At 41.1% G+C, this 72,089-nt stretch overlaps 1 pseudogene; it reads right to left on the minus strand.

Annotated features, from left to right (window-relative positions):
- Positions 1-15,578: 15,578 nt before the first annotated feature.
- Positions 15,579-36,200, minus strand: LOC123943506 (annotated as a pseudogene).
- Between the last annotated feature and the right edge of the window lie 35,889 nt (positions 36,201-72,089).

The raw sequence follows: 72,089 nt of genomic DNA on the forward strand, positions 1-72,089 counted from the left end.
GTTTTGCAGGTGAGGTAAACACAACGCCAGGTCAGGTAGGCGCTGTAAGGGCCTATTCAGCCAGAGCAGCCCCACCCCGGTTGAAATGCCATTTTGTTGTAGAACTTAAATTGACTCTGCCCCCCCACCCCAGGGGAACTTACTTAAAAACAAGTCCCGGAAACCAGTACCAGGTAACAAAGTCCAAATACAAAGATGGGCCAGGCCAGGTGGAGGTATTCAGTCAGTGGGGGTGCATACTGTCTCCTAGCTACCAAGGAGTATGGGTCCTGCCCATACTGACCATGGGTGCCAATTCTGACCAAAGTGATAGCCTGGTTCAAATGTCTACTAGGGTAAATTGTAATTCAATTGGTCACCTAGCATGACTGTGCAGCTTTCTCTGTGTGTTACAATTTCATTGGCCACCTGTGTGTGGCCAGGCCCAACCACATGGCCTTTGCTCTATAAAAGCTAGTCTGTGAAACAGAGAGAGGTCGTCCTCTCTGTAAGGGGTGGCCCTGACTGGTCTGTTTGACAGTTGGTTTGATTCTTGATGCTTGGTGCAAAGACTTTCACTTTGTATCAGTCTCGCTCCTTTAATCACAGACCCATTATTGGGGGACCCAACAGGCGCAAGGCAGGATTTATTAAAGGCTCTCTCCCGCGAAGTTTCAGGGCTCAGGAGAAGGGGAGCCAGGAAACGCGCTGGGAGGAGGTGGGCACCCTCGGGCGAGGTTCTGCAACTCCAGAGAGGGGAGTCAGGGAAATCGCACTGGGAGGGATTCGGTGGGCATCTTTTATTGGGCCAAGGCAGGGCATGGGCTCACATCCATACATGGTAAGGTATTTGGTGATTGGAGGGTATGGGGGGGGGGGGTCCTGATTCTTCTGTTTCCTGCATAGGTAATGGGTTACCTATGGAGATGTGACCTGGGCATACATCCTTTTGGCGGGAGAGTCAAGGGTTAAGGAAGGGGAGGGGGAGGCTGGAAGATGTCTGCCCCAGCGGTCATTTCTATTGTTCCTCCTGCATTCCCCCACCACCAACCCAACATTCCAACCTTTTTGGTGTAATAGGGGTGAGAATTCAGATCTGGCTACTTCCTGCTGGTGAAGGAGCATCATTATAGGGTCCTTTGGATGTGGGTAGGCGGGTATAGGGATGCAGGAGGAGTTGGTTGACAGTGACCCCAGAAACCTCATGGATGTGATCCTGAATGAAGCGAAGAACACAGGGGGTGATTAGTGCTAATAGGCAGAGGAGAATAAGGGGACTTAGGATCGGAAGGAGCCAGGTCATTAAGGGGGAGAGACACCATTGAGAGGGGTTTATTCCAGGGTGAGCTGGCCTGGGATTTTTGCGGATTTTTGCCAGGGCATCAATATTGGTTTCAACTATACTGGATTCATTGATATAATAGCAGCTTTTTTCATTGAGGAATAAACAGGTTCCTTCCTTGTCTGCGGTGAGCAGGTCCAGGGCTAGTCGGTTCTGTAGGGCTACCTGGCCCCTGAGGTAATCTGTCGTTGTAGGGATGCCAAGGACTCCGCTGAGGCCTCCAAGGCTGCTCGGAGCTGTTTGGATAAATCTCGCCTAGCATCTATGGAGTGAGCTAGGGCCCCGGTGTCCAGTCCAGTGGACACTAAGGAGACCTCAATAATTAGGGGAAGAAACACAGCCCTTTTCTGTCACAGGAGGGTGGGGTGGAGAGGATGGCCATTTCTGCTAGCGCACCCTCCAGGCTGGAAATCTGTGGTGACCAGCTGACTAGACCGTGTGGTGTCCCCATGGGTCCAAGTCTCCACTAGGAAGAAGTGTCACCTGAATCCAGGTAATGGGCCGGCTGGGAAAACTGGGGCTCCAAAATGGCGGATTTTCCCGCCAAGCCTCTCCAAGATGGCGGACTTTCCCGCCAACTTCACTGAGGCCTCCACCCCTCAGGAAATTGAAACTTTCCACCCAGGAACTTCCCAGCTGGGAACTTCCCATCACGGACTCTCCCCACCACATACCTTGGTGGGGACTCCCCACCACGGACCCTCTGATCACCACATACCTTGCCCTATATGGATGTGGGCATCATGCCTTTCCATATATGGATGTGAGCCGTGCCCTACCTTGACCCGATAAAAGGCCCTCACCACCAACTCCCTCCCATCACGACTTCCCTGACTCCCTCTCTATCTCTCTCTTTCTGTGAGTCATGGAACCTCGCCCAAGTGTGCTTGCAATAAAGTTCATCTCTAGGATCCATTTGCCAAATAGCCTTTCTTATTATCACCCGCGGGAGCAACCTAACACCAGGGTCACCAGAGAGGCAGCTATTGAGGGGTAGAAGGAGGAGGGTGAAGAGAAGTGGTACGGGAAATCCGCAACCGCATGGGCCCCAGGGTTTGGGAAGTCCAGCCATCCTGTGGTGGGGCTGGTTTTAGACTGGAGATGTGTACCCACGGGTGGTGTCCTAGGAGTTTTGCTGCTGTGGGAGTTGTGAGAATAACAGTTTGGGGGCTGGTCCACCTGGGCTATAAGGACTTTGGGTGAAGTTCTCCTAGGAGAACTTGGTCCCCAGGATTTAGGGCCTGGGGGGAGGTCTCCACCCAGGCTGTTGGAGGCGGGGATGGTTGCATCTGCCTGAGCCCTTGGGAGGGCTGGTATGAGGGTCAGGGCAGATAAGATAGGAGGGGTGGAGGAGAGGCAGGCTGGTTGTAATTGAGTAGGAAGGGCCTGCTGTACAGGAGCTCAAAGCCAGGAGAAGCCCTAAGGTGGGTGAGTGCTACTGGGAGAAGGGTTGGCCAAGAGAGGCGGGTTTCAAGAGTGACTTTGGTGAGTTGTTCCTTTAGGAGGCCATTGGCCCTCTCAAACTTACCTGAGGATTGGGGATGATAGGGGATATGGAGTTTCCAGGTGATGTTGAGGCTCTCGGAAGTCTGTTGTGTGATGCTGGAGATGAAGGCCAGTCTGTTATCTGATTGTAGGGTTCAAGGGAGTCCAAACCTCAGGATGATGTGCTCAGTGAGAACTGCGGTGACCACGTTTGCTATTTCCTTAGGGGTGGGGAATGCCTCGATCCAGCCTGTGAAGGTGTCCACGAGAGTTAGTAGGTATCTGAAGGTTTTGTGTCAAGGCATGTGAGTGAAGTCAAGTTGCCAGTCCTTGCCTGGCTGATGCCCATGGAGCTGGTGGGTGGGTCCTGGTCTTTGGAGGCCACCCTGGGTGTTGACTGCAGAAAAGGTTCTGCAAGCCTGGTGTACCTCCTTAATGGTCTTTTGGAGGAGGGGGTGGTGAAAGACAGGTTGGAGAAATTGGTACAGGGCCTTTGGACTAATGTGGAGAGACTGGTGGATGTCAGTAACGAGGGTGTGGATTAGGCTGTTCAGGAGGGCAATTTTGTCCTGGACAGAATACCATCCCTTGTCACCCAGCCTGACACCTAATGTTTTGAGGGCCTGAGTCTTCTCATCAGTGTGTGAGGAACTGTGGGGAGTGTTGAGAAACAGGAGGGGCTGGAGAGGAGTTTAAGGCCATCTGTTGGGCAATAGAGTTGGCCTTGTTGTTTCGTAAAGAGATGGGGTCCTTGGAGGCCTGATGGCCATGGCAGTGGACAATAGCCACCTTGGTAGGGTAATTGAGAGCCTCGAGGAGTTTGGCAATGAGAGGCCTGTTGAGTACGGGGTTCCCTTGGTTGTGAGAAATCCCCTTTCTTGCCAGAGGACAGAGTGAGTGTGGGTAATAAGGAAAGCATATTTGAAGTCAGTATAAATAGTGACCTCTTGGCCCTCAGATAAGTGAAGGGCCCTGGTGAGAGCCACAAGTTCTGCCTTTTGAGAAGTAGTCCCAATGGGAAAGGGTGACCACTGCATAGGCCACGTGTCACCATCCATCTGGCGCTATGAGGGAGCTCCCATCCACGAACAGAGTATGATCGGGTTCAGGCTGCGGCTGGTCTGAAAGTCCTGGATGGGAGGGAGTGAGTTCTTCCAAGAGCTGAGAGCAGGAGTGGGAAGGAGTGGGGGTAGATGAAGGTGTCGGCAAGAGAGTGGCGGGATTCAGGCAAGGGGAGACAGAGTGTGACCTGGGGGGTTTCTGTGAACAGCAGATGGTAGAGTTGGAGAGGGGAAAGAGTGAGTTGTGCCAAGGATTTGTGGTTAAGTCCATCAGTCGATGGGAGGAGAAGACCATGCGGGGCTGTCCTAAGGTAAGTCTGAGGGACTCTCTTGTAAGAGAAGCAGCTGCCGCTAGGGCCCTGAGGCAGGGCTACCATCCCTAGGTGGTGACATCTAGTTGCTTGGAGAGTTAATGGGGGATAAGGAGATGATGGGCTTAAGTCCTCCCTGGTGGGTTGCTACTATAGATCTGAAAATGTCCCATACTTGCGGGTCTATGAAGGGGTGACAGTCCGGGATAGAGAACGAGTCAGAGGGGAGTAGAGGGAGGTGAGCAGAAGTCGAGGGAGAGGGAGAGAGACTAATGGTAGCCTGAAGTTTGTGGAAGATTTCCCTGCCTAGTAGGGGAACAGGGCAGGAAGGGATAATGAGGAAGGAGTGTGAGAAGGGGAACCCATCCAGGCTACACGTAAGGGGTGGGGTGGCCTTTGGAGCCAAGGAAGTACCATAGATTCCCATAACTGCAATTGGGGAGGGATGAGTAGGACCCGAGTAGGAAGGCAGGACAGAATAGGTAGCCCCCATGTCCAACAGAAAGGAAATGGACTTACCCGCTACCTGAAGTGTGACCCTGGGCTCAGCATGGGTGAGAGGGGTGTCCGAGTCTGGACTCCGTCAGTCATCCTCCAATCTGAGAAGTTGGAAAGCAGGACTTACCGTCTAAGAGTCTTCCCCGCATGGAGGTGCCGGGAATCCCCTGAGGCTAGGGCAGTCCGATTTCCAGTGGCCCCTCCTGCGGCATTGAGGGCACGGCCTAGTAGGTGCTTTTGGATTGGGGCATTGACGGGCCCAGTGTCCCTCGGCTCCACACTTGAAACAGGCCCCCGGGGGGACACAGTTAGGTGCTCCCTTCTGTTGACCCCCAGAACCTGCCAGCCTCAGGGCTGCTACCAGGGCTTGGGTCTGCAGTAGGACTTTCTGTTGGGTATCTGGCTTGACGCTTAAGTTCTGCTGCTTCCTCGTGGGAGTTAAAGACTTTAAATGCCATTTTCACCAGATCAGAAATGGAAGTTTGAAGGCCTTCCTCCACTTTCTTTAATTTTTTCCGAACGTTGGCGGCTGACTGAGAAATAAGGTGGGTGGTTAAAACAGTTGCCCCTGCCGGAGAAGCTGGTCTTGGCAAGTGTATTGAGTCAGTGCTTCAGTAAGTCAGTTAAGAAACAAGGCCAGGGGGCACATGGGTGGTTCAGTGGGTTAAAGCCTCTGCCTTTGGCTCAGGTCATGATCCCAGGGTCCTGGGAAGGAGCCCTGCATCAGGCTCTCTGCTCTGCCGGGAGTCTGCTTCTTCCTCTCTCTCTGCCTGCCTCACTGCCTAGTTGTGATTTCTCTTTGTCAAATAAATAAAATATTAAAAAAAAAAAAAAAAGAAAAGAAACATGGCCAGGTTTTCATTGGTTTCCTGAATGATTTCCCTTCACAAAACTTCTACAACTTTAAAGCAGGGGGACAGGGCCTGTGGGTAGGAGGAAATGCTGCACTGATATCCTGAGGAGTGGCTGATTATATATGTAGGAGTTGGGTAGGTGAGGACAAAGGGGATGTTCAGAAGGGCTGTCACGGTAAAGAAGACTGCAGGATACTGGAGGCTTGGTTATTGTCAAGCCAAGGCTGTTTTTCCCTCTAATGAGGCACTAACATGAAGACTATTGGGAGTTTCTTGGTGGAATGTCAAATTCTTCTATCAAACATCCTTACATCCTTGTCAGTGAGTTTTAGGTTTAGAAGAAATTTAACTTTATTTACATTTCCTTCCCCTCAGCCTCCTTCAGTTTTATGGAGGGGAGGGCGATATTAGGGCCTGAGGAACTGAGTTGCTTGTCTCTGGAAGTTGGGCTATCAATAAGATAGCTTCTTTGTTGTAAATCAGTAGGACATTTGCAAACCAGAGGGACTCTGGTCTTGCAGGATTGTGATCTCTGCAAGTTAACCATTTGTTTTTCTTTTAGGGCAGGCAGGGGTGACTGAGGAATGCCACACATGTTACCGAGGTAGGGGGGAGAGAGAGGATGTAAGGTGCCAGCTTTTGCTTTGTCCCTAGCCAGCCTTCTGCTCCCTCATCAATTTGACCTTCAGTAAACTTTGATTGAAGTTTCCAGTTTACTGCTGATAACTTTGTCAGGAGTTGGGATAGGAGTGGGGAGGAAGAGGGGTAGACGAGGGTGCCAGTTCAGAAATCCTGAACACAAGGGACCTTGGCCCATCTGTCTTAGTGTCTGCCAAGGTTATTTAGGTCCATGAGAATCTGATAATTAAACGTGCCTTCCGGAGGCCACTGGGATTGATTGTCAAATCAGTATTGTGGTCAAGTGACAGTATAGTAACATTGTTTTCGCAGGTCCTGGTCCAGTTCTAGGGTTTTAAGATTGGCCAACAGGCCTAAAACACCCCAGGGATGTTTTAGGATCGAATTTGGATTGGGAGGTCCCCATGATTCATTGCCCAGTAACCCAAGGGCTGGAGAAAGGTGTCCCTTCGTCCACCACTGGGTTGCGGAAAAACTGTGTCAAAAGCCATAGAAGTTAGGACGTCTCCCAGCCTCTCAGAGTCATGGAGGTCACCTGGTGACCGGCGGGGTCTGCCCTGACAAGGCCACTATTAGGGCAGGACTTTCCGGAGGGAGGCGCGGAATGGAGGGGGGGGGGAACTCACCATGGCTTCAGAAGTGGCGTTCAGAAAGGCAGGTCCAGGTCCGGCTAGGGAGAGGAGAGTGCCTCCCCACTGGGGTGCGGGCTCAATCTCCTCCCGGGTTTTGACACCAAATGTAAAGTTTTGCAGGCGAGGTAAACACAACACCAGGCAAGGTAGGCACAAGGCAAGATTTATTAAAGGCACTCTCCCATGAAGTTTTAGGGCTCAGGAGAAGGGGAGCCAGGAAAGTGGTGCTGGGAGGAGGTCGGCACCCTCCCGCGAGGTTCCGAGACTCTATAGAGGGGATTCAGGGAAGTCTCACTTGGATGGAGTCCGTGGGGGTCTTTTATCCGGCCAAGGCAGGGCATGGGTTCACATCCATACGTGGTAAGGTATTTGGTGATTGGAGGTTATGGGGGGAGGGGCGTCCTGATACTTGTTTCCTGCATAGGTAATGGGTTACCTATGGAGAGGTGACCTGGGCATACATCCTCTTGACAGGAGAGTCAAGGGTTAAGAGTTAAGGGTGGGGAGGCTGGAAGATGGCGGCCCTGGCGATCATTTCTATTGTCCCTCCTGCATTCCCAGGCCAACGACCCAACAGTTGGATCATATAATAAATCTATTTTTAATTTTTGAGGAAATTTTATGCTGTTTTGCACAGTAACGGTGCCCATTTTACATTCCCACAAGCTGCACAAGGGTTCCAATTTTTCCACATCTTTGCTTACGCTTATTTTTTTTTTAATAATTGCTGTCTTAAGAGGTATAAATTTAAATCCTTAAATTAAGAAAAGTAGGGATGTTTCTATGCTTAGGGCCAAAGAACTCAGACATCAAAGTGTGGGGTGAATATAGCTATCCCTTTTCCAGTACAGCAGGTATAGCCGTTCATGCTCCTTAGACACACACTTGCTCATGCATGTTTGACTTCCTGTTCCAGTCTGAAAAGCCTATGAGGCTACAACCCTTGTCATTTTGATCTTCAGATATCTAGGTCTGAGTAAAAAGCCTGTCACACAGCAGGGAACACTGGCAGTGGTGTGTTTCTAGAGCTCTCGATCTTAGACATGTTTTCCCATCCACTGCCTCTGAATCAACAATGTCTCCAAGTCCTTTCCAATCATACACTGGCTTTCCACACAGAGCAAAAAAGCTCTTTATCTTCTCTTGCTACATTTCCTCATGAGATTGGCTGTAGACTACTGCATGAGCCATTTCTCATTCTTGGTAATCAGCTCCACATCTGTTCTAACTCCCACATGGACACATAAATCCCCTTTTAAGCTGGAATGTTTCCAAAGTCCTACAGGCAGATTAGTGAAAGGCAGAACCATGTGATAAGAAAATAAAACCTGGCATGGAATAATGAACATTGGAGAATGCAGAAAGTGCATCTTAACAGTGACAGAGAAAGATTATGTTTCACCATGCATGTGGATAGTGGGTATTAGTCTGGGATTTGGGGGATGATTTCCAAATCAAGTTTAAAGAGCTTCAGGGAAATGCCTCGCATAGAGTATCAGCTCAAATTGTATTTTTTTCCCACTTGAGATAATCTTTACATATGGGATATTTAAATCCTCTCATTTCTTAAGGAAGAAGCTGGTTCTGCTCCCAGCAAGGCCCTTGCTTGGGGTTGGAGTGCAGAGGAGCAGGTCAGAGGGGTTGCAGCTGGTTTGGGGGGTCTCTACCTGATACAAAGGGAAAGAGCATGTTTGGAGGAGGGGAAGTGCAAAACCACGCATGAAGGCCAAGTTCTGAAATCTAAGATGAGTTTAGGACGATAGACACATATAACCCAGAGGGAGACATCTAAAACAGGTATGAAGCTAAGAGCCTGGAGGATAGAATGAGGCAAAAGCCAGCAAACCAGTGTGTGTAGAGGGTAGGGGAGAATAATGGGAAGGAGATGGGGAGCTACTAAATAGTATATTGAAACATTTTCTAATGTTCTAAGTCCAGTTGAGTTGGCCAGAGCATGGTGTGTGTGTGTGTGTGCGCGCGCGCGTGTGTGTATGCATGTTCATTTGTGTATGCAACTCAAGAACTATGGAGGCTGGCTGAATTAAAGAGCTAGGGTTTTAGTGTCTGTCATACTTTAGGACAATTTAAGACATTTCATCCTAAGACAGCTCACAGTTTATGATGGCCAGACTACCTACCTTTTTATGTGCCTCCTTCTCGTAATTAGAAAGTTATATGCACAAATATGACATTTAGTTGTTATAGCCACTTTCCAAGACACTATCCCACCTGCACAAGGATGCTTGGCTTCCAGCATACAGGCCCTTGTATAGTCCCTGAATCAGGGCTAGTCTGCATGACCCATAAAATATGGCAGAAATTACTGTATGTAATGACCAAGGCTATTTAATAAAAGGTATTATAGCTTCCTCTTCAGTCTCTTGAATTACTTGCTCTGAAGAAGCCAGAACTATGTTAAGAAGACACTTAAGAGGGCCTGTGAAGGGGTTTTGAGGAAGGGAAACGAGGTCTTTTGTCAATAGTGAGCACCTCCAGCCACGTGAGTGGTCTGCTTGGAAATGGACCTTATACCCCCAATCAAACCTTCAAATGACTCCAGCCTTGGCCCACACCTGATGGCAGCCTCCTGAGAGAGCCCAAGACAGAAACACTCAGCCAGACCAGCCCTACATTCCTGAACCACAGACACTGTGAGATAGTAAATGTTTATTGCTATTTTAAGCCACCAAATTTGAGGTAATTTGTTATGAAGCAATAGATAAGTAATACAGTATTATAGGAACATGAATAAAAGAAGGATATTTGAGAAAATTTGTATTTCCCAGAATAAGTTTTTCAAAAATTATATATATATATATACATATATATATATATATATATATATATATATATATGCGTAGTTTCAGATAAGTAATGAAAAAATGCAATTGCATTAATGCTAATGCTTTCAGGTGATTTATAAAATTTTTCAACCCAAAAGAAAAAAATGTGGACCAAGCAAGGTGACCCTTGAATATGGAATTCATATTAATATTCCCCTCTATTTTCTTGTCCCCTGACAATCCTCAGTGAAGCTTCATCAAAAGGTAGTCACCACATGCAAGATTAATGGACCCACTTTACAAGGGCAAGAGAGAAAAGCACAGTGTGACACTCCTGAAAGAAAGACAAATTGTCCGGAAATTAACCAAATGAATATTTTCTTTGAGAGGTTAGCTCTTACTATAAATGCTAAAGATTAGATTCTTGCTTGCTTTCTCTAATCTTTAGCATTTGAGTCCAGGATGGAGTCTTTTCAAGACTACATTTTTTTTAAAGATTTTATTTATTTATTTGACAGAGAGAGAGATTACAAGTAGGCAGAGAGGCAGACAGAGAGAGAGGAGGAAGCAGGCTCCCTGCGGAGCAGAGAGCCCGATGCGGGGCTCGATCCCAGGACCCTGAGATCATGACCTGAGCCGCCGGTGGCTCAGTGGATTAAGACTACATTTTTTTTTAAGACTACATTTTTAAAAGACATCCTCATTGCAAACAATGAGACCAAGTTGCTCTGTCTTTTGTGATAGTTGAGTTCTTTCTCCACTTGTCTGTCCATTTAGAAATAATTTTTAAAACAACCCTAGTGGCTTCCCTGAAGCTGTCCATCACATAGTTCAGAGAAAGCATGGGCAATTGGGTAGTGTTGACCTAGCTCTGTCCTAAGTCCCCAGGGAAGTTGCCGGCTGCTATGACAAGGAAGTGACATGAATGACTCACTGTAAACCTTTCCTTAAGGCTCCCACCAGAGGATTAGAACTTCTCCTATTACAGAAAGGTTTTTGAATCTCTTCACAAAAGACAGTGAAGAAAGAGCTTATCTGAAGAAAGGATGCCCTAGATCTTTCCTGAAAAGTTAATCTGTATCTTTATGGTTGGAAGTGTTAGTGCATCAGTGGGGCATTAATGACACCAGGGACTCATCAGTGTGAACCAGACTGGGAAAGACAACAGTGGCATCCAGCAGGAGTCCAGAGAAGGGGTTCTTGTGACACAGGGAATGTTTCTTGGGGACTTTCAGGAACCCTTTGAGACTGGATGAGGGCAGAGCCAGAAAAACATGCCTCCATAGCTTTTAATACCACATAGAGAATTCTACAGAGTGGCATTCAGCATGATGCCTACCTCAAAGCTTTAATGTTTAGGGTGTTCTGTAAGGGAGGCTCAAAAGATGAGAATCAAATTGTTGGAAATAGGCTTGGCTTCCTGAGTCAATATTGAAAGTCTGGAGTGAAATCTGCTCAGTTAAAATGTGTTCCCTTTGCTCCTCAGGGAGAGTTCAAGGACAGCATTGCTGTCATTTTGTATCTGGTAAGCAGAACCGCCAGGGACAACTGGGAACTCCGTCAATAAGAATTAGAATGAGGAGGGGCAGTGTGCTGTTGGTAGTCACTCTTCCGGTTCCAGATATGAAGGTTGCACCTTGTACCTTTGCCTTGGGAATGACTTGAACTTTGGCCATTCAGCAATTCCCTGTTGGTGGGAGGGCCATCCTGGGTTAAGGAAAAAAGGTCACAACTCTTCCTATCACATTTGGTAATGCCATCCTCCTCTGTGTCATGTGATCAAGTTAGGAAGTCACTGTAATTTACAAAAGAATTGTGACAAAAGGTGAAATGCTCTCAGAAGCCTGTGTACATCATGGCATGATAGGTCCTTGTTTGAGACAGGCTACCATCTTCTCTTTATCTGCGTGCCTTGAGGTTCATGACCTCATGAAGCTAACAAAATCCCCCCAAGTTGTCTATAAAAGAAATTTCAAAGGTTAAAGAAACGACAAAAGGCTATTTATTTTAGGAAATCCTGACACTAGTACAAAATATTTTGACTTGATTTTAATATCTCTAAAACTCATAATTTTATATTTTCCATAAGAATATCAACAAACCTTCAAAAAGTGTTTCAGTTTCCTGGCCTGTTTGAGCTACAGTAAGCTCCAGAGCAGGTTGATAAGATGCACATCAAAGCTCTCTATTGGCTTATCAATAACTTATCTGATCAGAGCAAAACCACAAAGGAGACATCCCTACTAGGAGTCCCTAAACAGCAGTGCCCAGTACAGAAAGAGGTGTTCTCAATGAATTCCATGTGAAAGGCACTGATTCAAGCCATTTGTTTTCAAGTAGTGTTTTTCTGCAATGATCAAGGGAGATTTCTGGGAGAAGGGGAAGTCAGAGGAAGGAAGGCAGCCAGAAAGAGGTCACAAGTAAGTGACCCATGGGGACAGCTGGAGCTCAATCCCACTGAGCTCTACTCTTAGTGGAGAAGGTACCTCAAAGTTATTTCAACCCTCAAGGGATAAGGAAGAATTTTAAGTTATTTTCATACATTTTAATGTTCATCTTAATATTATACAGTGCAAATAGCAGTTTTACATGCAAATATCAGAATTTGACTCGCACACAGAATCATCAAAATTACACAATTCTTATTTGGCAATTTACAGTGCATCTCTCTCTCTTACCAGAATGTTGGCTGCACAGAACTAACCCATCTGGTCTTATTTCACTTCTCCATAGGTGCCCGTTCTACCAGTACTATCTATATTTGACTTACTAATGAGTAAGGAAGGACTGAAAGAGAAGTGATGTGAGTTTCACAGCTTTCTTTTTCTTTCTGTCTCTTCATTTTCAGCATTAAGTGTTTGGTTAATACAGACAATTAACAAGAGTAAGAAAGAATATAATAGGGTTCCTTGCTTGTTCCCAAATCTTTCTGCATTTGAAGCAAGTTCTGGTGTGATCAGAAAGTGTAGCCTTTGAGGCTCTCAGTTCCCCTTTACTCTAACATTGATGTGACACATTTATTCTGTACTTGCTTTTTCCCCTGATATCCTGACTTTCTAAATTCTGTACTTGTGGGGCATCAAGAATGTTCTATGGAAATGAGGAAGAAAGGAACAACGGTGGGGAATACACACATTGTATGACTGTCCTCTGCTCACACACATTTTCCAGGGCCCCATCAGCCTTCACTTGCAAAACACTAGTCCAAAGATAGAATTACTAAGAATTTCAAGGTGTTGACAGCAGATCATTAAACCAGATGTGAGGCTCTTCTCAATGTGAAGCCCCATGTGACTGGGAGAACACACCCCTGGGCCTGGGTCTTGTTGGGACATGTATCACCAAAGCCCCATTCATTGTGGGTGGACAGCTGCTTCCATCATATGTTCAGGCTAGTCCAGGTGGGGAAACTGAGTGGAAGACTCAGACAGAGATACAGGTGTTCACAGCCTTTGTGGTATAGAGATGCATGCTGGAGTAGAGGGAGAACACTGATCTCTTTCCTCAGATACCTCTGAGATTTAAACAGAAGATCCCAGGACTTCAGGGTTAGCAGAGAGCATTTGCCACTGGGAATTTTCTTTTTCTGTGTCAATCCCATCAAAGTGAAGGGCAAATAAATTTCCCTTACCAACTGGCCTCTTGCCACATGTTTTTGTGCATTGCCTGTTGTGTGCATTCAGGACTGGCACTATCTGATAGGGTATTTGTGAGGTGCTTGCAGCCCTTGATAGGGCTGAAGAGAGATAGGGGACAACCTTTTTGTGGAGGGAACACAGGAGCAAAGGAGCAGATGAAACCCAGAGAGAACAGAGCTTGTTGAGTTCCCAGAATATACTCAGCTTAGTTGGAAAGCAGAATCTGTAAAGGGAGGAGCAGAGATGACTGGAAAATGTTTTCTCGGCTCTAATTCTAAGTACTAGAAAAGCTTTGGTGAATTGGGCTGATGAAGGAAGAGCATAAATATGTCTATTACCTTTTGGGTGAGCAATTTGTCAATGTGTATTTAGAGTTTTAATATGATATTTATACCTTCTGCCTTGAAATTACACTCTTAAAATTTTATTTTTATACACATTTATTGAAATATCATTTACCATAGGAAAAATTATAAATAGTTGAACAATAGAAAAATCTTCCAAATTTCCAGCTGAAGGAATGCTGTGCCACTAAAAGGAAATTATGCTCTAGAATAATAATTACAAACCTGGAAAAGAGTTCAAAATTAGTGACTGCATGGCCCCAGTTCCCCATTACAGTCCTTGTCTCTGCCCATTGTCCTGGGATAATCACTGATGATGTGCCTTTTCATTGTCCAGAGTTCCTGGTCACTCCATTCATAACACAGTAGCGGAACAGAGCTGCCTGTGACACCCTAGGTGCTATATAAACTGGGGTGGGATGGTGCATGTTTAACAATTCCCTCTCCAGGAAATCACTCTGATTTGTAGCATATGCCAATATACACGGTTATTGAGATTAGTACAGTCATCCCTTCCAAGCCATCTAAGCAGACTCAGCACACCTCTGGGTAAATAAAACACTAGTGGGTAAAGACTCCACAAAGACGAGTGTGGTGGTTTTTGCATGGTGGGGAGTAGTTTTTTTGCTTCTTTGTGTTGAGTGGTGGGAGTCTGATACCCACTGGGCCACCATCTCTGAAGAGAGTGACCCTTGCATTTGAAGTGGGCAGGAGGGGTCCTGCTTCCCTTTACAGAAGAGTGTCCTTATGTGTTCTGGCCTCTCCAGCTGCCCAGCAGGTGCTCCTTCCCCACTTCGAGCTCCACCCTCAGGGCAGGAAGACCAGTTCTGATCTCGACCATTCTCCCATTTTTCCAGTCTTCCAAATTGGACAGGATAAGGAAAGGAAACAGCCAGGCAACCAAACTCAGTAGAAGGTTGTTTTATAGTATCCATGTGAAGAAATGAGGGCCAAACAGGAACAATTGGCAAGGAACTTGTAGAGAAGAGGAAAGCTGTGGGAAGCATTGGACATTCTTGTTCCATGTGCCAGATAGATGGAAAGTGGGGGGTGGGGGGGGAGGGAGCCTGGCTTTCTGAAAAACTTCACTGTCCAAAATTTTCAAGGACTACAACCACATTGTTAATGCAGATTAAGAGGAACCCACTGCCAGCTAGTGGAGATCCTGTGAAGAGAACAATCCTTTGTCCATCTTTGTCAGTAATCCTTTCCATCCATGGTGCCAGGCCCTATTAGATCCTGTCTCTGAGCCAGTAAAAAACTGCATTACCATCAGGGTCCCATGAATAGGGCATGCCTGAATGAGGGATTCTTTCTTCTTCTTCTTCTTCTTCTTCTTCTTCTTCTTCTTCTTCTTCTTCTTCTTCTTCTTCTTCTTCTTCTTCTTCTTCTTCTTCTTCTTCTTCTTCTTCTTCTTCTTCTTCTTCTTCTTCTTCTTCTTCTTCTTCTTCTTCTCTTCTTCTTCTTCTTTCTTCTTCTTCTTCTTCTTCTTCTTCTTCTTCTTCTTCTTCTTCTTCTTCTTCTTCTTCTTCTTCTCCTTCTCCTTCTCCTTCTCCTTCTCCTTCTCCTTCTTCTTCTCCTTCTTCTTCTTCTTCTTTCTTCTTCTCCTTTCTTCTTCTTCCTCTTCCTCTTCCTCTTCCTCTTCCTCTTCCTCCTCTTCTTCTTCTTCTTCTTCTTCTTCTTCTTCTTCTTCTTCTTCTTCTTCTTCTTCTTCTTCTTCTTCTTCTTCTTCTTCTTCTTCTTCTTTTCTTCTTTTTTTGCCGGAGAACGGGGTGGGATTGGCAGAGTCAACTGAGGCTTTATTTGGGAAAAGACACTCAAACTGGATTTTAGTTGGGCCATGGACAAGAAGGGTACCCAGGGCAGTAGATTCCGCCCAGGAGTAGGATGAGGACTGGGACTAAGTCTTAGGTGGGTCTCCTGTTTGAAACGTTCCCCTGCACAGCTCCTTCCCCCAAAGGTTCTATGGCAGCCACAAGAGCAGGGAGGTTGGGAAAGACCACGGTGGTTGTTCACTTGTACAAGACAACAGATGATTGGAACACCAGCTTCACATCACGGGTCTTGATGTTCTTCACCACCATAGCCTTGGAGGCTATGGCTATGCTATGGCTGAAGGAACCAGCAGGGCCAAAGCTAGACTGGGAGGTGCTCAGGCCATAGTTGAGGCCAGGGTTTGTGAGCCCCTAATGGACCCAGCTCAGCTCACCTGGGCAGACGCTGATGGTCTTAGTATGGATACTCATGTTCTGCATCCCAGACTCCAGCCAGCTCTCCTCGCCTCCCAGCAGCTTGTGGTAGGTGGCAATCGCAATTTCCAGAGCCAACTTAACATTCATGAGTTCCTGGTATTCACAGAGCTGCTGGGTCAAGTCCTGCTTGGCTCACTGCAGGGCAGCCTCCAGCTCAGCCACCTTGGCACTGGCATCCTTAATGGCCAGCTCCACATAGTGCTTGGCATCAGCAATGGCAGTCTACAGGATTGCCCTCTGGTTTCTGAAGGCCTCGATCTCAGCCTGGTGTCATCTGCTGCTCTGGTTCATCTTGGAAATCTCCGTCTTGACTGAGGTCATCCTTGTGTTTCCCAGCCAGTGTCTGCAGCTCCTCGTACTTGATCTGGTACATGGTCTTGGCTGCACCCCAGGTACAGTTGGCAATGTCTTCATACTGGGCATTGACTGCAGTGATGATGCCATCTATGTCCAAGGAGAAGCTCTTGTCCATGGATAGCACCACTGATGTGTTGGAGATCTAGGACTGGAGCTCACGATCTCCTCTTCATACAGCTGCCTTAAGAAGCTGATATTGTTAGTCAGCCCATCCAGGTGGGAGACTAGTTCTACCTTGTTCATGTAAGCTTTGTCCACACCCTTCTTTATGAGGACAACATCATTCTCCATGTCTGCAGGCTCTTTGATCTCCTCCTATTTATTCTTGAAGTCCTCCACCAGCCCCTGCATTTTGCCAAGCTCTACCTCCAGCTTCTCTGGGCCCAGGGTGTCCAGCTGCCACCAGAGGTTGTTGATGTAGCTTTTGAACATGTTGTCGTTGTTGCTCTGAGTAGTTTTCTGCTGCTGTAGAAGGCTCCACTTGGTCTCCAGAATTTTGTTCTGCTGCTTCAGGTGCCTCACCTTGTTGATGAAGGAGGCAAATTTGTTGTTGATGGTCTTGATCTCCTGGGTGTGCACAGCTTGGATGTTGGTGCCATGCTTTGATCTTGGGCTTCCATCCTCCAGAACTGTGAGAAATAAATTTCTGCTCTGTGACATTTTGTTATGGCAGCCTAAACAGACTAAGACATGTACATCCATTCATTCATGAACTATTTAAGCACCTACTATGTTTTAGGCACTGCTCTGGGTACTACACCAATAAAGTGCAACAACAAGGGATGCCTGGGTGGCTCAGTGGGTTAAAGCCTCTGCTTTCAACTCAGGTCATGATCCTGGGGTCCTAGGATAGAGCCCCACAACAGGCTCTGCTCAGCAGGGAGCCTGCTCCCCTTCCCCTCTCTCTGCCTGCCTCTCTGCCTAATTGTGATCTCTGTCAAATAAATAAATAAATACAATCTTTAAAAAAAAAGAAAACAACAACAAGAAATAAATAAAATACCTGCCTTTAAGAATCTGTTTCTTGGGGCACCTGGGTGGCTCAGTGGGTTAAAGCCTCTGCCTTCGGCTCAGGTCATGATCCCAGGATCCTGGGATTGAGCCCCACGTCAGGCTCTCTGCTCAGAGGAAAGCCTGCTTCCTCCTCTCTCTCTCTTTCGGCCTGCCTCCCTGCCTACTTGTGATCTCTGTCTGTCAAATGGATAAATAAAATCTCTAAAAAATCTATTTCTTATGGGGAGAAGACAGACAGTAAATGATGTACTATATTGAAGGTGGTAGGAGCTTTTTCCCCAAAATATTTTTTATAGCTTAATTTTTTAAAACCTGGTTACAATGAAGATTTATGCATTGCATTTGGTTGTTACATCTTCTTAGTCCCTTTCAATTATGACATTTGAAGAGACTGGGACAATTGTCTCATCAAATGCCCACATTTTGGAATTGTAATGCGATCTCATTTGTAACACATGACATCATTTGACTTGGCCTGTCCCCCCTGTATTTCCTGAAAATTAGAAATTAAAATAAAAGGTTTACTTAGATTTAATGTAAATATTCCTATCAAGAATACTTTAGGGGCGCCTGGGTGGCTCAGTGGTTTAAAGCCTCTGCCTTCAGCTCAGGTCATGATCTCAGGGTCCTGGGATGGAGCTCCACATTGGGCTCTCTGCTCGGTGGGGAGCCTGCTTCCCCTCCTTCTCTCTCTGTCTGCCTCTCTGCCTACTTGTGATCTCTATCAAAAAAATAGGGCGCCTGGGTGGCTCAGTGGTTTAAGCCGCTGCCTTCGGCTCAGGTCATGATCCCAGAGTCCTGGGATCGAGTCCCACATCGGGCTCTCTGCTCGGCAGGGAGCCTGCTTCCCTCTCACTCTCTCTGCCTGCCTCTCTGCCTACTTGTGATCTCTCTCTGTCAAATAAAAATAAATAAAATCTTTAAAAAAAATAAATAAATAAATAAATAAAAATCTTAAAAGAAAAAAAGAATACTTTAACTTGACAAAAGTATTTCCCAAGCTTTCAAACTATACCAAATTTGGTTTAATAGTTCCAGGAATACTATGTTGCAACTCTACTGTTTGTTTGTTTTTTCCTTTTTTCCTCCATTTTGGGTGTTAACAATATAAGTTACTTCACTAAGCAACTTATGAATGTCCACACAGTTAATCATGCTGGATTCAAAGATTGATTTTGGATCAGAATAACCCAGGATCTTCAGTTTAGCAGTTGGGTTCCTTGAATTTTATTTAACAATAAATCCTAAACAAAAGAGTTTTCAAAGAACTCTCCCTTTTACTTTCTTTCCACATTGATACCTTCTGAGGTTACTTGAAGAAGCAAAATCAAAGTCAGTACAAAACTCACCCTTGTGATGTTGTAATAAAAGCTACAGACACATGAAAATTAATTTCCTCCAAATTATTTTTAAAAATAAATACAAGGGCATTTCAGGAATGGCATATTGAACTGGTTTATAACAACAGCAAAATGATACAATGCCTCTTCAAGATGACACAGATATGCTTCATGCTTGTATATAAATGCAAGTATATGGACAAATGTAATACAGAGTGTCTGCAAGCAGTCCCTCAAAATTTCCTTTCTCTTCCAGAGTGAAATCTTGTACTGTAGGTAAAGCAGGGTTTAATATGCATGACTCCAAATTAATCATAACTTTTATTGTGGTTTGATATACATAACATAGAATTTATAATTGTAACCATTTTTAAATGTAGAGTTGAACGACATTAAACGTATTCACATTGTTGTGCCTCCATCACAACCATCTATCTTCAGAACTCTTTTCACCTTGCAAAATTGAAACTCTGTATCCATTGAACAACTCCCCATTCCCTCCTCCCCTCAGTCCTCAGCAATCACCATTCTACTTTCTGTTTCTATGATTTCAGTTCCTCTAGTATCTTATATAAATGGAATTATATGATATTTATATTTTTGTGTTTTGCTTTTTCACTCAGCCTAATGTTCTCAAGGTTCATCCACATTCAGTATGTGTCAGAATTCTTATTTATTTATTTATTTATTTGGCAGACAGAGATCACAAGTAGGCAGAGAGGCAGGCAGAGAGAGAGAGAGGAGGAAGCAGGCTCCCTGCTAAGCAGAGAGCCTGATGCGGGGCTTGATCCCAGGATCCTGGGATCATGACCTGAGCTGAAGGTAGAGGCTTTAACCCACTAAGCCACCCAGGCACACTCAGAATTCCCTTCTTTTTTAAGACTGAATACTATTCCACTCTATGCACAGTCCATATTTTATTATTTAATTCATCTGTGGATGGACATTTGCGTTGTTTCCACCATTAGCTATTGCAAATAATGCTGCTATGAATATGGTGTACAAATACCTGTTTGAGTCCTGCTTTCAATTCTTCCACTCAAAGGTGGAATTGCTGGATCATAAGGTAATTCTATGTTGGGGTTTATTTGCTTGTTTGTTTAGGCTAATCATGACATTTAAGTATGGTAAATATAAAGTATGATAAAACTTCTTTAATAATAAAGAAATCCCAATGTCAATTTACACTTTCAGTTAAGGTCTTTTTCTTCACCTTTATCTTCAGGTAAACCGAACCTATGAAGTCAAAACTTGTTCTCAGTTTCCAAGACCATCATCTCAGTGAACCTATACATAATCCTCATTAGGACTCATATAAACACTTCCAAAGTGGGCTAATCTGCAGAGAATCGTCCAGGAAAATGGACAGAGAATTATAAGAACTAATATAACAGATCACAAAAGCATTAACCGAAGCTGCAAGATACGGCTTTCAACAAGGTACAAATTCCAGAGAGATGTTATTAATAGGAAGAAAGAAGGTAAATTTTAGACACTGGCCTAGGTATGCTGACTCAGGCTGGCTTTGGTGAAGTAGAATGTAAGACTGTATGTTGCACTGGACATGTTTTTAAAATCAAAACATGTCCGAAATTGGCCCTGCCTTTTTTTTTTTTTCTACAGTTTTCTTATTTTTCCAATTGTTTTTTTCAGTTTTTATGACTTTCAAAAGTCAGACCAGAAGTCTGAGGAGAGGTTGACTTTTGACATTGGTGATAAAGTGGTTTTTAAGGAGAAAAAACCTGGAGGAGGGAAAGAAGAAGAAGAAGAGGGAGGAGGAGGAGGAGGATGGGGAGGAGGAAGAAGAAGAAGGAGGAGGAGGAGGAGGATGGGGAGGAGAAAGAGGAGGAAGAAGAAGAAGGAGGAGGAGGAGGAGGAGGAGAGGAAGAAGAAGAAGAAGAAGGGGGAGGAGGAGGAGAAGAAATGGAGGAGAGAACCAGTAGCTAATGAGTAAATGGCTAACTGTAGAGACCTGATGCCAGTAGATGATTTGAAAGTTGTAGTTGAACAAGGAAGCAGGAAGGTAGGGCACAATCAGCCAGTGCTCCCAGTGTCTGGGGGAGACCCTGCAGCTGAAGGACAGCATAGGAAAAGCCAGTGGCCTGTCTCTGCCAATAAGACACAAATTATTCACTCTGGAAACTAGATCTACCCAGAGACACAGGGTTCCTCAAGCTCAGGACCCCATCTGAAAATCTGGAATTCTGGGACATTCTCTAGACAGAGATGCTAGAAATGCTTCGTGGAACTATTCCTCCAAATAGCATCTTGAAAAAGCATGGATTCATGACTGACAGCAGGAATCATCCAGCCAAAGGGAGTCTGCAACAGAAATCACCCCACATGGAGAAAATTTTCCTCCTGAGGCAGGATTAGATAACAAACATCAATATTGCCTTCCTCTACTGTTTTAATTTATATTCTATTGCCCTCCATGTAGACAACAGCTGGACTCATGCAGAGGAATTGCTGAACACCACCCCTTCTGTCATATGGAATCAGCAACAGACAGCCAGATGGGTCCCTGCATCTTTTCAACAAAATTAGGCATGCTCTTGCCTTAGTGCTCCCACTATTCTGGATCCCTGACTGTCCATGTTCCCATTCGATCTTGCTACCCATCATAGCATGGAAGTTCAGGTCCAGAATGTGAGGCAGCTTGTCTGCTGCCTGGACCCAAGGTGCTGAGAGAGCAGGTAGGGATAGATGGGGCAGAGGAACCATTCAAGGGATCATGGCAGTTCTCTTCTCGTTGTGCTTCTTCCCCTACTCAGTAACTACTTCTGACTGCAACTTTCAGGTCTTCTGGAAAGCAGCTTGTCTACACTGTGGAACTCATGCCTCTCCCCCATAAATGAACTGGCCAAAGGCTTTTCTGCAGAGGTTTTCTGTCTGATTACTTAAATCTAGCATCTCCCATAGAGGACTTTAATGTAGAACATGAGGCACAACAGTTAGGTACATGATAATTGCACTCTAGTCTGATTTAAATTGTCTTTGATGTCATCTCAGTGGCCACAGAGACCACAGTTCTGGAAATGGAGCACTAGGCACCTTATCAAGCTCAGGCTTAGAGACCTTTGGTTTGTTCATTAATTTGTTCTTTCTTTCATGTATCGGATAATTTCTCACTGTTTTCTGACACATCACATCTCTATAAGAGAGATGATAGCCAGACACTGGGAGTCTATACTGCTTCTGCAGTCTCTCCCTCAACTTAGGATAATGAGATTTAAGTGTTCTGGAAGGGTGTCTTTAAAAAGATCTGCAATACTTCCCTACAAATCGTGGTCCATTAACCTATAACCACTTTTCAAGTGTTCCAAGACACATAAGAAGCTTTATCTTCCAAGGTGCTTATTGCAAAGAATATTTTATTTGCAAAGGGGAAAATGCTAATGTGATTTTTTTTTTCATTTGGTATCCATAAGTCAAAACTGACACTGATAGCCCAAATAAGCATGAATGTTTCTTTTTATTTTTTTCCCAACTGTGAAAGTAATAAATGGTTCCAGTAATGACAGACTATAATTCAGACCAACTTTTGCTCTGAAAAAAACCTAAAATATTTGAATGGTTTAAAAGGTACCATCTTAAAAGCATCCAAGAGCTATCAAGAGAATGAAGAATCATCAGACCACACTTTGAAAAAAGACAAGAACATGGAAGGTAAGCTAAAATCTCAGAGCTAATTTTGCCCTGAGGGTTTCCACTGTAAGCAAAGAAATAGCAGGAAAACTGATGTTAGAGTAGAAGAAATCAAAGTGAAATGTCTGGGTTTCCTGAAATGAGGCTGCAGACCAACTACATTCACATGAAACTAAAACCATCAGGGTGATGAAACAGACAGAAACTAGCCCATGCCTAGACTTGCCTAGACTGGCTTTGAGTTACCTGTGTGACTCAGGAAGCCACAGGCTTTGAGCTTGGATTTAAGTAGACGAACTGAGTGGTGTAACCAGATGCAAAAATGATGCTCCATCTAGAAACTCTAGTGCTATGCTTCTAGTAAAAGGAATAGTACTAGGGAGTGAGCTCCACTAAAAGGCATTGGATAACTATTACAATATCATGTATATTTTACTCCTTTCACTCAGTGCACATTGCTGGGTACTGAAACAATAGTTTCCCCAAAGTGCAAGGTCTTCACCCTGGAAGGACTGACAATTGCACAAAATCAACATGAAAACAGCCCATTTCAAGTAATATGAAGAAGTGCTATAAGAATGTGCAGGCGGCAGTTACCAGCAGGGATGTGGAATTTATTCACAGTGGGTCTTGCAGAATGAATAGGAATTCGCTAGGTGAATAATAGGGGTAGGCACCTTCCCAGCACAAAGTTGCTGATGTGTGAAACAGATCAGTATTTCCATGGGTGGTCAGCTGTCTGTGTGATTGGAGTCTAGGGCATTCCATAGAGCCGACCCAGACATTCCAAAAACAGGAAATGTCCACAGCAGTGCATTTGTAATAGCTCCAGTCTTGAAATATTCCTAATGTCCATCAAGAGGTGAATGGATAAACACACTGTTTTATCTACACAATATACTACTACTTAGCAATAAACAAGAATGAATTTTATCTTTGATTTATTTTTTAAGTTTTTATTTAAATTCCAGTTAGTTAACATACAGTGTAATATTAGTTTAAGGTGTATAATTTAGTGATTCAACACTTAACATACATCACAAGTGCCCTGCATAATCCCCATCATCTATTTAACCCATCCCCCCTCTAACCTCTAACCTCCCCTCTGGTAACCATCAATTTGTTCTTTATAGTTAAGAGTCTTTTTTCTGCAATAATTGTTTCTTCTCTTAAATTCCATAATGAGTGAAATCACACAGTATTTGTCTTTTTCTTATTTCACTTAGTATAATATTTTCTAGCTCCACTGACATTCTTGCAAAGGACATGATTTAATTCTTTTATATATACTACTTCTTTATCTCTTCACCAGTTGATGAACATTTGGGTTCTTTCCACAATTTGGCTATTGTTGATAATGCTGCTATAAACATTCAGGTGCTTGTATCCCTTCAAATTTGTATTTTTCTGTTCTTTGTGTAACTACCTAGTAGTGTAATTTGTGGATCATAGGTTAGTCCTATTTTTAACTTTTTGAGGAAACTCCATACACTCTGTTTGAATTCCTGCCAACACTGTAAGAGGGTTCCCCTTTCTCCACGTCTTTGCCAACACCTGTTATTTCCTGTGTTGTTAATTTTAGCCATTCTGACAACTGTGAGGTGATAACTCTTTGTAGTTTTGATTTGTATTGACTTGATGTTGAGTGATTTTGAACACCTTTTCATATGGCTCTCTATGTCTTCTTTGGAAAAATGTTTATTCATGTCTTCTGCCCATTTTTTAACTGAATTATTAGTTTTGTTGGGTGTTAGGTTTTGTAAGTTGTTTGTATATTTTGCTGACTAACTCTTTATCAGATACATCATTTCCAAGTATCTTCTCCCATTCTGTAAGTTGCCTTTTAGTTTTGTGGATTGTTTCCTTTGCTGTGCAGAAGCTGTATATTTGATGAAGTCCCAATAGTTGTTTGTTTTTGGTTTTGTTTCCCATGCATTGAGAGACATATCTGGGAATAAGTTGCTATGGCCAATGTCGAAGAGGTTACTGCTTGTGTTCTCTAGGATTTTGAGTTTCCTGTCTCACATTTAGGTCTTTCATCTATTTTGATTTGATTTGATTTTTTTAATTAATTAATTAATTTTGTTCGGCGTAACAGTATTCATTGTTTTTGCACAACACCCAGTGCTCCATGCAATACGTGCCCTCCCTAATACCCACCACCTGGTTCCCCCAACCTCCCACCCCTGCCCCTTCAAAATCCTTGGGTTGTTTTTCAGAGTCCATAGTCTCTTATGGTTCGCCTCCCCTTCCAATTTTTTTTTTTAATAAACATATAATGTATTTTTATCCTCAGGGGTACAGGTCTGTGAATCACCAGGTTTACACACTTCACAGCACTCACGATAGCACATACCCTCCCCCAATGTTCATAACCCTCTCCCCCTCTCCCAACCCCACCTCCCCCCAGCAACCCCCAGTTTGTTTTGTGAGATTAAGAGTCATTTATGGTTTGTCTCCCTCCCAATCCCATCTTGTTTCATTTATTCTTTTCCTATCCCCCTAACCCCCCGTGTTGCATCTCCACGTCCTCATATCAGGGAGATCATATGATAGTTGTCTTTCTCCGATTGACTTATTTCACTACGCAAAATACCCTCTAGTTCCATCCACGTCGTCGCAAATGGCAAGATTTCATTTCTTTTGATGGCTGCATAGTATTCCATTGTGTATATATACCACCTCTTCTTTATCCATTCATCTGTTGATGGACATCTAGGTTCTTTCCATAGTTTGGCTATTGTAGACGTTGCTGCTATAAACATTCTGGTGCATGTGCCCCTTCGGATCACTACGTTTGTTATCTTTAGGGTAAATACCCAGTAGTCAATTGCTGGGTCATAGGGTAGTTCTATTTTCAACAATTGGAGGAACCTCTATGCTATTTTCCAGAGTGGTTGCACCAGCTTGCACTGTGGTCCCACTGTTGGTCCCACCAACAGCGTAGGAGGGTTCCCCTTTCTCCGCATCCTTGCCAGCATCTGTCATTTCCTGACTTGTTAATTTTAGCCATTCTGACTGGTGTGAGGTGATATCTCATTGTGGTTTTGATTTGTATTTCCCTGATGCCGAGTGACGTGGAGCACTTTTTCATGTGTCTGTTGGCCGTCTGGATGTCTTCTTTGCAGAAAAGTCTGTTCATGTCCTCTGCCCATTTCTTGATTGGATTATTTGTTCTTTGGATGTTGAGTTTGCTAAGTTCCTTATAGATTTTGGATACTAATCCTTTATCTGATATGTCATTTGCAAATATCTTCTCCCATTCTGTCAGTTGTCTTTTGGTTTTGTTAACTGTTTCCTTTGCTGTGCAAAAGCTTTTGATCTTGATGAAATCCCAATAGTTCATTTTGCCCTTGCTTCCCTTGCCTTTGCCGACGTTCCTAGGAAGATATGCTGTGGCTGAGGTTGAAGAGGTTGCTGCCTGCGTTCTCCTCAAGGATTTTGATGGATTCCTTTCTCACATTGAGGTCCTTCATCCATTTTGAGTCTATTTTTGTGCGTGGTGTAAGGAAGTGGTCCAATTTCATTTTTCTGCATGTGGCTGTCCAGTTTTCCCAGCACCATTTATTGAAGAGGCTGTCTTTTTTCCATTGGACATTCTTTCCTGCTTTGTCGAAGATTAGTTGACCATAGAGTTGAGGGTCTATTTCTGGGCTCTCTATTCTGTTCCACTGATCTATGTGTCTGTTTTTGTGCCAGTACCATGCTGTCTTGATGATGACAGCTTTGTAATAGAGCTTGAAGTCCGGAATTGTGATGCCACCAACTTTGGCTTTCTTTTTCAATATTCCTTTGGCTATTTAAGGTCTTTTCTGGTTCCATATAAATTTTAGGATCATTGGTTCCATTTCTTTGAAAAAATGGATGGTATTTTGATAGGGATTGCATTAAATGTGTAGATTGCTTTAGGTAGCATAGACATTTTCACAATATTTATTCTTCCAATCCAGGAGCATGGAACATTTTTCATTTCTTTATGTCTTCCTCAATTTCTTTCATGAGTACTTTATAGGTTTCTGTGTATAGATTCTTAGCATCTTTGGTTAGGTTTATTCCTAGGTATCTTATAGTTTTGGATGCAATTGTAAATGGGATTGACTCCTTAATTTCTCTTTCTTCTGTCTTGTTGTTGGTGTACAGAAATGCAACTGATTTCTGTGCATTGATTTTATATCCTGACACTTTACTGAATTCCTGGACAAGTTCTAGCAGTTTTGGAGTGGAGTCTTTGGGTTTTCCACATATAGTATCATATCATCTGCGAAGAGTGATAGTTTGACTTCTTCTTTGCTGATTTGGATGCCTTTAATTTCTTTTTGTTGTCTGATTGCTGAGGCTAGGATTTCTAGTACTATATTGAATAGCAGTGGTGATAATGGACATCCCTGCCGTGTTCCTGACCTTAGCGGAAAAGCTTTCAGTTTTTCTCCATTGAGAGTGATATTTGCGGTGGGGTTTTCATAGATGGCTTTGATAATATTGAGGTATGTGCCCTCTATCCCTACACTTTGAAGAGTTTTGATCAGGAAGGGATGCTGTACTTTGTCAAATGCTTTTTCAGCATCTATTGAGAGTATCATATGGTTCTTGTTCTTTCTTTTATTAATGTGTTCTATCACATTGATTGATTTGCGGATGTTGAACCAACCCTGCAGCCTGGAATAAATCCCACTTGATCTTGGTGAATAATCCTTTTAATGTACTGTTGAATCCTATTGGCTAGTATTTTGGTGAGAATTTTTGCATCTGTGTTCATCAAGGATATTGGTCTGTAGTTCTCTTTTTTGGTGGGATCCTTGTCTGGTTTTGGGATCAAGGTGATGCTGGCCTCATAGAATGAGTTTGGAAGTTTTCCTTCCATTTCTATTTTCTGGAACAGTTTCAGGAGAATAGGAATTAGTTCTTCTTTAAATGTTTGGTAGAATTCCCCTGGGAAGCTGTCTGGCCCTGGGCTTTTGTTTGTTTGGAGATTTTGGATGACTGTTTCAATCTCCTTACTGGTTATGGGCCTGTTCAGGTTTTCTATTTCTTCCTGGTTCAGTTGTGGTAGTTTATATCTCTCTAGAAATGCATCCATTTCTTCCAGATTGTCAAATTTGTTGGTGTAGAGTTGCTCATAGTATGTTCTTATAATTGTTTGTATTTCTTTGGTGTTAGTTGTGATCTCTCCTCTTTCATTCATGATTTTATTTGGGTCCTTTCTCTTTTCTTTTTGATAAGTCTGGCCAGGGGTTTATCAATCTTATTGATTCTTTCAAAGAACCAGCTCCTAGATTCACTGATTTGTTCTATTGTATTTTTGGTTTCTATTTCATTGATTTCTGCTCTGATCTTTATGATTTCTCTTCTCCTGCTGGGTTTAGGGTTTCCTTCTTGTTCTTCCTCCAGCTCCTTTACGTGTAGGGTTAGGTTGTGTACTTGAGACCTTTCTTGTTTCTTGAGAAAGGCTTGTACCACTATATATTTTCCTCTCAGGACTGCCTTTGCTGTGTCCCACAGATTTTGAACTGTTGTGTTTTCATTATCATTTGTTTCCATGAATTTTTTCAATTCTTCTTTAATTTCCTGGTTGACCCATTCATTCTTTAGAAGGATGCTGTTTAGTCTCCATGTATTTGGGTTCTTTCCAGCTTTCCTCTTGTGATTGAGTTCTAGCTTCAGAGCATTGTGGTTTGAAAATATGCAGGGAATGATCCCAATCTTTTGATACCGGTTGAGACCTGATTTGTAACCCAGGATGTGATCTATTCTGGAGAATGCTCCATGTGCACTAGAGAAGAATGTGTATTCTGTTGCTTTGGGATGAAATGTTCTGAATATATCTGTGATGTCCATCTGGTCCAGTGTGTCATTTAAGGCCTTTATTTCCTTGTTGATCTTTTGCTTGGATGATCTGTCCATTTCAGTGAGGGGAGTGTTAAAGTCCCCTACTATTATTGTATTATCATAAATGTGTTTCTTTGATTTTGTTATTAATTGGTTGATATAGTTGGCTGCTCCCATATTAGGGGCATAGATATTTAAAATTGTTAGATCTTCTTGTTGGACAGACCCTTGGAGTAGGATATAGTGTCCTTCCTCATCTCTTATTATAGTCTTTGGCTTAAAATCTAATTGATCTGATATAAGGACTGCCACCCCAGCTTTCTTCTGATGCCCATTAGCATGGTAAATTGTTTTCCACCCCCTCACTTTAAATCTGGAGGTGTCTTCACGTCTAAAATGAGTTTTTTGTAGGCAACATATTGATGGGTTTTGGTTTTTTATCCATTCTGATACCCTGTGTCTTTTGATTGGGGCATTTAGCCCATTAACATTCAGGGTAACTATTGAGAGATATGAATTTAGTGCCATTATTAGCCTGTAAGGTGACTGTTACTGTAAATGGTCTCTGTACCTTTCTGATCTACTACTTTTAGGCTCTCTCTTGGCTTAGAGGACCCCTTTCAATATTTCCTGTAGAGCTGGTTTGGTGTTTGCAAATTCTTTCAGTTTTTGTTTGTCCTGGAAGCTTTTGATCTCTCCTTCTATTTTCAATGATAGCCTAGCTGGATAGAGTATTCTTGGCTGCATGTTTTTCTTGTTTAGTGCTCTGAATATATCATGCCAGCTCTTTCTGGCCTGCCAGGTCTCTGTGGATAAGTCTGCTGCCAATCTAATATTTTTACCATTATATGTTACAGATTTCTTTTCCTGGGCTGCTTTCAGGATTTTCTCTTTGTCACTAAGACTTGTAAATTTTACTATTAGGTGACGGGGTGTGGACCTATTCTTGTTGACTTTGAGGGGGGTTCTCTGCAGCTCCTCGATTTTGATGCTTGTTCCCTTTGCCATATTAGGAAAATTCTCTCTAATAATTCTCTCCAATAGACCTTCTGCTCCCCTCTCTCTTTCTTCTTCTTCTGGAATCCCAATTATTCTAATGTTGTTTCATCTTATGGTGTCACTTATCTCTCGAATTCCCCCTCGTGGTCCAGTAGCTGTTTGTCCCTCTTTTGCTCAGCTTCTTTATTCTCTGTCATTTGGTCTTCTATATCACTAATTCTTTCTTCTGCCTCATTGATCTTAGCAGTGAGAGACTCCATTTTTAATTGCACCTCATTAATAGCTTTTTTGATTTCAACTTGGTTAGATTTTAGTTCTTTAATTTCTCCAGAAAGGGCTTTTATATCTCCAGAGAGGGTTTCTCTAATATCTTCCATGCCTTTTTCAAGCCTGGCTAGAACGTTCAGAATTGTCATTCTTAACTCTTGATCTGACATATTACCAATGTCTGTGTTGATTAGGTCCCTAGCCTTCAGTACTGCCTCTTGTTCTTTTGTTTGTGGTGATTTTTTCCACCTTGTCATTTTGTCCAGGTAAGAGGATATGAAGGATCAAATAAACTACTAAAAGGGTGGCAAAGACCCCGGAAAAATGCGCTGTAACCAAATCAGAAGAGACCCCAAATTGTGGGGGGGGGGGGGAGAAGGGGATAAAAAGAGGTTCAGAAAAAAGAAAAGAAAAAAATTTTAAAAATAAAACAAGTAAAGAAAAAATATAAAAAAGAACGAAGAAATATATATTTTAGATAAGCTAGTCAAAAAACGTTAAAAAAGAAAAGGTTAAAAGTTTTTAAAAATTTAGCAGAAGAAGAAAAAAGAAAGAAAAAAATTGAAGTAGCCACAAGACTAAAGAATCGTGGGGAGAAAGCCATGAGTTCTGTGCTTTGCTTTCTCCTCCTCTGGAATTCCGCTGCTGTCTTAGGAATTGAACCTACTTTCCTTGATAGATGAGCTTCATCCTGGCTGTATATTTTGTTGATCTTCTGGGGGAGGGGCCTGTTGTAGAGACTCTCAAGTGTCTTTGCCCGAGGTGGAATTGCACCGCCCTTACCTGGGGCCAGACTAAGTAATCTGCTCGGGTTCGCTTTTGGGAGCTTCTGTTCCCTGAACGCTTTCCGTAGAGTTCTGGAGGACGGGAATGAAAATGGCGGCCTCCCAGTCTCCGGCCCGGAGGAGTCAAGAGCCCGGGGCCCCACTCCTCAGTGCGCCCCCAGAGGACAGCACCCAACCACTCCCGTATCCCCAGCCTCTAGCCGTGCTCAGAGCTCACCCAGCCCGTGACCAGTTCAAGGTAACCCCGAGCTGAGAGTTCAGTCCTCGGCTCTGTCTCTGTAGCTGGCTTCTCCATTCTAACACCTGCGAGCTCTGTGACACTCCGACACCCCCGATCCTTCTGTGACCCTGCGGGACCTGGGGCCACGCTGACCCCACATGGGCTTCACCCCGGTTTAGTCTCTCGAGCAATGTCCCTCAGTGGAACAGACTTTTAAAAGTCCTGATTTTGTGCTCCGTTGCTCCACTGCTTTCTGGGAGCCGGCCCCTCCCCCACGGTCTATCTTCACATCATTTTAGATTCACTTCTCCGCCAGTCCTACTTTTAAAAAGTGGTTGATTTTCTGTTTCTAGAATTGCTGTTCTTCTTCTCTTCAATCTCCCGTTGGATTTGTAGGTGTTTGCAATGTTTAGATAAGCTATCAAGCTGATCTCCTGCTACCTGATGTAGTCTCAGCCTGCTACTTCTCTGCCATCTTGACTCCTCTCTCCATTTTGAATTTATTTTTGTGTGTGATGTAAGAAAGTGGTCCTGTTTCATCCTTTTGCATATTGCTGTTCTTGAACATAGTATTGGAAGTCCTAATCACAGCAACCAGAAAACAAAAAGAAAGAGAGGGCATCCAAATAATCAAAGAAGTCAAACCTTCAGTATTTTTAGATGACATGATACTCTTATTTAGAAAAGCAGAAAGACTCCACCAAAACAGTGCTAGAACTGATACAGGAATTCAGCAAAGTCACAGAATACAAAATCAATGTGCAGAAATCTGTTCCATTTCTATATCCTAACAATGAAGCAGCAGAAAGAGAGATATATATTATATCTATATAGATGCTATATATGGTCTTAATAAACTAACACAAGCTATATACATATATACATATGTATATATAAAGGAATTTACACGAAGCTTATATTTTATGTAAATTCTGTGTAAATGTGTAAATTTTTTGTGAAGCTTTGTGTAAATTCTTTATACTATATATATAGTATGAGATATGTCTATCTATGTCTATCTATCTATCTATATCTATCTATCATCTACCTTTATCTATCATCTATCTATCTATCTATCATCATTTATCTATCTATATAGCTTATATTAGTTTACTGGAGCTTCCATAACACAGGACCACAGACTGAGTATTTAAACAACAGAAAAATATTGTCTCACAGTTCTGGAGGCTGGAAGTCTGAGATCAAGGGGTTGGTCTCTTCTGTGCTGTGGCCTCTCTTGTTGGCTTCTAGACATCCAGCTTCTCCGTGCATCTCTTTATATCTTCTCACCTCAGTGTGTGTCATGCCTTTATCTTCACACTTTTTTTCTTTTTTAATAAGTACAACAGTCATTGGGTGAGGTGGTCACCCAATTCAAGTATGACCTCATCTTAACTATAATCATATCTGCAGTGACTCTATCTCCAAATAAGGTCACCTTCTGAGGTATTGGCATCAGTATTTCAATATATAATTGGGGGGAGGGCACAATTCAACTCAAAACAAAGTTCCACCTCATATTTTAATTTTTCCCTCTCCCTAATCCTTTTCATTTGGGCAATGTGTTTATTTTAAAAATCTAGTAAATATGATACAAATTAGACGTCCAATAACAACATCTATAAAAAGAACCATCAAAAAATTGCTGTTCAAAGTTTACAGAGAATTAATATACCTCCTTTTCTTTTTTTTTTAAGATTTTATTTATTTATTTATTTGACAGAGAGAGAGAGCACATAGGCAGAGAGGCAGGCAGAGAGAGAGAGAAGTAAGCAGGTTTCCTGCTGAGCAGAGAGCCCGAAGTGGGGCTTGATCCCAGGACCCTGAGATTATGACCTGAGCTGAAGGCAGAGGCTTAACCCACTGAGCCACCCAGGCACCCCAATATACCTCCTTTTCTTAAGAGTTATTTTTCTTTAAACTAAGCAGCGGTAACTAAAGGATAAAACAACCATTGTCACAACAGCAGTATTGAAGGTTAAGTAACTTTCTACTACCCTTGTTTTTTTTTTTTTTATTCAAGAATAATTAACATAGATTGTTATATTAGTTTCAGGTGTACAAGATAGTTATTTAACAATTCTGTACATTTCTCAATGCTCAAGATAAGCATGCCCATTGTCTATTTCACCCATCCTCCCTGCCTACTTCCCCTCTGGGGATCACTATTATCTTCTCTCTATGTAAGCGTCTGTTTTCTCATTGTCTCTTTTTTTCTTCGATTTTTGTTACTGTTGTTTTTTGTTTTTTTTGGGTTTTTTTGTATCGGAAAGTCCACATATGAGTGAAATATGAAATTCAATGGACTTATTTCATTTAGTATTAAACTCTCTAGCTCTACCCATGTTGCTACAAATGGCACAGTTTCTTTCCTTATTACAGCTGAATAATATTCCATTGTATATTTATGCCACATCTTCTTTATCTATTCATCTTTCGATGGACATTTTGGTTGCTTCTGTATCTTGGCTATTGTAAATAATGCTGCAATAAGCAAAGAGGTGAATGTATCATTTTGAATTAGTGGGTTTATTTTTCCTTTTGGATAAATACCTAATAGGGGAATTATTGGATCATATGGTAATTCTATTTTCAACTTTTTGAGGAACCTCTTTACTATTTTTCACAGTGGCTGCACCAGTTTGCATTCCCAGCACTAGTGCAAGAGGGTTCACTTTTCTCCATATCCTCACCAACACTTGATTCTTGTGTTGATTTTAGCTATTCTGACAGGTTTGAGATGATTTCTTACTGCATTTTGATTTCTATTTCTCTGATGATGAGTGATGTTGAGCATTTTTCATGTATGTGTCTGTTGGCCATCTGGATGTCTTCTTTGGAGAAATGTCTGTTCATGTCTCCTGCCCATTTTTTAAATTGGATTATTTGTCTTTGGGGGTATTGATTCATATCAGGTCTTTATAGATATTTTGGAGACAACCCTTTTTCAGATATGTCATTTGCAAATATCTTCTCCCATTTCATAAGTTGCTTTTTAGTTTTGTTGATTGTTTCCTTCTCTGTGCAGAAGCCTTTTAATGTAGTCCCAATGTTTAATTTTGCTTTTGCTTCCTTTGCTTCAAGAGATAGATCTAGAAAAAAATAATGGTTGATGTAAAAGTGGCTACTGCCTGTGTTTTGTTCTAGGATTTTTATGGTTTCATGTCTTACATTTAGGTCTGTAATCCATTTTGAATTTGTTTTCCCTTATGGTGTAAGAAAGTAGTCCAGTTTCATTCTTTTTCTGTCGTCCAGTTTTCTCAACAGAATTTGTTGAAGAGACTATCTTTTTTTTTTCCTGTTAGATATTCTTTCCTGCTTTCTCAGATATTAACTGCCCATGTAGTTGTGGGTTCATTTCTGGGTTTTCTATTCTGTTCTACAGATCTATGTGTCTGTTTTTGTGCCACTACCATACCATTTTGATTACTACAGCTTTGTAATATAATTTGAAATCTGGAATTGTGATGCCTCCAGCTTTGCTTTTCTTCTTCAAGATTGTTTCAGCTATTTGGGGTCTTTTCTAGTTCCATAAAAATTTTAGAATTGCTTGTTTTAGTTCTGTGAAATTGCTGTTGGTATTTTGATAGGAAGTGCATTGAATGTGTAGACTGCTTTGGGTAGTATAGACACTTTGACAATATTTGTTCTTGCATTCCATGTGCATGGAATGTCCTCTCATTTCTTTGTGCCATCTTCAATTTCTTTACTCGGAGTTTCATAGTTTTCAGAGTATAGGTCTCTCACCTTTTTGTTTGGTTTTGGTTTGGTTTTGGTTTGGTTTGGTTTGGTTGGGTTTATTCCTAGATATCTATTGTTTTTGGTGGAATTGTAAATGGGATTGTTTTCTTAATTACTCTTTCTGCTGCTTCCTTGTTAGTGTATAGAAATGCAACAGATTTCTTAACATTGATTTTGTACTCTGTGAACTTACTGAATTTGTATATCAGTTCTAGCACTGTTTTGGTATCGTCTTTTAGGTTTTCTATGTACAGTATCATGTCACCAGCAAATAGTGAAACTTCTTCTTGTCAATGTGGATACCTTTTCTTTTTGTTGTCTGATTGCTCTATTTAGTACTATGTATAAAATAAAAGTGATGAGAGTGAACATCGTTGTTTTGTTTCTGACTCCCAGTTTTTCCCCATTGAGGATGATGTTAGCCATGGGTTTTTCATGTAAGGCCTTTATTACGTGGAGATATGTTCCCTCTATACCTACTTTCTTCAGGGTTTTTTTTATCATGAATGGACGTACTTTGTCAAATCCTTTTTCTCCATCTATTGAAATGATTGTATGTTTGTTATCCTTTGTTATTGATGTGATGTATCACATTGATTCATTTGCAAATATTAAACCATGCTTGCAGCCCAAGGATAAATCCCCCTGATCAGGGTGAATTCTTTTTAATGTGTTGTCGAATTTGATTTGCTAGTATTTTGTTGAAGATTTTTGTATCAGTGTTCATCAGATATATCAGCCTATAGCTCTCTTTTTTTGTGGTGTCTTTGGTTTTGATGTAACAGAGTAATGTTGGCCTTTAGAATGAATTTGGAAGTTTTTCTTCCTTTTTTAATTTTTGGAATAGTTTGAGAAGAATAGGTATTAACTCTTGTTTCAATGTTTAGTAGAACACAACTGTGAAATCATCTGGTTCTGGAATTTTGTTTTTTGGGAGTTATTTGGTTACTGATTCAATTTCTTTGCTGGTTATCAGTCTATTCAAGTTTTCTATTTTTTCTTGTTTTAGTAATTTATATGTCTCTAGGAATTTATTCCTTCCAGGTCACCCAATTTATTGACATATACTTTTCATAATATTCTCCTGTAATTATTTGTATTTCTGTGGTGTTAGTTTTTATTTCTCCTCTCTCATTTGTGAATTTATTTATTTGGTTCCTTCCTCTTCCCTTTTTGATAAGTCTGCCCTTTGTTAATTTTTTCAAAGAACCAACTCTAGGTTTCATTGTTCTGTTGTATTGGGTTTTTTACTTTCTATATCATTTATTTCTGCTTTTATCTTTATTCTTTCCCTTCTGTTGATTTTAGGATTTGTTTGCTGTTTTGTTTGTTTTGTTTGTTTCCCCAGCTCCTTTATGTGTAAGGTTAGGTTCTTTGAAATTTTTCTTCCTTCTTGAGGTATGTCTGTATTGGTATAATCTTCCCTCTTAAAACCACTTTTGCTGTAGCCCTATGGTTTTGGACTATTACGTTTTCATTTTCATTTGTTCCCATATACCTTTCATTTCCCAGTTAACCCATTCATTGTTTAGTAGCAAGTTATTTAACTTCCATGTATTGTGGTCTTTCTAGATTTTTTCTTCTAATTGATTCCTATTTTCACAGTGCTGTTGTCAGAAAGATGCACGGTATGAGTTTGATCTTCTTGAATAGGTTGAGGCTTGTTTTGTGACTCAATATGTGATCTATTCTGGAGAATATGCACTTGAAAAGACTGTATATTCTGCTGTTTTAAAATGAAATGTTCTGAATATATCTGTTAAATCCATCTTTTCCAATGTGTCACTCAAGGCCATTGTTTCTTTGTTGATTTTCTGTTTAGGTGATATGTCCATTGATGTAGAGTGTTAATGTTCCCTACTAATATTGTATTAGTATCAATTAGTCCTTTATGCTTGTTACTGTTTTAATATTTGTGTGCTCCATGTTGGATGCACAAATATTTAGTTATTATATCTTCTTGTTAGATTGTCCCCTTTATTATAATTAGTGTACTTCTTTGTCTTTTGTTACAATCTTTGTTTTAAAGTCTATTTTTTCCAATATACGTATTGCTACTCCAGTTTTCTTTCGACAACCATTAGCGTGATAAATGTTTCACTGTCTCCTCACTTTCAATCTGCAGAGTCTTTAGGTCTAAAAAGAGTGTCTTATAAGCAGTATGGGGGTCTTGTTTTTTGTCCATTCTGACATTCTATGTCTTTGACTGGAGTCTACACTTAGTCTGTATCTTTTGATTCAAGCATTTAGTCAATTTATATTCAGAGTAATTATTGATAGATGTGAATTTATTGCCATTTTATTACTTATTTTGTGTTTGTGAAGATTTTCTCTGATCCTCTCTTGTCTTTCTCTTGTGATTTGTTGGGTTTCTTTAGAGAAACATGTAGTGATATTAGATTTCTTCTTTGCATACTTATTGGTGTGATTTATGGTTACCAGTAGCTCTGTACATAACATGTTCTGCATATAACAGTCTATATTAAGTTGTTAGTCATTTGAGTAAGCCCATTATTTTCTCTTCTCCTCCCCACATTTTTGGTATTTGTTTTTATATTTTACATCCCTCTATTTTGTGAATTCCTTAACTGATTTTTTAATATATTCATTTTTACTGCTTTTTTTTCCTACCATTATACTCACTTCTGGTCTCTCCTTTCCACTCCAAGAGTCCCCTTATATTTCTTCCAAGGCTGGTTTAGTGGTTATGAACTCCTTTAGTTTTTGTTTGTCTGGGATACTCTTTATCTCTCCTTCCATTCTATGCTGAATGATAACCTTGCTGGATAGAGTACTCTTAGCTGCAGATTTTTCCCATTCAGGCCTCTTAATATATCCTCCTACTCCCTTCTGATTTGGAAAGTTTTTGCAGAAAAGAAATCTCTTGTTAGCCTTATGAGGCTTTGAATTCCCCTGTATGTTTCTGCTTTCTTTTGTCTTGCTGTTTTAAAATTTTTTATCACTAATTTAATTATATTGTCTTGGTGTGGATCTGCTTTTGTTCATCTTGTTGGGGTTCTCTGTGCCTCTTGGATCTGATTATCTGTTTCCTTACCCAGTTTAGGTATGTCTTCAACTATTATTTCTTCAGATCAATTTTCTGCTCTTTTTCCTCTCTTTTTCTTTTTGGAAATCCTATAATATGCATGTTATTACATTTCATGGAGTCTCTGAATTCCCTAAGTGTATTTTCTTTTTGCATAATTCCTTTTTCTCTCCCCACCTTTTTTTTTTTTTTAGCTTGATTACTTTCCATTACTCTGTCTTCTAGGTTATTAATTTGTTCCTCTACTTCTTCTAGCCTGCTGTTCATTCCACCAAGCATTTTTTCTCATTTCATTTATTGAGCCATTTATCTCTGCTATGTTATTCCTTATCTCTGTGTTTAGTGTCTCAGTCTTGTCTTCCATTCTTTTCTCAACTCTCAGGAGTATACTTATAATCATTACTTTAAATTCTCTGTCAGGGGTGCCTGGATGGCTCAATCGGTTGAGTGTCTGACTCTTTTTTTCTTTAAAGATTTTATTTATTTGACAGAAAGAGAGAGAGAGAGAGAACGAACATACCAGGGGAGCAGAAGAGGGAGAAGCAGGCTTTCTGAGCAAGGAGCAGGACAGGGGGCTTGATTCCAGGATGATGGAATAATGACTTGAGCTAAAGGTAGACACTTAACAACTGAGCCACCCAGGCACCCTGAGTGTCCAACTCTGATTTTTGGCTCAGGTCATGACTTCATGGGTTGTGGGATTGAACCTCCAAGAAGGGCCTTCTGTTCAGTGGGGAGTTTGTTTGAAGATTCTCTCTCTCTGCCCCTCCTCCTCTCATGCTATCTCTCTCTCAAATAAATAAATCTTTAAAAAAATAAGAAAAATAAATTCTCTATCAGAAATGTTACTTATATCTGTTCTGCTTAGATTTCTGACCATGGCCTTGTCCTGTTCTTTCATTTGGGATAAATTTCTCTGTCTTCTCATTTTGTCTAAGTCTCTGTACCTGTTTCTCTGTGTCAGAAAAGTCAGCTCTGTGTGTTAGGAAAGTCTGCTATGTCTTCTGTTCTTGAGAGTAATGGACCTATGAAGAAGAGTCTAGCAGTTCCCTTCTGTGTAATGCCCCCTATTGCCCAGGGACTGGTGCTCCAGGGAGTGTCTCCAATGTGTGTTATTTGTTCTCTGCTATTTTGTCCTGGCTTTTAAAATTCTCTTTTTATTGCTACTCTTCACCATTTTATTTTTAATTTTTTAAAAGATTTTATTTGTTTATTTGTCAGAGAGAGAAAAAAATAGAGAGCACAAGCACGGGCAGTGGCAGGCAGAGAGAGAAGAATACTCTCTGCTGAGCAGGGAGCCTGATGCAGGACTTAATCCCAGGACCCTGGGATCATAACCTGTGCTGAAGGCAGACACTTAACCAACTGAGTCACCCAGGCATCCCACTGCTCACCATTTTAATTATTATGTGTCTTAGCATGGACCTCCTTGGGTTAATTTTGTTGGAGGCTCTCTGTTCTTGCTGGTTCTGGATGTCTATTTTCTTTCCCAGGTTAAGGAAGTTTTCATGTGTTATTTCTTCATGTAAATTCTGCCACCCTCTCACTCTCTTCTCCTTCTAGGATCTCTATAATGTGAATGTTATTACGCTGAATGATGTCTCTGGTGAGCAATTGACAGAACTTTCCCAGGTCTTTTCTTTACTGGCACTGTCCTCATGGTGGCCTCCTTGATGAGGCTTCAAGAATTGTGGGATCACAGACAAGCTAAGCTCCTATGAGTTGGTCCAACTTCCCATGGATACTTGTGCATAGGACACTTCACACCAGTGGTTGACAATGGATTCCTTTTATCAATTTTTCCTTTATCAACATCCTGATTCCTTAACTCAGCACAGTCTCAGTTTGGACAAATGTCATTTACTCCTGCAATTAACACTTCCCAAAAAACTGCTGAGCCAGTTAACTACCAGCCTTTTCTACTTGAATTTTTTTTTAATTAATGCTACTGTCACAAATGGAAGCTAATGCATTCCAATAATAATTTAAAAAGGTCCTTGTAGCACTAAAATTATCCCATGTACCAGCAGTAGGATGTAGACACCACTTTGGGAAATGGTAACAGGCAACGGTATTTCTCTTAGATTTTTAAGCCTTTATAAAGAGCCCTTTTGAGTGAAAAAAAATAATTTTTTTTCTTTTCTTTCTTTTTTCTTTTCTGGATTCCCCTAGACTGTGATTGTTCTTTAAGTATCTGCCATTTGAGAGTACATATAATGACCAAGCTACTATTAATTTCAGAATGAACTGGCACTATACTAGTGATAACAGCTGTGGATGAAAACCACCCATGATACATTAAGAGCTGCCACCTCTTCCATCTACCGAGAGCCTTGTGTACTAACATGAAATCCATTTGAAACTCTGTAGCTTCCTGGGATCTTCAGCTCATACTTTCTTCCCTGATTTGGAGGAAAGGATCAAGCCTCTTTCTTATTATGAGGATGCAAGCATTTTTGTCTTCTAGCTGATCTGAGCTTCCCACCTATGAAATGGGAGTAAGAATCCCTGCTTACTTCTTATCTCACAGATATTGTTTATGTGAGCATAAAATTAAATATTGTTATGGAAAGGAAAATAAAATATTAAATTGAAAATGATAAATATAACCCTTCTTGTAAAATATCAGAAGAAAACTAGGACTCTGTGGAGAGGAAGGAAAGAAAAAATATAAGTGGTGCAAGAACAGAATTGCAACAGTGATACTCATTGCATGGTTGTGGGAATGTCTGTCTTCCTCCTGAACTGTAAAACTCATGATTCATCCCCCTGCCCCCTGCCCAATGCACACAGTGTTTGTGGAGCAGAAGCTCAAGGGTCCTCTGTGATCTGCAGCCCTTGACTCAGACCCCCACAAGGGTCCTCTGTGATCTGCAGCCCTTGACTCAGATGGGACTTGATGGCTAAACCTGCTGTTTCATTTATAGTCACAGGGCAAGTAGCACAATGAGTGAAGAGGCTATATGATTGAGCATGACTTAGAGAAAACCCAGCAGCTTTGTCCCTGGGGCCTTAGCCATGCACTAAAGGGTGGAGCATGGAGACAGATGGCTTCTTTCCAGGCCTGTCTTTGTTACTACGGAAATGGTTCAAGGCTATACATTGGGTCCCTTTTTCTCCTTTATGAAAACTCACCAACACTGGCTGCACCATACTTGGTGGGAGGGAGGAGAAGGAAAAGGTCAGAGACTTGGAGGAGAGGGGAGAGAGCCCTACTTACCAGAAGGTGGGGGCTGGGGTGGGAGGGGGCTCTTCACTCTTCTTCTCAGCTCCCAAGAACAAAAAAAGCCACCAGGACATCACCTTCTCTTTGTGTCTTCTGTTCCATTTAAATTGTGCACTCCTTTGGAAGGCTGAATTCTGTTTGCTTGAGCTTGTATTTCATAAAAGCCCTTCTTGCACTATGAGCATTAAATAACTGTGGGTGAGCAATTCTTGGTATTATACAAACTGGGACCAAAGATGACTTTATAATAATAGGAAGAGACAATCAGGACCTTATAAATAGCTTATCAGGCTGTAGTGAGCTTATTTTAACTTTCAACCCTCCTTGAGCTTTTCTGGTCTATAACAGTGACAATGTAACAGTGTCCAGGTGCTCCCATACAAAAAACCCAATATCCTTTCTTGATATTTCTTAAAGTTTTAATTCAAAAGATCAAAGAGTAAAACCGTAACTTCCTGACTTTCCATATTGAAGATAAAACTCCTTTTAGAAAAATTCTAAACTGGGCCAGTAGCGAAACCCTGATGAAAATGAAGGCTCTGTTGGGAAAATGCAGAAAGCAGCACATTTGCTATCATGATGTCATCGTCACTGGCAAGTATTTCTTGAGCTTCTGCTCCACAAACAGTGTGTGCATTGGGCAGGGGGCAGGGGGATGAATTAGTGCCCTTGATATGTATTATAAGTTTTCCATTTTGGGTCAGCCAGAAAGTCAGCAGGGAATTTTTAAAAGCCACAACCCATTTCCTTAAATGTACATTTTATTTTATTTTTAAGATTTTATTTATTTATTTGACAGAGAGAGACACAGCGAGAGAGGGAATACAAGCAAGTGGAGTGGGAGAGGGAGAAGCAGGCTTCCCGATGAGCAGGGAGCTTGATGTGGGGCTCAATCCTGCGACCCTGGGATCATGATGGGAGCTGAAGGCAGACGCTTAACTACTGAGCCACCCAGGTGCCCTAAATATACATTTTATTTTTTATTCTTTATTTTCTTTTAAAAGATTTTATTTGTTTATTTGACAGACAGATCACAAGTAGGCAGAGAGGGAGACAGAGAGAGAGGAGGAGGAAGCAGGCTCCCCACCAAGCAGAGAGCCTGATGCGGGGCTCCATCCCAGGACTCCGGGATCATGACAGGAGCTGAAGGCAGATGCTTTAACCCACTGAGCCACCCAGGTGTCCTTAAATGTACATTTTAGATGCCAGACTGGGAAGGATGGGAGATTAGGGGCAGGACTGCCCAGGGAATAAACTTTAAGGGAGCGACACTACACCTTGAAAAGGGCAGGAGTCTGATTTCTCAGAATTCTGGATTCTCCCTTATTTTCTTCATGGCCTATAGACCTTTGTAACTTTGCGGTCAGGCTTCCTGTGTGTTGTCCAGGAATGCTGACTTTAGGAAAGAGGGTTGCATGGATTTTGTTTGTTTGTTTCTATAGTAAGAACATTTCTGCTCAGTGCAACAGGTGCCCCTTGAGTTGCTATGGAAGTTAAATGGCTGCTGTTTTCAGAATCTCTCCACCACTGGATAAGACACTTAAGACAGGAGTCACTTTTTCTAAGTCAAGTTCTGGGACTTCCTGTGAAGCAGGCTCCTAGACCCCACTGTGTATTCCTGCCAGCTCTGTCCCAGGGCTCAACACCCATGGAGCAGAGCCTAAGGAGAACTTGTAAGTTGCTGACAGACATGGAAGGTCCATGGGAGGGTCTCATCCTTTGTTCTCTTTCTCTGCCAGCTTGTGTCAATTAGGGAAACGGAGCTGCTTTCTATGTAAGCTGTGAATGCTTCGGGGCAAGAAGACCCTTTAATCAGAACCCTCAGCATCCCTTCATAAAGGACCCCAATTCTGCAGTCTACTATGGGGTTAGGGTATGGTCTCTGGAGATCTGGGGCATCATCTCTGCATTCTTCCAAGAGTCCCATTTACTATCTGGCTGGCCACAGGTATCCTCAAGAAGTGTATGTGGATTAGATGACACATGATTTCTTAAGACACTAATCTGGGTGGTTTGTGGTGTGTTTGTGTAATGTGGGTGTGGTTGTGTGTGAGTATAAGATGGGGCATGGTTGAGATAGTGGTTGTACCAAAATGTATTTTTATTTTTATTCTTTGAGCTATCCAGAAAGGCTCCCAAGTTGATTCTCCTCCCAAGTTGAGTGCAGTTAAATCTTCCTCAGACAGCCTGACATCATAGAATGCACCCATGAGGAGGCGAGGAGGGATCCCAAGGCTAATAACTTTACTCCCAGCACATCTTTCTTGGCCTGTGACCCCCCAGCGTGACACTGAGTATGTTCTCCTAGTTTGACTCAGAGCAGTAAGATGGCCTGGGGAGGCTGACACCTGCCTGGGTGAGAAAGAATTCAGTAATGAAATGTTTCCATTCTGCAGCACTGCAGGCTCAGTCACAGTCCCTGGCTGTCAGGCTTGCTGAACAGAGGGAGTCTGGGGTCACAGCATGGGGAATTCTGTGGGAAATGAATCAACTGTGGAATTCCCACATATTTTACTATGGATGATGTGCCAGCTGGCATCAATATGACACTGAGCCAGGGCAGGCACTGTTCTAAGAGCCTCACAGACATTCATTCCTTGGTCTTCTGGATGATGTTTTCAAATTAGTTATTTTTTCTTTCAGTCCTTTTGAGATGAAATTGACATGTAACACTATATACATGTAAGGTCTATAGCAGAATGACTTGACTTACATAGATTGTGAAGTCAGTGCTATTTTAAGCCCCATTTTATAGATGAGGAATCTGAGGTTCAGAGGAGTTCACTAACTGGTTCAGGGTTGCAGGGCTGGGAATGACCCTGGACAGACCAATACCTGAGGCTTCGTGGCTACATTTATACAGATGAATCACAGGGCTGCTTTTCTCAGAGTTTGGTGCCAGAGGGACACACTGGACCCAAGAAAACATTATCTGAATTCCAGTGTAGCCTAATGTAAGCACCAGCTTGAATGGAATATTGCTCTCTTACCAAGTGCAGCTGTGTGGGTGTCCAGGACAGCCCTGGATGCTGCTGACTCAAAAGAGCAGCCCCTAAGAAAACACGAAAGAGGCAGGTCACTTAAAACCAAGGGCATGTCCTGGTCTTCTTCTGGCAGTTAGGGTTGCAGAGAAGTTATACTGCCTAAGACACAAATATCCTCATTTCCATGAGTCTAGAGGCAGGAAGGCCTTCCCTCAACTTAATGTTCTCAAGTATATGCTCATGATGTGTATGTCAGGTTTTTGGGGGCAATCCGGTGTTCAGGGAATAAATATTTTTGTCAACTATGGAGAACTAGAAATGTACCCTTGCAAGAAAGTGAAACCACTTGGAAGTATAGGCTTCCAGTGATGCAATAAATAAGCTACAGGAATAAGAAGTACAGCACAGGGAACATAGTCTTTGGCATTGTAATAGCATTGTATGGGGACAAATGGTAGCTACACTTGTGGTGAGGATACCATAACTTATGGAATCACTATGTTGTACAATGTTATGTATGTAACATTATGTTTCAACTATATTTCAATTTTTAAAAAAGGGGAAACTATTGCTAGAGAATTTCAGTAAGCGGAAACCTTCCAGTGTGGAGGAATCAGAAAGTTCTCACTGCAGCCACAGTCTGTCAAACAATAAAGACCAAACAAATTTCCTCTTAAAGTGAACAAGTATGGAAAATGGGTGATTTGTCTTGGTCTTGAAGAGCCAACTCTTTTTTCTTTTGCTGAAGCAGAGTAAGAAAGACTGCTGCATCCATCCAAGGGAAACTTCATTCAGTGTCAAAGTCTACTCTTCCATGAATATTGTTATGTGAGGTAAATTACTGAACACTTCAAGTTAGTATGTGTGCCAAAATGCTGTTGGTGGGTCTTTCACCCATTCTTAGTTTAAAGGTTTTTTTTTTTCTTTCTGCGTGTGCCCAGCACCATGAAAAACATTCAATAATGTCACCTGCTTATTAACTCCTTCACTCAACAAATGCCAGGTGCATAGTGAATAGCACGTGTCCCATTCTCAAAAAGTTTTCCATTGTCTTAACTTAGGAAGGAGTTAACTTATGCCAGTGTTCAGCTGAGTGACAGATTACATGATTGAGACAATAAAACTATAGGAATTCAACGGGAAAAATTTAATGAATTTGGGCTTGAAAAGTAGAGATGAGGTGAAAAAAGATGACGGACAGGAGATAATCTCAGCAAAGTCCTCTGGGGGCACAAATGGGGTTCATTTCAGAGAGAGTGAGATGCTTCAATCAGTGTGGACCAGGAGCCAAGGTGTCAAATTCGGACTAAGTAAATATCTGTATTGAAACTCTCCATTTTCAAGGACAGCTGCTCAGGGTGTCATGCAAGAAATGGACTATTTCTTAACTGTGCATATCTCATCTGTGGTGATTAATTTTATGTCTCAGCTTGGCTGGGCCACAGTGTCCAGCTATTTGGTCAAATGTCAGTCTTTATATTGCTCAGAAGGTTGTGGTTTTTTTTTTTTTTAATGAAATTAGCATTTAAACCAGTAGATTTTGAATACTGCAGACTACGATTCTCAATGTGGGCTTTATCCCATTAGTTGAAGGCCATAAGAGAAAAAAGACTGGACCTCCTAAGGAAGAGGGGATTCTGTCTCCAGACTGCCTTTGGACTTGAGCTGCAATGTCAACTCTTCCCTGGGTCTCCAGCCTGCTAGGCAGTCCTGCAGATTTTGGACTTGCCAACATCTACACACTCATGTGAGCCAGTTCCTCAGTGATGGGTATTAAGGAGGGCACAGATTGCATGGAGCACTGGGTGTTATACACAAACAATGAATCTTAACACTACATCAAAAAATAATGATGTGGGGCGCCTGGGTGGCTCAGTGGGTTAAAGCCTCTGCCTTTCGCTCAGGTCATGATCCCAGGGTCCTGGGATCGAGCCCCGCATCGGGCTCTCTGCTTGGCAGGGAGCCTGCTTCCTCCTCTCTCTCTCTCTGCCTGCCTCTCTCCCTACTTGTGATCTCTATCTGTCAAATAAATAAATAAATAAATCTTAAAAAAAAATAATGATGTACTGTATGGTGACTAACATAACATAATAATAATTTTTTTTTTTTAAAAAGGTGAAAACAAAGTCCCTCCCTCCTTCTCTTTACTCTTTCTTTCACTCTTCCCCTATTCTATTGGTTCTGTTTCTCTGGAAAACCCTGCTTCTCTGGAAAAATGGCCCTAGGTACAAATGCCAGCATTGTCATGCTTCCAAATGTGTTCAGCAGGCAGAGCATGTGGGCAGAACATGTACTAACACTGTGAAGTATTTTTATATTTCATATAAAATAATAAAACATAGGGGTACCTGTGTGGCTCAGTCCATTAAGTGTCTGCCTTTGGCTTAAGTCATGATCCCAGGGTCCTAGGATTGAGCCCTGCATTGCCCTGGGTTCCCTGCTCAGTCCAGAGTCTGCTTTTCTCTCTCCCCCTGCCCCTGCCTAACCCCCACCGCCCCCACTCATCTGCTCTTTCTTACTTTCTGTCTCTCTCAAATAAATAAATAAGGTATTTTAAAAAATAATAATAATAAAATATGGGCTAAATCAGATGTAATCCATTTGGTTATATTTTAATTCACATAAGTAGTACTTGACCCCAAAATTTCAAGAAAATATATGGGAGAAATTATAAATTTGAGAAAATTTTATCTACTAACTTTAGTTTTTTTCTGATTAATTTGAAAAAAAATAAATAATATGACCCCATTTTCCTGAAGACATTTAATCTCATTCACAGAAATCAGGCTTTGTTGAGAGCAAAGACTTGGGAGTACTGAATTAGGACAAGGATTCTCAAATTCACAGGGCTCCACTTAAGGTCTGCAAGACACCTAAGCAGGCAGGTGTTTTTATGTTCCCAGGTGACTGTGATGGGGAATCAGAATTGAGAAATCCTAGTTTCCAGGACAGCATCTGACCTTACCTGGTGTGGAAGCCTTTTACACAGAGCACTTCCCAGGATATTGGAATCCTACAAGACATATCAGCAGGTAGGACAGGGCAAGAACTAGGCCATGGAAAGAATCACTCTCCTTCTTCTGAGGGGAGAAAAGAGAAACAGCTGCCTCAGAGGAGTAGCACATAGCAGAGCAGCTCACACTACACACCTGAGTGGGAGGTGTGCACAGAGGAAGAACACGGAGAGCAGGGCCTCAGGACTTCCAGGTCCCAGCAGCAATGTCCATGTTGGTATAGATTGGGACAGAGCCCTAGGGACAGTTAATGATTAACTACCTTTGTCCCTAAATAAGTACTTTCTCTTTGAGGATTTATTTTTTAGTGTCTACTCTGGAGTATATTCTGAAATTATTAAGGAAGAGTTATGATATCTAGTGATTTTTTAAAGTGCATGTGAGTTTAATAAACTTTAAAAAAATGTTCGTAAGGCCTTATTCCACGTGGTTCTCAGGAATTCAATCTTGAGTACGGAATCATTGCTCTATCCTATATACCTAAACTCTTGCCACAGCCCAGTATGAACTCTTCAACCACAATCAACAGCAGTGGTATTTTGCCCTAGGGGCACCTGGGGAAAGCACAATAAACTGGATTTGTGGGCAAGCAGAAACCCTGAAAAACGGTGCTTCAGCAATACAACCAATCCCCAGAGCAAATAAATGCATTCAAATTCTGATAAATATGAGCACAGCTTTTTCCTTAATACCTGCAAAACAGTTTATTAATCATATTGTTTCCACTTTAGTAATTCCTCTGACCATGGGTGGCAAGTTTATGCCATTTGACACCTAATATGTCACACCAGCATCTGGGGTCTGATATTTGCCTGATGGGGGATAGAGTTCAAATTAAATGGGTAAGTAGAGAGATAGAGAGGGGATGGTTGGGTGGATGGATGGATAGATGGAGGGATGGATGGATGGATGCGCACACACACATGCACACACACACACACACACACACACACATATATACATAAGAAGAAAGAGGGATATATAGGTTAATAGGCAGGTAGGTAGATAGATAAATTGATATATAGCAGTTGTATGACCCACAAAGCTCTTCATCACCACATGATTTCGTTTAATCCTTACAATAATCCCCTTGAACAAGTATAGTCGTATTTATTCCTTTTATAGATTTATAGATGAGAATAATGACATCTGTATTAACTTGTACAAAATCACACCTCTTGGGGTGCCTGGGTGGCTCAGTGAGTTAAGCCTCTGCCTTCAGCTCAGGACCCTGGGATCAAGTCCCGCATCAGGGCTTCCTGCTCAGTGGAGAGCCTGCTTCCCCCCAACCCCTGCCTGCCTCTCTCTCTATTATGTCAAATAACTAAATAAATAATATCTTAAAAAAAAAAATCACACCTCTTGCAAAAACCAAAGCAAGGACTCAGACAAAGGACTTGTTCTTTCTGTAGAACTCTCAGGAAAGGAGTCCATGTCCTAAAACATATCTCTCCATCTTTTCCCAGGTGATGTCATCTACCAATGAACTACACAGTCCACCATCAGTAGTGAGGTTTTCAATGAAACGTGACTGTGAGAGATCATATGTCTGCTAATACTCACACCAAAGAATCTGTGACTCAAGTGAAGATGTTTCCTATGGATGGTTGACAAAGGGAGAATGAGAGAAGACAGAGCCCAGACTTCCAAGGATGCCTGTGCAGTTGAAAGGGGGAGGATCTCCTGGACCAGAGGGGAGGGAAGACCGAACCAACTAAAAATTGGAACTGGGAGTAGTGGCTTATTCTTTTTTTTTTTAAAAGATTTTATTTATTTAATTGACAGATGGAAATCGCAAGTAGGCAGAGAGGCAGGCAGAGAGAGAGAGGAGGAAGAAGTCTCCCTGCTGAGCAGAGAGCCCGATGCGGGGCTCGTTCTTAGGACCCTGGGATCACGACCTGAGCTGAAGGCAGAGGCTTTAACCCACTGAGCCACCCTGGTGCCCCAGTAGTGGTTTATTCTTGATTCACATGTTCATCTGCACCAGGCCAGGTAGAAATACAGAAGAGGTGTTTATCGATCCCTGTTTTTTCCTTCCTATCCTAATGCAAGTCCTAGAGAAAGCAGAGCTGGAAACAAGATCAAAGTTCTATGATTAAATGGGAAGTTCAAGTCCAGGGCAGTGAGGATGAGGAAAAGAGATGTAAGACAAGAGAAGATCCCATGTGAGGTTCATGCTTTTCCATGAAGACACTGTAATTCTTAGCAGCCTCCTTTATTTGGCCTGTGGACCTTCTCCCAAAGGATTGTGAGATGGACCCACACTGTAGAGCAGGCTTTTGGAGAACTGTACTGAACTCCATCACTCTGCAATTTCCATTGGTCAAATCTCACCCCACAGGGACCTAACTTCCCATCACTGGTATGTCAATCTGCATTGGTACTCCTTGCATCCAGGGCCGAGTGGTTCTGAGCAAGAGAGAGAAAAGGAAGGTGATGAGAACCTCTGAGCCAGAATCCAAGAGTGGGTCTCAACCAATTGCAGCTGTAGGTTTTATTCCTCTGAAATTTTCTGTGTGCTTCCTACACTAGGGAAAAAAAAAAAAAAAAGCATGTGGATTTCACTGTCACTAATCTCCATAATCTTTATTAGGGATTTACTCATTTATTTAACATTTTAATTCACCAACTTTGAGCACTCAGGAGAAGTTTTGCCCATCATCTGCAGCAGAAAATTGATGTCACATAGGTTCCTTCTTCCCTTTGGAATTCTGCCTAGTTTTTAAAGTTTCTTCTACTTTCTAGGAGTTTCTCTTTGATCCTTCCATCTCTGCATATTAGAGATGCAGAATAAAATATGCGTCTCTTTTTCTATATCTCAAAAGTGATCTCTAATATGTATTTTTTAATTGACCTGGTATTTGCCTCCCTTATTTTTCATTTTCACTTTCCCATGACACAGTAAGCCCCACATGGCTTTCTTAAAATGCATATTTGTGAAGGGTTGTGTATTGCACAGCCTTCTACTTCTCCTTGTATAGGAGATCAAATCCAATTAATGTGCCTGGCCCATAAACTCTCCATGAGTGGGCTCTGTACTGCACTGGCCTGGATTCCTACCTGCCACCAATAATCCCCTCCTCTGTAGTTCAGCCTTCTTGTCCCTGCCTAGAGTGCATGTCACCACCCTGACACACCTCATGCTTCCTGATACATGTTCTGCTGCCTCTGCATTCACTCCCCACCACCCCTTCTTGTCCTGGGGAAATTCTCACCCAACTCCAAGCCACCCCAGGCTACCAGGTACACTGAGAAGACTCTAGATTTGGATTTTCATGAACTGGCTTCAAGTCTAGGGCTCATAAATGTATGTCCCATATTAGAACCTAAACTCTCTGTACTCTAGTTCCCTTGTCATGTAGGAATCATAATGTCATCCCCATTGCATAGGAGACAATTTTTCATATATGTGTGCACATCTTAAATCACTTTTGTTCTGGACTATCTTCCCAAAGATGTTTGTGTAGCAAACAGCTTTGAGAGCTAGAGATAGTGTCTCCCTCTGTGGCAGAGGGTAGATTTGTTTCCTGACCAAGATAATAAGGGTATTGTTGCAATTTGAAGAAGTCTGTTAGCAACCACCTTGTAGGATTAGGGGTTTCTGAGTTCAGGGCTCCTCAGCTCTATGACACAGACCTAATGTGTATGTGCAGCATCCATCCAGGCCCATCTCTGCATCACTCCCATGGAACTTTGAGGGCAAGGGGAACAGATACCATGAGTAATGAAGTAATGAAGGACTCTCTTCCTGGATTACAGATGACTGCCTTCTTGCTATCTCCTCATATGTCTCTGACCTAGAAGTCTTGTGTCTTTTTCCTGTTTCCATGAAGAGCAGCAGGCTAACTAATTAGCTTGCAAAGAGGGTAAATTCTCAGGCACTTCAGCATTCTTGATTCCTTTCCTCTGGCTGAGGGGAGACTTTCCTAATTCCAGACAATGTGATAAAACGTGCAGGAGTTCCTTCCTAGCGGTCCTCCTAACTTAAAGACACACATGCTTTTATTGAAGCATCAGTCATAGCCAGCTCTGTATCCAGGCACAGTGCTTGGTTCATGGAACTATGAAGTAACTTTTCATGGAATAAATTATTAATGCCTTAAGTTTGCTCTGCTGTTAACATCTACTGCTGCCTTGTGTCTTCTCTTGCCATCATTTCTTTTCTGTTAAAAATAAAAGTACATAAGCATGTATGGATTCATCATTTGTTTTGAAATGTAGTCTCTGTTTTAGTAAGGGCCAAATGCTGACACAAGGTTCTTCTCCAGGCTTAATTCAATTTCTTCCCTTGGGATGGGATTGGAAGGTTATAAACCTTCCAAAATTAAGTAAAAGTTGTGTGCATTTGTCTATTTTCCTAGGAATAAGGATTATTACCTTTATTGGAATCATAAAGTTATCTATGCTAAAGCCCCTGAGTTGAATACAATATATTTTAGCCATAACAAATAGGGCTTTCTTGCACTTCCCTAGAGGCCATGCTGAGAGTAAGCCAGATGGTGCACCCTCCAGGTTTTATCATGGGGAAACCATGAAATGAACACACAAATAAAGAAACCTGACCACTTAAGGGAGCCAGCAAGAGAGAGGACCAAATAAGACCTCCCAGACCAGAGCAATTGCCAATGAAGATGGGATATGGGAACTCTACAAAAATAGCTATTGTTTTTTCTAAAAACAAAATATTTTAGAGGCTCTTGGGTGGCTCAGTTGGTTAAGCATCTGAATCTTGGTCTCAGCTCAGGTCATGTTATCATGGTCAGGTGATTGAGCCCCCACATTGGGCTCTGTGCTGAGCACAGAGTCTGCTTCAAATTCTCTCTCTCTCCTGCTTTCTCTCTCAAATAAATAAAAAAAATCTTTTAAAAAATCTTTTTAAAACATTAAGAATTCTTCTAATGTATGTTTAAAATGGAAGATAATATGGTATCTTCTATTATTATAACTAATGTTTTAGTCAGATTAGTCTACCATCAAAAAATACCATACTTGGAGTGGCTTAAACAAGACATTTACTTTCCCAGTTTTGGAGGCTGGAAGTCCAGGATCAAAGTATCAGCATAGTAGGTTCCTAGTAAGGACTCTTTTCCTGGATTGCAGATGGCTGCCTTCTTGCTGTGTCCTCACATGTCAATTGATGATGGAGCAGAAAAAGAGTAAGCTCTTTTGTGTCTCATCTTTTAAGGAGGCTAACCCCACTCATGAGGGCCCCACATAATTACTTCCAAAGGCCCCACTTCCAAATCCCATTCCATTAGGGGTTGGGGCTTCAAAATATGGATAGCGTGGGTCACAATTCAGTCCATAGCAACTAGAAAAGCTGAATTTCACATACACTGCTTTCTAGCAAATGCCAGTGCTACATATGCCTTTGAGAAATGCCTGCACTTGTGACCCAGTATAGGTGTACTCGAACACTCACAGCAACACTGTCATCCACACCCCTAAATGCCAAGACCCAAAAGTCCAAGAGTAGTAGAATGGGTAGATGCAATGAGGTGCATTCACGTAAGGGGCACTGCCCTTTATGAGGTGAAAATAGACAAACCACAGCTGTATGCATGAGCACAGAAGAATTTCACCAACAACATCAGGTGGAAAGAATTGCCTGCAGAAGGATGCACAATAAGATCTGGGTTATACAGAACTCAAAAATGGGCAAAACTGAATATTGCATTGTCTGGGAATATGCATATGTCAGGCATGGCTACCAAGAAAGTCAATGGAACAAGTAGCCCATTTCAGAGTATTTGTTGGGGTTGGGGGTGGGGGATAGTCAGAAGAGGACACTTGGTCCAGGGGTCAATAGTATCAGTGATGTTCTCTGTCTTAAGCATGAATTATGGGGACATAGCAGTTTATTTCATCATTATTTTTAAAAAACTATGTATATAACAATATATGTATTGTCTTAGTCCATTTGGACTTCTGTAACAAAATGCCATAGGCTGGGTCGTTTCTGCACAACAGAAATTTATTTCTCACAATTCTGGAGGCTAGAAGTCTGAGATCAGGGTGCAAACATGGTCAGGTTCTGGTGAAAACCCTTTTCCAGTTGCAGACTACTAACTTTTCACTGTGTTCCTCACATGGTAGAAGAGACAAGGGAGCTCTGTGAGGTCTTTTTGATAAGAACACTAACCCCATCCACAAGGGTCCACCCTGTGATCTCATCACTTTCCAAAAGCCCTGCCTCCCAATATCACACTGGAGGTTGGAATTTCAACATTTCAGACCATAGCATATGTGTATTACATATATCTCACAGACACCACACATAATATATATATATATATATATATATATATATATATATATATATATATATGTCATAACAGTCTTTTGTATGCAGAAGTCAAATTACTTAGGGGGGCACTTACCCTGAAGGTGACCATTTATTTCTGCCCAGCTGCCAGTAGCAGGGGTGTCTCAGCTCACACACCCTGGCCTTTGACCCGGGTGAAGTCCTAAAAAGCCAGTGGTCACCATGCCCCTCAGGAGAGACACCCATAAGAGCTACTCTGGTTCCACAGCCTAGGCTCAGCACAAAGGGTGTGGAGCAAGCTCCTGTCTGCAGAAGCACCTAGCACTATGCATGTCATTGTGAGTAGCATCCTTGGGCCTGCTGTAGCAGTCTGAGGACTGCCCAGGAAGTTACCAAAACTTGACATGTTGGTATATCAGGAGATAGTGATGAATGAGCTTAAGGATTCAAAACTTTGAGGGAAGTTCATGTAAGCCCTATGTTCTGTGTTCTGCCATCAAATCTTTTCATGTGATTTTGTTTTATAAGTACTGAAGTGTCAACATTCAGTATGTCTATATGCTCATAGACACATTCAAGGTAGTCATTGTCCATGACATTGGCAATTCCCCGGGCATCGATACATGCTTTTCTAGTTCACATCTGGCATTCTCAGGAAGTAGATTCAGGGACATGTAGACTCCTAAGCAAAGCCAGTTCTTGAAGAAGAGTTTCCCTTTGTTTTTGACGATATTCAACCTTTCAGAGGGTGGAATCCCTCATCATATGCCTCTGAAATGTCCAAGATTGCTCTTGAGTAGGGCTCTGTGGAGCCATGGGCAATGCAAGGTTATGGTATGTACAGTTTAGAGAAATATTAGAGGTGACAGATGTTGTAAGCCCTCAGAATATAAATGTAGTATATGAACATAAATTTATGTTTAAATTGTAGTATATAAATGTATATATAAACATATACATTTTATATATACATATATAAATGTAGTATATAAACATAAATTTCAGAGTTTAAGAAACAGGACTGCTCAGATTCTGCCAGTAGATTTCTGTAGTTATATGAGATCAATGTTCTGTGGGGGAATTTCAGGTACCTTCAATTTATATACACTTTTCCAAACTTTTTGACCCATCAGTTTTCCAGGCATTCATCATGGTGTAGCTTTACGGGATTTTTTTTTTCTTTTGCTTTTTCTTCTATCCCTCTTTTTTTTTTTTTTTTAAGTAAATCAAGAGTCTAAAGTCTTGTGTCTAGACCTGACTCTGTTATTTGCAAAGCCATGTGACTTCAAGCAAGGCACTTAGCTTCTTTGAACTTCATCTTTCTCCTGTAAAATCAAGGCACTGGTTTACATAATCCTAATGCTTTTTATTTTAAGTCAATGGTTCTATAATAAATGTGGCTGTCTGTCTTGCTGTAAATGCCAGTATGTCATGAATACATACCTCATCTAAGAATCTGAGTGCCAACTGTGTTTAGTAAGTCAGGGAAGATGAATTAAATGGCATTCCATGCCAATGTGAAACTTATCAGGAATTTAATTGGGCTAAGGCATTAAGGCATTATCAGGAATTTAACTGGGCTAAGGCATTGATAATATCCCCCAAGCCCACTCCATTCTGAGTAAAAGTTCTAGGTTATGCCTTACACAAAATTTAATCAAAGATGGATCATAGACCTAAAAATAAAAGCCAAAATTATAATGCTTAAGAAGTAAACTAGAAGACTATTTGTAACCTGGGGTAGGAAATAAATCTTGGACAGCACACATAAAGTACTAACTATGAAAGAAAAGATTTGATAAATTCAAGTTCATCAAAATTCAAAAGAAATGTTTTTAAAAATAGAAAGATAAGACACAAACTGAGATAATATATTTACAAGACATATATTTGACAAAGAACTTATATCCAGAATATATAATTTTTACAGCTTAATAATAGACAAAGAACCCAATTTGTTTTTTTTTGAAAGTTGAAAGACTTGAATAAACAGCATAAAAAAGAGATTAAAAAACCAACCAATGAACATATAAGTAAGTAGCCAATATCACTTTATCAGTAAAATGTCAATGGAACTACAATGAAATATCACTTCACACCCACTAGAATGGCTAAAATTGAAAATACTTATATCTCTAAAAGTAGACAAGGATTTGGAGCATCCTGAAAACATACTACTGGTAGGAGTGTGAAATGGTGCAACCACTTTGGAAAACAGTTCAGCTGTTTCTTAAAAAGCATTTTCACTTCCAGGGTCTTGATCCAAAAGAAATAAAAATATGCATTCACAGTCAGAGTTGGATGTAAATATTTACAGAAATGTTATTGTATAATAACCTTAAACTGGAAAATCCTAAATGTTTATCAGTGGGAGAAAATCAATAAACACATTGTGAGACAATCATGTAATTGAATACAAATCAACAATAAAAATGGAATTATTGCTACATATTAACCACATGGGTGAGTCCAAAGTAATTATGTTGGTGCACCCCAGTATTCATAGCAGCAATGTCCCCAATAGCTAAAATGTAGAAGGAGTTGTCCTCAATGGATGAATGGATAAAGAAGATGTGGTTGATATATATATGATGGAATATTATTCAGCCATCAGAAAGGGTGAATATTACCATTAACATCAGCATAGATGGAACTGGAGGGTATTATGCTAAGTGAAGTAAGTCAGTCAGAGAAACACAATTATCATATAGTTTCACTCATATGTGAAACATAAGGAAGAGTGCAGAGAATAATACAGGTAGGGGAAAAAACTGAATGGGAAGAAGTCAGAGAGGAAGACAAACCACATGAAACTCTTGACTCTGGGAAACAAACTGAGGGTTGTGGGAGGGAGGTGGGTAGGGGGATGGGGACTGGGTGATGAGCATTAAAGAGGGCACATGATATAACCAGTACTAGGTGTTATACTCAACCAATGAATCATTTAACATTATATCAAAAACTAATGATGTACCATACCTTGGCTAATTGAATTTAAATGAATAAATAAATAAATAAAATATCATTGAAAGGAAGTAAGACATTAAATAGTACATAGGCTATTATTCCAGAGTTCAAGAACAGATGAAACTAATCTATAGTAACAGAAATCAGATCAGTAATATGGGCAGAGAGTAGAATTGAAATGGACAAGCCGGAACCTTTTGTGCTGATGGAAATGTTCTGTCTTGATTAGAGTAGTTACATGGTAACCCAGCAATTACAGCTCAGCTCCCAGGAGAAGAGGAAGCATCAGAGCAGATGGAGTGCAAGCTCTAAAGTCAGGCTGCCCTGGTTCCCACTCTGAGGCTCAGCTGTTTGGGGTACTGCCTCCTTACCACCCCATTCTTCACCAAACAGTGGAGTGGGAGCCCTCACCCTAAGCTCTGGTGTAGGATTGTGGGTACCTAGGTAAAATTCCCCACAGATTTGGAGTTCAGGGCAATATAGCTTTTGTGAGTACTAGGCAGTTCTTGTTGCAGTTTTCCCTTGGTTTTCTACTGTGTGGTCTTTGTCAGCATCATCTTCTCTTCCTTCTCTCACTCACTTTCTTCTCTCTCTTTCTTCTCCCCGAGGTATTCGGCACACCATTTTAATAAAACAAAGAGATGATGCTGTACTTGGATTTGGTTCTAAAAGTTGAAGAGTGAAAAAGACCTTGTACAAGACAGAGCAGTTAGGAGGATAAGGGAAGAAGGACTTATCTTTAACTTTCACAGGAATTTCTCTTTCTAGTCATTAAATTCAATTCAAAAAATGTGTACTATGTAACTAACTCTACATTGAGCACTGTGCTAGCTCCTGGGAAACAAAAAGGAATAAAATATATTCCAGTTCCTCTTAGAACTGACAGGTTGGTGTGTCAAAATGGCTTTCAAAGTTTCTAGAATGGGCTTATGGTGAAGAAAGTTATATGTACATCATGTTCCCCCCCCCCACTAGATCCATTGTATAAACCTAGATTTTTATACTTTTAATTTGTTTAAAAGTAGAAACAATCCACTTGATGAAGTCATAAATTGTTGATTTCTGGACGTAATTTAGTTGGTGATGAGCAAAACTGGATGGAATAAAAACTTGAAAAAAGGCTTTGAGATGGTGCTTACTAGGAAGATTTTGTGCACTTGGCAAGTACTGATGGTGAAGAGACATTGAACTTGGGGAAGTTACATCTGAGAGGAGGCCATAGTCAAGAAATACTTCATACAATTGAATACAACACAATACAAAATAAAAGGTACCATTATTATGTGTGAACAAGGAGCTATTGGGAGCATGAGGAAAGCCACATTTGTTCACAGGAACCTCAAGGGAAGATGAGATGTGAAGAATGAAGGCATTTTGCCAGAGGAGAAGAGGATGAGATTAACATGCTTTTCAGAAAGTGCAAATAAGAGTGAGAGATGTGAATGATTTGCTGACAAAGATTCTATCAACCAAACTTGAGTCAGGCAAATCTAAACTCTCTTTCAACAAGGCCCCATCCTTGAAATGTCTGTAAGAGCCCAGTTTTTGAATGAACTGAGCTGAGTCAGTTTAGTTGGAATCTTGTGCCTTCAACATCTGATATCTGATCATCCTCAATGTCTGGCCAAATTCCTTATCCCCTACTACCCCCCAGGTGATGTCTGATCACTCTGGCCTGCCTTCAGCAAGAATCCTGTGAGGTCAACTCAGCTAGAATCTCATCTTACCCATGATGTTTCCTCTTAGGAACTTCCACACAATGGCTCCCCCCACCTAGCTTCCTTAGCTATAGATGCCCACTTGATCGTGCTGTATTTGAAACTGAGCCTGGTTCTATAATGAGGTCTCATTTCCCCTACTGCAATTATTCCTGAGTAAAATTGGCTTTTACTCCTTTAATTTCCGTCCAGCTCTGGTGTTTCTTTGACATTGTCTGTCGGACAAGCTAGGCTATCTCAAGTAACAAACAATACTAAGATTTCAAGGCCTCAAAACAACAAGGTTTATATATTACTTATGCTAATGTCTATTTTTACTGATAGCAGGTTCTGCAGCATGGTGTCTCTCTCTCTCATGGTTTCAGGTTGACACAAACCCAATATCTAGCACTGTGGTCACCATTCCTAGGAGAAGAATATGATGACTCACATATTCTTCTTAAAGACTTCTTTTCATAGGTGACTCATGTCCCTTTTACTCACACTTCATTATCCAAAGCAGTCACATGGTCATACCTATCTTCAAAGGAGTATGCAGTAGCACTATATAGTCAGGAGGAGAAATCCTGAAGTTTACTGACCCTTTAAATATGTTGAATGTAGCAGGGATGACTCAAAACCAATGAAGGTGAAATTATGAAGAGCCTAGTTAGCCACAGTTAAAAGTTTTGACTCTGAACTATGGAATGCCTCTTTTAAGCAGGAAAGAGACACAAGGCATTTTGGGCAACAGAAAAACAATTCTGAAGGTGGTGTGGAGAAGGTCTTTGTGACAGCAGACATGGAAAGAAACTACTTCAGTTATGGTCTTTAGCAGAAGTGGAGAAGTGATATGAATTTGAGAAGTATTTGAGAAGTATTTCTAAGATAAAATTAATTGAATTTGGTGAATAACTTGCTCTGTGAGGTAAGAAAGAGAGAGAGGACTCTAGGATAGCGTGGAGTTTAAGGTGGAAATTGAAGTGGTTGATTTCATGACTGAGATCAACAGTAGATCAGAGCTGAGCAGTTTTGGAGGATAGGAGCACAATCTGGGAAATTTGGGGTTCAAATGTCTGGGAACATCCAGAATACCCTGTCCCTCATGACATCATATCCAGATAAAGCAACAGGATAGTTACTTACCTTACAAGGGTGCCAAAGTGTTATCAGTAGATGAGAAGCCCCAGCTGGAGGGTACAGAAAGATAGAAAACTCAGGAAGGAAGCTGGCAGAGAGGGGGAGACATAGTGGGAGTTCAGGGGCACGGACTTGCCAGGATGTTGAAGGGAATAAGACATCTAAGAAGTAGGGTTTAGCCAACCCTGGCAAATGCTGCATAGTCAGGTAAGCTGACCCTGAAAAGGAGACATACATTTGGATAATTAGGAATTATTTGGGATATTTATGAGAGCAATTTCAGTACGGAGATGGGGTCAGACATTGCCAAAGTTCAAAGAACTTTGTATAAGTTTTTTTCTCTATTCAGAAATATTTTTTCTTCTCATTCTCCAAAATGAGCTCAAGGAGAAACGTCCTCGAAAGTTTTCCTTAATGTTCTTCTTTCCAAGATACTTTCTTCCGTCCCCTTTCCCTCAGCTAGTTTCTTTTGGGTTCTGGATACATCATCTGTACTATGTACTTTCATACTACTCTGGAACCATTTCTTTATGTGGTTCCTTATGTGGTCCATTTACTTTTCCTCTGGTTTCTATGCTGGGCCATATACAGGGGGTGTGTTGTATTCATCTTTGCAAGCTTAGTGTCCCATAGGAAAATTTTAGAAATTTAACATAATGAAGAGAAAGAGGCAACCATCACTTTGTTCTCTATAGTTAAGAGTCTGTTCCTTGGTTTGTCTCTCTCTTTTTTTTCTTTGCTCATTTGTTTTATTTCTTAAATTCTACATATAAATGAGATCATATGGTCTTTGTCTTTCTCTGACTAACTAATTTCACTTAGCATTATAGTCTCTAGCTCTATCCATACTGTCGTAAATGGCAAGATTTTATTCTTTTTTTATGGCTTAAATACACACACACACCCCTCCACATTTTCTTTATCCATTCATCTATCTGTTGATGGAGAACTGGGCCACCTCCATAGTTTGCTATCATAAATAATGCTGCAATAAACATGGGGGTGTATGTATCCCTTTGAATTAGTGTTTTTGAATTGTGTAAATATCCAGTAGTGTGATTACTGAATCATAGGGTAGTTCTATTTTTAATTATTTGAGGAAATTCCATACTGTTTTTAACAATGGCTTCACACAGTTTGCATTCCTAACAACAGTGTAGGAGTGTTCCTTTTTCTCCACATCCTTGCCAACACTTACTGTTTCTTGTGTTGTTGTTTTTTTTTATTTTAGTCATTTCTGACACTTGTGAGGTGATATCTCATTGTGGTTTGATTTGTATTTCCCTACAATGAGTGATGTTGAGTATAATTTTTTTTCAGAGATGTAGGGGGAAGGGCAGAGAGAGAATCTTAAGCAGTCTCCGTGCCCAGAACAGAGCCCCACATGGGGCTCAAGCTCACAACCCTGAGATTATGACATGAGCCAAAATCAAAAGTCAGAAGCTTAATTGACTGAGCCACCCAGGCATCCCAAGCTTCTTTTCATGTGTTTTTTGGCCATCAGGATGTCTTTGGAGAAATGTCTGCTCGTGTCTTCTGCCCATTTTTTTAATCAGATTATTATTTATTTTTGGTATTGAATAGTTTATATATTTTGGAGACTAATCCTTTATTGGACATGGCATTTGCAAATATCTTCTCCCATTCCATAGGTTGCCTTTTAGTTTTGTTGATTGCTTCCTTTGCTGTGCAGAAACTTTTTATTTTGGTATAGTCCCAATAGTTTATTTTTGCTTTTATTTCCTTGCCTCAGGAGACATAACTAGAAAAATGTTGCTATAGCTGATGTCAGAAAAATCACTGCCTGTGTTTTCTTCAAGGATTTTTATGGTTTCTGGTCTCATAGTTAGGTCTTTAGTGCATTTTAAGTTTATTTTTGTGTATGGAGAAAAAAGTGGTTACCAGAGGGGAGGTGGGTGAGGGGATGGATGACATAGGTAATAGGGATTAAAGAATGCACTTATCCCAAACTATGGAAAGAGCCCAGATGTCCGTTGACAGAAATGGATAAAGACACACACACACAGACACACACAATGGAATACTACCCAGCCATCTGAAAGGATGAAATCTTATCATTTACATTGATGTGAATGGAACTGGAGGGTATTACACTGAGTGAAATAAGTCAATCAAAGAAAGACAATAATCATATGGTTTCACTCATACATGGAATATAAGAAACAGCTCAGAGGATCATAGGAGAATGGAGGGATAATGAATGGGAAGATATCAGAGAGTGAGATAAGCCATAAAAGACTCAACTATAGGAAACAAACTGAGGGTTGCTGGAAGAGAGGTGGGTAGGGGTACTGGGTGGTGGGCATTAAAAAGTACAAATGAAGTTAGAATGAGGAATTATGTTTCAAGAGAGACCCTCTTAAAAGCAGTTAGGACAAAAAAGCTCCTTACATACAGGGGAAAGCCCATTAGAATAACGTCAGACCTTTCCACAGAGACCTGGCAAGCCAGGAAGGGCTGGCAAAATATATTCAGAGTACTAAATGAGAAGAACATGCAACCAAGAATACTCTATCCAGCAAGACTGACATTTAAAATGGATGGAGAGATAAAGAGTTTCCAAGACCGGCAAGGCTTAAAAGACTATGCAACCATCAAGCCGATACTGCAGGAAATATTAAGGGGGGTCCTATAAAAGAGAAAAAAATCCTAAGAATATCACTGAACAGAAATATAGAAACAATCTACAGACAGAAAGACTTCAAAGGCAACACGATGTCAATAAAAACCTATCTCTCAATAATCACTCTCAATGTGAATGGCCTAAATGTGCCCATAAAACGACACAGGGTTGCAGATTGGATAAAACGACAGGACCCATCCATATGTTGTCTACAAGAGACCCATTTTGAACGTAAGGATACACCCAGACTGAACGTGAAGGGATGGAGAAGCATCTTTCATGCCAATGGGCCTCAAAAGAAGGCCGGAGTAGTGATTCTCATATCAGATAAATTAGATTTTAAACTAAAGACTGTAGTCAGAGATATAGAAGAACACTACATAATTCTTAAAGGGACTATCTGCCAAGATGATCTAACAATTGTGAATATCTATGCCCCCAATATGGGAGCACCCAATTACATAAGAAAACTATTAATCAAGATAAAGAGTCATATTGATATGAATACAATAATAGTAGGAGATCTTAATACGCCTCTCTCAGAAATAGACAGATCATCGAAGCAGAAAATTAATAAAGAAATAAGAGCATTGAATGAAACATTGGACCAGATGGACCTCATCGACATATACAGAACATTCCACCCTAAAACAACAGAATACTCATTCTTCTCAAGTGCACATGGAACCTTCTCCAGAATAGACCACATACTGGGTCACAAAGCAGGACTCAACTGATACCAAAAGACTGACATTATTCCCTGCATATTCTCAGATCACAATGCTTTGAAACTGGAACTCAATCACAAGGAAAAGTTCAGAAGGAACTCAAACACCTGGAAGCTAAAGACCACCTTGCTTAAGAATGCTTGGATCAACCAGGAGATCAAAGATGAACTTAAACAATTCATGGAAGCCAGTGAGAATTAAGACACTTCGGCCCAAAACCTATGGGATACAGCAAAGGCGGTTCTAAGGGGGAAATACATAGCCATCCAAGCCTCCCTCAAAAACATTGAAAAATCCAGAATACACCAGCTGTCTCTACACCTTAAAGAACTGGAGAATCAACAACAAATCAAACCAACTCCACATGCAGGAAGGGAAATAATCAAGATTAGAGCAGAGATCAATGAGGTAGAAACCAGATACAGTAGAACGTATCAATGAAACTAGAAGTGGGTTTTTTGAAAGAATCAATAAGATCGATAAACCATTGGCCACACTAATCCAAAAGAAAAGAGAGAAAGCCCAAATTAATAAAATTATGAATGAAAAGGGAGAGATCACGACTAACACCAAGGAAATAGAAACAATCATCAGAAATTATTACCAACAGTTATATGCCAATAAGCTAAGCAACCTAGATGAAATGGATGCATTCCTGGAAAGCTACAAACTCCCAAAATTGAACCAGGAAGAAATTGACAACCTGAATAGACCGATATCTAGTAATGAGATTAAAGCAGTGATCAAAAACCTCCCAAAAAACAAGAGCCCAGGACATGATGGATTCCCTGGGGAATTCTACCAAACTTTCAAAGAAGAAATAACACCAATTCTCCTGAAGCTGTTCCAAAAAATTGAAGCAGAAGGAAAACTTCCAGACTCTTTTTATGAAGCCAGCATTACCCTGATCCCAAACCAGGCAAAGACCCTACCAAAAAGGAGAATTTCAGACCAATATAACTGATGAATATGGATGCAAAGATTCTCAACAAGATCCTAGCAAACAGGATCCAGCAGCACATTAAAAAGATTATCCACCATGACCAGGTGGGATTCATCCCTGGGTTGCAAGGTTGGCTCAACATTCACAAATCAATCAATGTGATAGAACAAATCAATAAGAGAAGAGAGAAGAACCACATGGTCCTCTCAATTGATGCAGAAAAAACATTTGACAAAATCCATCATCTGTTCCTGATGAAAACGCTTCAAAGTATAGGGATAGAGGGAACATTCCTGAACTTCATAAAATCTATCTATGAAAGACCCACAGCAAATATCATCCTCAATGGGAAAAAGCTTGCAGCCTTCCCATTGAGATCAGGAACACAACAAGGATGCCCACTCTCACCATTCTTGTTCAACATAGTATTAGAAGTTCTAGCAATGGCAATCAGACAACAAAGAGAAATAAAAGGTATCCAAATTGGCAAGGAAGAAGTCAAACTCTCTCTCTTCGCAGATGACATGATTATTTATATGGAAAACCCCAAAAACTCCACCCCCAAACTACTAGAACTCATACAGCAATTCAGTAACGTGGCAGGATACAAAGTCAATGTACAGAAATCAGTGGCTTTCTTATACACTAACAATGAAAATACAGAAAGGGAAATTAGAGAATCGATTCCATTTACTATAGCACCAAAAACCATAAGATACCTGGGAATAAACCTAACCAAAGAGGTAAAGGACCTGTACTCGAGGAACTACAGAACACTCATGAAAGAAATTGAAGAAGACACAAAAAGATGGAAGACCGTTCCATGCTCTTGGATTGGAAGAATAAACATTGTTAAAATGTCTATACTGCCTAGAGCAATCTATACTTTTAATGCCATTCCGATCAAAATTCCACCAGTATTTTTCAAAGAGCTGGAGCAAATAATCCTAAAAGTTGTATGGAATCAGAAGTGACCCCGAATTGCTAAGGAAATGTTGAAAAACAAAAACAAAACTGGCGGCATCACATTATCGGATTTCAAGCTTTACTACAAAGCTGTGATCACCAAGACAGCGTGGTACTGGCATAGAAACAGACACATAGGCCAGTGGAATAGAGTGGAGAGCCCAGATATGGACCCTCAACTCTATGGTGAAATAATCTTCGACAAAACAGGAAAAAATATTCAATGGAAAAAAGACAGTCCCTTCAATAAATGGTGCTGGGAAAACTGGACAGCGATATGTAGAAGAATGAAACTTGACCATTCTCTTACACCATACACAAAGATAAACTCGAAATGGATAAAAGACCTCAACATGAGACAGGAGTCTATCAGAATCCTAGAGCAGAACATAGGCAGTAACCTCTTTGAATCAGCCACAACAACTTCTTTCAAGATATGTCTCCAAAGGCCAAGGAAACAAAAGCAAAAGTGAACTTTTGGGACTTCATCAAGATGAAAAGTTTCTGCACAGCAAAGGAAACAGTCAACAAAACAAAACAAAACAAAAAGGCAACCCATGGAATGGGAGAAGATATTTGCAAATGACAGTACAGACAAAAGGTTGATATCCAGGATCTATAAAGAACTTCTCAAACTCAACACACACAAAACAGATAATCATATCGAAAAATGGGCAGAAGATATGAACAGACACTTCTCCAATGAAGACATACGAATGGCTATCAGACACATGAAAAAATGTTCATCATCACTAGCCATCAGGGAGATTCAAATGAAAACAACATTGAGATACCACCTGACACCAGTTAGAATGGCCAAAATTAGCAAGACAGGAAACAACGTTTGTTGTGTTGGAGAGGATGTGGAGAAAGGGGAACCCTCTTACACTGTTGGTGGGAATGCAAGTTAGTGCAGCCACTTTGGAGAACAGTGTGGAGACCCCTGAAGAAATTAAGAATAGAGCTTCCCTATGACCCTGTAATTGCACTGCTGGGTATTTACCCCAAAGATACAGATGTAGTGAAAAGAAGGGCCATCTGTACCCCAATGTTTATTGCAGCAATGGCTACGGTCACCAAACTGTGGAAAGAACGAAGATGCCCTTCAACGGATGAATGGATAAGGAAGATGTGGTCCATATACACAATGGAGTATTATGCCTCCATCAGAAAGGATGAATACCCAACTTTTGTAGCAACATGGACGGGACTGGAAGAAATTATGCTGAGCGAAATAAGTCAAGCAGAGAGAGTCAAGTATCATATGGTCTCACTTATTTGTGGAGCATAACAAAGAACATGGAGGACATGGGGAGATGGAGAGGAGAGGGAGTTGAGGGAAACTGGAAGGGGAGATGAACCATGAGAGACTATGGACTCTGAAAAACAACCAGAGGGTTTTGAAGGGGCGGGGGGGGGGGGGGGTGGGAGGTTGAGGTTGAGGAACCAGGTGGTGGGTAATAGGGAGGGCACGTACTGCATGGAGCACTGGGTGTGATGCCAAAACAATGAACACTGTTATGCTGTAAATAAACAAATAAACGAATAAAAAAAAAAGAGAGAGAGAAAAAAAGGACAAATGATGTGATGAGCATGGGGTGCTATGTGCAACTGATGAATTACTGAACTTTACATCTGAAACTAATGATATACTATATGTTGGTTAATTGAATTTTTTTTAAAGATTTTATTTATTTATTTGATAGACAGAGATGACAAGCAGGCAGAGAGGCAGGCAGAGAGAGAGGGGGTAAGCAGGCTCCCTGTTGAGCAGAGAGCCCGATATGGGGCTCGATCCCAGGACCCTGGGATCATGACCTGAGCCGAAGGCAGAGGCTTTAACCCACTGAGCCACCCAGGCGCCCCTTGAATTTAAATTAAAATTTTTTTTTAAAAAGTACACTTATCATGATGCAAAAAATAGTATAAAGTAGTTAATTCATTGATGATTGTGGAAAGATTACCAGTTCTCATTATTAGGCTTTGAATTCCAGACCAGTACCATCAATGAGTGGACTTTTGTTGTACAGATTAATTAAGTGATTAAGGCATAAAAAGTAAATAACAGTGATGCAATTCATTAGTAACCAATATGCTGCAATTTAACATAACAGTATAAAAAACAAAAACACAGAATAAAAGAAGTACAAAGTAAATGGTCATTGTCTCGACCATGGAATAAATGAGCTAGTTATTGAAAAACAGGCATGAGTAGGGTCTGGGAGGGCCTGAGGCTGGATTTCTTCCTTTCCTTTGTTTACAGATTGTGAGAGAAAGTCTATAGTATAGGCTGTGTCTGGAAATATGGGATTAAATTTCAGGACAGCAGTTAATTTCAGGAATGCAAAATAATTTAGGTTCTGACATACAAGAATAGTACGGCAATGGGAAGCATTAGGGAAGTTAGTATTTGAAGTTCAAGCAGGCAGTTAGTGCGTCTGGGCCGTCTGTAGAGTAAGGATATTCTAATCTTGGACTGTGATTCAGGTACAGGAATGTAGCTGAGTTTTGTACCTAGCAGGTCATGAACAGGGACACACAACATGTTTGTCCATCAGAATTACCTGGCAGAACTTTAAAATATCTAGATGGCTAGAACCCATTGCCAGACCAATTAAGTCATAATTTAATTAATTGTTCAGAGGGGACCTTAAACATTAGTTTTTTCTTTGTTTTTTGTGCTGTCAGTTGTTTGTTTATATTTTGGGTTGTTTGGTTTTGTGGTTTAAGTTCCAGGATCACAAACCAGGATTGTGAGTACTCCTTTACAGTGCATATAGAGTACGTGGCAATTCTGTGGAAATGCATATTTTGATTCAGTAAGCTTAAGGTAGGGCCTGAGATTCTGCATTTATGCTAAGCTCCCAGGTGCTGCTGGCTCACACACAACAATTTGTGTTATAAGGTTCTACTTTTTTGAGGCTAACACTTAGACACAGGGCAAGAAAGTCCCCTTATTAGGACTAGAGCAGTAATTCTGATGATCTCGTATTTCAGAATTAGGGTAAGAGTGGAATGGGACACAGTTTAGCCTTAGTTTATCCATCCGATCTGTCCTAGGGAAAATTTTAAGTTCAAGCTTCATATTAATGTTTTGACTCATTTCTCATAGTCTCCATAAACAGTAGTATCTTATCAAGCTTTATGTTTTTTTTCCATTTTATTTATTTTTTCAGCGTAACAGTATTCATTCTTTTTGCACAACACCCAGTGCTCCATGCAAAACGTGCCCTCCCCATTACCCACCACCTGTTCCCCCAACCTCCCACCCCTGACCCTTCAAAGCCCTCAGGTTGTTTTTCAGAGTCCATAGTCTCTTATGGTTCGCCTCCCCTCCCCAATGTCCATAGCCCGCTCCCCCTCTCCCAATCCCACCTCCCTCCAGCAACCCCCAGTTTGTTTTGTGAGATTAAGAGTCATTTATGGTTTGTCTCCCTCCCAATCCCATCTTGTTTCATTTATTCTTCTCCTATCCCTCTACCCCCCCCCCCCATGTTGCTTCTCCATGTCCTCATATCAGGGAGATCATATGATAGTTGTCTTTCTCCGATTGACTTATTTCACTAAGCATGATACGCTCTAGTTTCATCCACGTCGTCGCAAATGGCAAGATTTCATTTCTTTTGATGGCTGCATAGTATTCCATTGTGTATATATACCACATCTTCTTTATCCATTCATCTGTTGATGGACATCTAGGTTCTTTCCATAGTCTGGCTATTGTAGACATTGCTGCTATAAACATTCGGGTACACGTGCCCCTTCGGATCACTATGTTTGTATCTTTAGGGTAAATACCCAGTAGTGCAATTGCTGGGTCATAGGGGAGTTCTATTTTCAACATTTTGAGGAACCTCCATGCTGTTTTCCAGAGCGGTTGCACCAGCTTGCATTCCCACCAACAGTGGAGGAGGGTTCCCCTTTCTCCACATCCTCGCCAGCATCTGTCATTTCCTGACTTGTTAATTTTAGCCATTCTGACTGGTGTGAGGTGATATCTCATTGTGGTTTTGATTTGTATTTCCCTGATGCCGAGTGACGTGGAGCACTTTTTCATGTGTCTGTTGGCCATCTGGATGTCTTCTTTGCAGAAATGTCTGTTCATGTCCTCTGCCCATTTCTTGATTGGATTGTTTGTTCTTTGGGTGTTGAGTTTGCTAAGTTCCTTATAGATTTTGGATACTAGCCCTTTATCTGATATGTCGTTTGCAAATATCTTCTCCCATTCTGTCAGTTGTCTTTTGGTTTTGTTAACTGTTTCCTTTGCTGTGCAAAAGCTTTTGATCTTGATGAAATCCCAATAGTTCATTTTTGCCCTTGCTTCCCTTGCCTTTGCCGTTGTTCCTAGGAAGATGTTGCTACGGCTGAGGTCGAAGAGGTTGCTGCCTGCATTCTCCTCAAGGATTTGGATGGATTCCTTTCTCACATTGAGGTCCTTCATCCATTTGGAGTCTATTTTCGTGTGTGGTGTAAGGAAGTGGTCCAATTTCATTTTTCTGCATGTGGCTGTCCAATTTTCCCAGCACCATTTATTGAAGAGGCTGTCTTTTTTCCATTGGACATTCTTTCCTGCTTTGTCGAAGATTAGTTGACCATAGAGTTGAGGGTCTATTTCTGGGCTCTCTATTCTGTTCCACTGATCTATGTGTCTGTTTTTGTGCCAGTACCATGCTGTCTTGATGATGACAGCTTTGTAATAGAGCTTGAAGTCCGGAATTGTGATGCCACCAACTTTGGCTTTGTTCTTCAATATTCCTTTGGCTATTCGAGGTCTTTTCTGGTTCCATATAAATTTTAGGATTATTTGTTCCATTTCTTTGAAAAAAATGGATGGTATTTTGATAGGGATTGCATTAAATGTGTAGATTGCTTTAGGTAGCATAGACATTTTCACAATATTTATTCTTCCAATCCAGGAGCATGGAACATTTTTCCATTTTTTTGTGTCTTCCTCAATTTCTTTCCTGAGTACTTTATAATTTTCTGTGTATAGATTCTTAGTCTCTTTGGTTAGGTTTATTCCTAGGTATCTTATAGTTTTGGGTACAATTGTAAATGGGATTGACTCCTTAATTTCTCTTTCTTCAGTCTTGTTGTTGGTGTACAGAAATGCAACTGATTTCTGTGCATTGATTTTATATCCTGACACTTTACTGAATTCCTGTACAAGTTGTAGCAGTTTTGGAGTGGAGTCTTTTGGGTTTTCCACATATAATATCATATCATCTGCGAAGAGTGATAGTTTGACTTCTTCTTTACCAATTTGGATGCCTTTAATTTCTTTTTGTTGTCTGATTGCTGAGGCTAGGACTTCTAGTACTATGTTGAATAGCAGTGGTGATAATGGACATCCCTGCCGTGTTCCTGACCTTAACGGAAAAGCTTTCAGTTTTTCTCCATTGAGAATGATATTTGCGGTGGGTTTTTCATAGATGGCTTTGATAATATTGAGGTATGTGCCCTCTATCCCTACACTTTGAAGAGTTTTGATCAGGAAGGGATGCTGTACTTTGTCAAATGCTTTTTCAGCATCTATGGAGAGTATCATATGGTTCTTGTTCTTTCTTTTATTAATGTGTTCTATCACATTGATTGATTTGCGGATGTTGAACCAACCCTGCAGCCCTGGAATAAATCCCACTTGATCGTGGTGAATAATCCTTTTAATGTACTGTTGAATCCTATTGGCTAATATTTTGGCGAGAATTTTTGCATCTGTGTTCATCAAGGATATTGGTCTGTAGTTCTCTTTTTTGGTGGGATCCTTGTCTGGTTTTGGGATCAAGGTGATGCTGGCCTCATAAAATGAGTTTGGAAGTTTTCCTTCCATTTCTATTTTTTGGAACAGTTTCAGGAGAATAGGAATTAGTTCTTCTTTAAATGTTTGGTAGAATTCCCCTGGGAAGCCGTCTGGCCCTGGGCTTTTGTTTGTTTGGAGATTTTTGATGACTGTTTCAATCTCCTTACTGGTTATGGGCCTGTTCAGGTTTTCTATTTCTTCCTGGTTCAGTTGTGGTAGTTTATATGTCTCTAGGAATGCATCCATTTCTTCCAGATTGTCCAATTTGTTGGCATAGAGTTGCTCATAGTATGTTCTTATAATTCTCTGTATTTCTTTGGTGTTAGTTGTGATCTCTCCTCTTTCATTCATGATTTTATTTATTTGGGTCCTTTCTCTTTTCTTTTTGACGAGTCTGGCCAGGGGTTTATCAATCTTATTGATTCTTTCAAAGAACCAGCTCCTAGTTTCATTGATTTTTTCTATTGTTTTTTTTGGTTTCTATTTCATTGATTTCTGCTCTGATCTTTATGATTTCTCTTCTCCTGCTGGGTTTAGGGTTTCTTTCTTGTTCTTTCTCCAGCTCCTTTACGTGTAGGGTTAGGTTGTGTACTTGAGACCTTTCTTGTTTCTTGAGAAAGGCTTGTACCGCTATATATTTTCCTCTCAGGACTGCCTTTGCTGTGTCCCACAGATTTTGAACTGTTGTGTTTTCATTATCATTTGTTTCCATGAATTTTTTCAATTCTTCTTTAATTTCCTGGTTAACCCATTCATTCTTTAGAAGGATGCTGTTTAGTCTCCATGTATTTGGGTTCTTTCCAGCTTTCCTCTTGTGATTGAGTTCTAGCTTCAGAGCATTGTGGTCTGAAAATATGCAGGGAATAATCCTAATCTTTTGATACCGGTTGAGACCTGATTTGTGACCCAGGATGTGATCTATTCTGGAGAAGGTTCCATGTGCACTAGAGAAGAATGTGTATTCTGTTGCTTTGGGATGAAATGTTCTGAATATATCTGTGATGTCCATCTGGTCCAGTGTGTCATTTAAGGCCTTTATTTCCTTGTTGATCTTTTGCTTGGATGATCTGTCCATTTCAGTGAGGGGAGTGTTCAAGTCCCCTACTATTATTGTATTATTATTGATGTGTTTCTTTGATTTTGTTATTAATTGGTTGGTATAGTTGGCTGCTCCCACGTTAGGGGCATAGATATTTAAAATTGTTAGATCTTCTTGTTGGACAGACCCTTTGAGTAGGATATAGTGTCCTTCCTCATCTCTTATTATAGTCTTTGGCTTAAAATCTAATTGATCTGATATAAGGATTGCCACCCCAGCTTTCTTCTGATGCCCATTAGCATGGTAAATTGTTTTCCACCCCCTCACTTTAAATCTGGAGGTGTCTTCGCGTCTAAAATGAGTTTCTTGTAGGCAACATACTGATGGGTTTTGTTTTTTTATCCATTCTGATACCCTGTGTCTTTTGATTGGGGCATTTAGCCCATTAACATTCAGGGTAACTATTGAGAGATATGAATTTAGTACCATTATTAGCCTGTAAGGTGACTGTTACTGTATATTGTCTCTGTACCTTTCTGATCTATTACTTTTAGGCTCTCTCTTTGCTTAGAGGACCCCTTTCAATATTTCCTGTAGAGCTGGTTTGGTGTTTGCAAATTCTTTCAGTTTTTGTTTGTCCTGGAAGCTTTTTATCTCTCCTTCTATTTTCAATGATAGCCTAGCTGGATAGAGTATTCTTGGCTGCATGTTTTTCTCATTTAGTGCTCTGAATATATCATGCCAGCTCTTTCTGGCCTGCCAGGTCTCTGTGGATAAGTCTGCCGCCAATCTAATATTTTTACCATTGTATGTTACAGACTTCTTTTCTCGGGCTGCTTTCAGGATTTTCTCTTTGTCACTAAGACTTGTCAATTTTACTATTAGGTGATGGGGTGTGGACCTATTCTTGTTGACTTTGAGGGGGGTTCTCTGCATCTCCTGGATTTTGATGCTTGTTCCCTTTGCCATATTAGGGAAATTCTCTCCAATGATTCTCTCCAATAGACCTTCTGCTCCCCTCTCTGTTTCTTCTTCTTCTGGAATCCCAATTATTCTAATGTTGTTTCGTCTTATGGTGTCACTTATCTCTCGAATTCTCCCCTCATGGTCCAGTAGCTGTTTGTCCCTCTTTTGCTCGGCTTCCTTATTCTCTGTCATTTGGTCTTCTATATCACTAATTCTTTCTTCTGCCTCATTGATCCTAGCAGTGAGAGCCTCCATTTTTGATTGCACCTCATTAATAGCTTTTTTGATTTCAACTTGGTTAGATTTTAGTTCTTTAATTTCTCCAGAAAGGGCTTTAATATCTCCAGAGAGGGTTTCTCTAATATCTTCCATGCCTTTTTCGAGCCCGGCTAGTATGTTCAGAATCGTCATTCTGAACTCTTGATCTGACATATTACCCATGTCTGTGTTGATTAGGTCCCTAGCCTTCGGTACTGTCTCTTGTTCTTTTGTTTGTGGTGATTTTTTCCGCCTTGTCATTTTGTCCAGATAAGAGGATATGAAGGAGCAAATAAACTACTAAAAGGGTGGCAAAGACCCCGGAAAAATGCGCTGTAACCAAATCAGAAGAGACCCCAAATTGTGGGGGGGGGAGAAAGGGGATAAAAAC

The sequence above is a fragment of the Meles meles genome, chromosome 6 (genome assembly GCF_922984935.1).
Source record: "Meles meles chromosome 6, mMelMel3.1 paternal haplotype, whole genome shotgun sequence".
NCBI lineage: Eukaryota > Metazoa > Chordata > Mammalia > Carnivora > Mustelidae > Meles > Meles meles.